This window comes from Hyperoodon ampullatus, assembly GCF_949752795.1.
Source record: "Hyperoodon ampullatus genome assembly, chromosome: 8".
Classification (NCBI taxonomy): Eukaryota; Metazoa; Chordata; class Mammalia; order Artiodactyla; family Ziphiidae; genus Hyperoodon; species Hyperoodon ampullatus.
In genome coordinates, this window is record NC_136921.1 from 86,348,991 (window position 1) to 86,421,079 (window position 72,089).

The following is a 72,089-nucleotide window of genomic DNA, read 5'->3' on the forward strand; positions in this document are numbered from 1 at the left end:
GTGCCTGGCTGAGCTTTAGAGGAATGACTGACCCTAGATTCCGTTGTCATCATATTGCCATGGTACGCTTCCTCAAATGGACCTTGTCTATGCCAATAACTTTGTCTGTAACTCCCCCCCATATGGTATTTTATATTATGGATTAAGTCCTTAAAGACAACGCCTACCCCGATGTAGTTAAGACCGTTGTCAGTCAAGGTTTTCTATTTTTATTATACAACTAACCTCAACTAACATCTTTTAGGGCTTCCCTGGTGGCGCAGTGGTTGAGAGTCCGCCTGCCGATGCAGGGGACGCGGGTTCGTGCCCCGGTCCAGGAAGATCCCACATGTCACGGAGCGGCTGGTCCCGTGAGCCATGGCCGCTGAGCCTGCACGTCCGGACCCTGTGCTCTGCAATGGGAGAGGCCACAACAGTGAGAGGCCCACATACCGCAACCCCCCCCCCAAAAAAACCCATCTTTTAATGTAAAGAATGCATTAATATATAAAAATATAGGCTCCAGGTTTAGAAAGCCACTCTCTTTGGAAAGTTACTGACACTTCATAACAAACTATTAATAAATACCCCAAGGCAGGATGAATCAAGAGTAACTTACATTCATATATAAACATAACTATAGTATAGATAAAGTTTCATAACTAGAATAAAATTTAATGTAAACGTGCCAAAGAGAAGAAAGCACGAGATTTATAAAGCTTACATGAAGTCAGAAAATGTTCAACTGAGTAATAACCAAAGCTTCATTAACTTGGCAGTCTTGGGGACTTAGAAAGTGAGGTAGCTCAAGCCAAATTCCTTGGGTGTTACAGTTCCTCCTGTCCCAGGCCAGGCAACTGGCAATGGAACTGCAGTAGGGGTAAGCACTGCATGTGTTGTACATCGTTTTCATTGTAGGTAAAAACCAGCAAACAGGGAATTCTTTATTCTTAAGAGTTTCCCTGTGCCCATGATCAGCTTCTGCATGCACTTGGAGGAGAGACAACCCTATTAAAATGTCTTTTAAAAAGCTAAAGCTAAATGACTAAACATTAAAGCTTTGAGGAATGGGGATAAAAAACCTACAAGGAAAGCGTCAGCTTGCTTATCCAGGGAATGAGCAGAATTTAATTCTCATTCCAGCATGGGGCTGCTAGGCACCCAGCTCCTTTCACTCTGGGTAGAAAACAAATCCCCAAGTTGCTACCCAGCCAAACTTTAAAGGCCAGTCAGGAAATGAGCAGTACTCCCGAATGGGAAACGCTGGATCAGTGTTTTTTCTAAAGTAAACAAAAGATCTGCAAAAGTATTTCCTTGCACTATTTGGCAAGAGAAAGAAGCACCTGGAGAGTGAGTTAGGAAGAGAAAGCCTATAAGACAAGGGAGTAAAACAAAGATGGTTATAATGAAGCTTTGTCTTTGTCTCACTAATCTCCAGAGCCCAAGTATTCTATTACGAAACAAAGCAGCAAATGAAGAGATGCTCAGAAAGACTGGTTGATTAAGAATACATTCATGGAGAGGATAAACAGAGTAAATGCTTTTCTGGATCCTGAATTTCATCTTTCATTTGGATTTTTAAAAAAACCTTTAAAAATATCTTCCAAAGAGTCAAAGTGGAATATATACATTAAAATAAATCAGGGCTGTGAAGGAAGATGTATGAGCAAGGAGAAAAGCTATTATCCTTAGAGGCAGAAATTTCCTTGCTTCAATGCGGCATGTGACACTGGCAATTTCAGCCATTCTCTTTCAGTGCAAGTTCCAAATACTGCTTAAGGAGACGCTGTTCCAGCTCACCTGAGGGAGTGTGGCGTAACTAAAAATGTGTGGAGAGCTATCACGTCTGTTCAGCAGGACAGCCTCAGGAGAAAGACGTTACTCTCAAAAGGCAGGAGGTGAGAGAAATGAGGCAGCAATTGCATAGTGTTCCTTGTGTTAAGTACACAGCATTAAAAAAAAAAAACCCATCAACAAACTAATGCAAGAGACTCAACAGCATCTCATCATTAATTTTAGGAAGTTACACAGTTTTAGAGCTTTTTCTCAATGAGAAAGGCTTAAAGACTTGAAGGGTGACTGCCCTTCCCCAAAGTTTTTTTTTTTTTTTTTTTTTTGCGGTACGTGGGCCTCTCACTGCTGTGGCCTCTCCCGTTGCGGAGCACAGGCTCCGGACACGCAGGCTCAGCGGCCATGGCTCACGGGCCCAGCCGCTCCGCGGCATGTGGGATCTTCCCGGACCGGGGCACAAACCCGTGTCCCCTGCATCGGCAGGCGGACTCTCAACCACTGCGCCACCACGGAAGCCCCCCAAAGTTTTTTGAAACAACCAACAACTGATATATAAAGATTAAGTAAGAAAAAAACTAATTTCTTTTTCTGCAATGAACTAGGAAGTGTCACATAAAGGAGCAATGGGTTGAAAACACTGCCAAAGAATTTGTGTAAGGATAACAAAACTCATAGTTTTCCTGGACTAAACCCCACCAGCCCAAGTAGGAGAGATGTTCGGGGCTTTTTTAGGAGGCAATGAACAGCTCACCTAATTTAGTAGTTAACACCTGATAGAAAAGCATATATTTTCTGGAGTCCAGACTCTACTTAGTGCCTATCTGCTGGAGAAAATCAAAGATAAAGACATAAATCACTGGGATGCCAAGGACACAGCTAACTAAATGCTATTTGTGACTACTTGAAGTCCATGTGCTCCTAAATATTATTTTTTTCTCCTTATGTAATGTTAACATGTATTTATCCATTCACCTGCCTCTAGCTGTTCCTGACTAAAGGTTAAGTGGTTGTGAAACCACATGCACCGTAGAATCCAAAGCAGCTGTTTTAAACTCTTGGACAGTGGTGGTGCCTTGTAGCTTGCTTTTGATGAGCTCCGGGAGCAGCTGAGGGTGAGCTGTCTTTGACCATCCGGAGGTTTTAATGTGCTCCATGCACATCATGCCAACCTGGCTTGCCAGAGTTGGGGTCATTGTGCACTGAGACACTTCAGGATGGTGCTCAAGGGAGCTGTGCTCTACCGCCACCTGGGCCCCTCCAGCAGGTGAACTTGCATTTTCAATTTGATGCTGTTTTTCTTACCCTCTGTAGGGACTCACACGCAGAACTATTATTACTTGCATGTTGCTGACTCATATGCAGAGGAAAAAGTAATTTTGTCTTAACACCTCTTCCCTGTCATTTAAGGCATATGTTAATGAAAGATAGATTTTGGCATCCACTCTCCTCTGCAGCTTTGAGGCCACAGTATATATTCATTATAAATGAAGATGCAACTGTTATTTTACTTCTATTTATATTTATAACTACACCAAAGCCAACCTGCAGGTAACTGTGCCTCTCAAATCCCAAGCCATATTCCAAGAAATGCTCAACATGTCATGCTTGAATTGGCATTATTGTACATACAATTTTTAAACAAAGATGTTTTCACTCATTTTATTATTGACACTCCCTGATCACATATTTTAGATTATGCTGGAGCTGATCCCTTTGAGGGTTCCCCCTACCCCTTTGCAGTACAGACTGATTTATTTTCTTTAAGTGAGGAGTATGCAAGTGATGGGTGCTCTGTGTGCTCGCAGGGGAGCCAAGCGGAAGGCTGAAGCCCGAAGCGGGTGGGGCGGGAGCAGAAGTAAATATATGCAGAATGCTGAAAAGAGCTGACTGCAAGCTTTTGCTTTGTCATTCCTCTCTGTTCCTTTCCTTCTCTTCCTTCCCAGTTTGTAACTGTGGATAAGCACTACCTACTTATTTCATACAATCACTGGATCTAGAATGAGCTGTCTCCTTGAAGATCGTCTGATCCAAACTCCCACCCATTGCTATAATTCTCCGCTTGATTCAGGAGCTCTTTTTCTTCTCCAGCAGCTTTCCCGAACAGCATTTGAGTCTATCAATTAAAAGTGTACTGATGAGACTAGAGGTTTTGGAATCAGACACTTCTGGGCCCAAATTGTGTTTCTGCCACTGACTCGCGGTGATATCCTAGGCAAATTACCCAATACCTCAGAGCTCCAGTCTTGTCTGTTAAATGGTTACAATAAAAACTAATTCATAGGAGTCTGAGGATTAAATGAAGGAATAATGTGGTATATAAAAGTGTAGTGTATAAAAGACTTAGCACTCAGAGGTAAATTAAGAGCAGCTAAGCGGTTCAACAGGAACTAGGACCCATGCTTCCTGTCTGACGTGCAGGCAATATTTTTCCATGCATTTTACTGTCTTTCTCACAAGGTCTCATAAAACCACTGAGAAAGTTTCTGTTGCTGGAGTACTCTGTATGCTGCCTTGTAGACTGTAAATACTGTTATTAATAACAATACCTCACATATATTCAGTGCTTTAGATTTTACAGTGCACTTTTCACAAGGAGGGCAGGTGAATACCCACACCAACACGTCCACTGATGACTCACAGAGGCAGAAAGCAGGAGCAGAGGCTCAGAAAAAGGCCTATTAATGATGCAAATGTGAAGTTATCTGCACTTGTGAGGAGCATAACAAACATTAAAACCAATTAGAAGTAATAATGCGTGATATATTCTGGCTTCAGAAATTGGCTTTGATGAGTTGGAAAACCAGAGGAATACAGCACAGGAGTCTAGGGGCAAGAATTTAAGTCACCTGATGTTGAACGGTTTACATGGTCCTGATGCCCCGGAGGGCAGCTCTTTACATACAGGTGAATAATTTTCACGTACAAATGAGTATAGCAACGATTCAGACTGCATGATGGTAGAAACCTCGATGTGTTCATAATTAGAGACGACGTATACGGAACTGAGACAAGCAAAGCAAGTAAGTTCTCAGAAGTCAACATTAACTGGGTGTTTCAATACGACAAATGTGTCATACCGAAATGCAAAACTTTTAATAATAGAAACCGTTACCTTGGCTTTCTCACAACCTTATGAAAGAGTACTTCATGTGTGTGAGAATTTTTACATTTGGAAAATGTTCAAAAGTGAATTTTTATAAATGGAGGAAAACAGAGGGTGCATTTTTAATATAGCATATTTCATTGTTTCTGTATTATAAAATGAAGGAACACATCTTTTTCTGTTAGAAAGAAAATAGTCATTTTGAAATTCAGCTCCCTCAGCAGATGAATTTTTAAGTATCAAACTCTGCCTAACTAACTAGTCCTAGCTCCATGGATGTGAGGGAAAAAATGAGAATTTCATGCAGTTATCAAATATTTTAAACTAATACCCAAGCAGATACATTTGCAACATTTCATGATTTCTTAATATCTATAGGCAATATTCCAAATCAGGTCTTTCTCTTTTTTTTCCTCTGCCAAAAAAATCTACATTTTGGCTGGCACCAAACTCTAAGTAGGGGGTTGATTCAGGTAGGCTAAGGGAGAGAAAGACTGACCAGACAAGCAGAAGACACTGATAGAAATGGCCCACTGAGCAGCCATGTGGAATAGGAGGTCTATGCTAGACAGAGCCCAAAAGAGCCCAGTTTGTGTCTCACAGTCCAAATTTGGTTGATGTATTTTTGAAGTTTCTAAAGGTTAACTACATGCTGTAATACATTATAGAAAGACACGGAGCAGAATTTTACTGTGCCAGTCAAGAAGCTGGCTTGAATCTGCTATTTAGGACAGAGAGAGACAGTACAATTTACATGTATGAGAATGTGGGAATAATTTTACCTTCTGTTGTTTTTAAAACCACCTTGGGACATGATTTTTAAACTGAGACACAAGAAGATCTGCTGGGGTTCCCATAGCAACATTAACTTATCTAACTGCCCTTGCTGTACGTAATACCTTCGTTACTAGTTTGGCTTTTAAATACATACTTTAATTAGGAAAACAACTGAGTTAAGAGTCTCAGACAAATTTTGACTTTTATATTTACTGCATATTTAAACAGAAACCTTGATATTGTACTTCTGAGGACTTGTTATCAAGGCAAATGTATGCAAAAACCTTCTGTGGTTTTCCTTGCCCCGATCTCTGACCTCACTGCATTCCATTCTGTTGACAACTCCTCAATCAATCTCTAAATATATTTATAACACACCATGGCTAGGATAAAACAGAAATAAACCAACCTCGGATGGCTCTAGTCCAGAGACTAGAACCCAATGCACCCTCTATTCAAGGCTGTCTATAAGCTGACGGCCTCCCCATCTTTTCTCCACTATTCTGAATCATGAATATCCCCACCAAACATACCTGTCTTCTCACCATCTTCTGAGAGCATATGTTCTAGGACTAGCCTGAGACCTACCTCCTCCCCAGAACCCTGATTCTTTCCCTTGCATCCCACAGCTGATCTTTCTCTCTCTTCAGAACCATTATTACTCCTGCTACCACCACACGATGTCTGTGACTGGGCAGCAACCCTCCCCTCTTTTTTGATAACAGTGTCTTGATTTTCCTTTGAGGAACTTGCCTCCATTCCATACAGTCTGGTGGTGCCATCAGATAACCTGTCCTGCCCCAGTCTGTCAAAAGATGAATCCATGATCCAAATTGGACCAATCATATTCTTCCAGGAAGTTGAATTTTAAGTGAGTTCAAAAAGGAAAAATAGTTGGAACTGATCATTCTGATGGTGGTCCTTTCAAGAGATTGTCCATGTCTTCCAGATTTCTGTGGCTCATAATCAATCAAGCATATCAGCTAGCTGATAAGCTCCCTATTTGAGTACTTGCTCACATATTATCTTAGATCATGATTTAGAGGCTTGGGATGCACAGTTTGCTTTGCCAGCTAGAGCCTATTTATGCTCTCAGAAGACAGAGCTGGGTCTTTATTTATTGTATTATTCCATATAATTCAGCACAACGTAAGTACTCAGTATATGCTGTATAATGAATGACAGACCAGTTTTAGAAACTCCATTTTTACCAAGTGCAATTTGCAAGCCCATTTATGTCTTTTTTGAGGCAAGGTGGTAAATAAATTTTTAATTGCTACGATTTAAGAATTTTCTTGGGTATGACAGTTGTCTTAAAGAAGGCTTCCAACTTGTACACCTAAGAATAGCCTGAAAATAATATTAGCATTGGTCATACTTCCCCAATTTTAGGAAAGGAAAGAGAAACTAAAATTCTGTTTCAGACATTAGTCTGTGAATTAAAAAAAAACAAAAGTTTTGGGACAAACAATGACAAAACAAAAATATATATACTTTTGTCTTGGTCTTGTGACTTTCCTTGGAAACAAGGTGAGCTGCTTTTCTGCTATCAGTTAACAGTGGAGGAGAGTTCAACTGTGTTCAACTAATGTATAAATAAAGTAGATGGGTTTTTCTCACTTCTAAAAAATGGGAGGTTTCTGCTTCTCAGAATCATCTGACTTATATCGGTAATTTAACTAAATGCTTATAAAACTGAAAGAACAAACAAAATGGTTAAGATGTAATAAATCCAAACAAGCTTTAGCATATTAAGTTTTGAAAACACAGAATATTGTGCTCTCTTCCAAATCACTTACATATGCTTAAAATGCACAAAAGAGCCCACCCATGGTAAACAGCAGGATATACAAATTCTCTTCTTCTGTCTTTTCAAAAATGAAAGATTTACAGAAGACTTTGAACAGTGTAATCCTCTGGTTTGTACCTTAACATGATACATAGTTCAGCCATGAGAAAAGAGTGAAAATACCAATTTGGAGCTTCTCTGAGTGAAGGGTAATGGTTTCTGGAATTTTCCTTGAACCCACACTCGGTGCATTTTCACTTTTTTTTTCCTATTAACTTGTAAGCGACGATCGACCAGATTTTGCTTCTCATTTAACCCAGCCTTGCAGAACATATCGTGGACTTCCCCTGTGAGACAAGAATGGCAGTCAAATGTATGATATGTGACTTGGGGGGAGGGGCAGTCAGGAACAATGGAACATTAATGGAATTAATGACCATCTGAATTTTCATTTATACCAAGAAACATTCTCTAGTACAAACTGGTGAAGGAAACCCATGACACCAAGTGGGTTTCTTCTATTTCACACAAACACACCAAGTATAAACAGTTGAACACAGCAGGTGTTAACAGATATACAACACTATCAGTCGCAGCTTTCAATATTTTGAAAGGTGCCCAGATCTGAGTTTTTGTTGGTTTGCAGAGACCCCAAATGGCACATTGTAAAAGTACTCACATAAGTTTGGGGAAAGTCCTTGAATGCAGGATTTATTTTACATGCTTTTTTTAAAATGAGAAATTGACAAGAGATAAGTAATTTTCTAAGGACTCTTAAAATCACATTCCCTCTTTTGGCTGTGGCACGTCATCAATTTTTTCATATCTGGGCTAACAGTACCTCCGAAATGGAAACTTCGTTAGGGTATGAGGATGAAACAAGTGATTCTTTAAATTGGAAAAATATTAAAAGGCAAAAAGGCCATTTTCAAGCTTTTACATAGAACAGTTATAATCACTAAGGTGTAAAGACATCTAATGTTTATTCAACTCTTGAAGCCACATTTTTAGAACTTTTAAGTTTTTCCCTGCAAATAATACCCAAGGAAAGTTTTTACAGCTAATTATTTCCTCTTATAGATAAGCATACCTTTTGTAAAGAAATATGCTCTGGTACCATCTCCTCGAACATAAAAGTTTTCAGATAAACAATGCCCTAAAAAAAAAAAAAAGTGTGATAAGAGAAACTTAGTATTCCTTAAGAAAACCACCACCACCAACAACAAAATTGACATGAAATGTAAACACAGCATTCTTTAAAACACAAGAAAATAACTCCAAACTGAATATACCATTACCCCTTTTAAAACGAAGCTGAGTCTTATCGTATCTTCCATAGTCCCGAAATAACAGCATGCCCCCAGGTTTCAATAACTTGGACAGTCGTTTTACAACACCTTGCATCCTTTGAAAACAAAGCAAGAGACTCTGTGGAAGTCTTGTTTTATACGTCACATGTAACCTCCTTAATGATAAAATAAGCACAGCTCAATGAGGCCAAAGAAATGTAAGCCACAAATATAAGGGGAACAAAACCAAAAATATTTTGTATAGAAAGAAAAAAGGACACCAACCTGCTAAATAATCAGATTCAAAAAGCCTAGAATATCAAGAAATCACCCAAATGACCAGAGCGGTAACTTCACAGAGCTTGATGTATAATGTCAATGCTGAGCTGCAAAACCACATAGACATTCCTGATATTAACAGAAAATTAAGGTAGTTCCAAGGCAGAAAAAAATGAAGTCGTTTCATTTTCCTTGCAAGATAAAAAATATGCCAGAACTGTCCCAATCAGACATACCTAAACGGGGATCACCTTTCCTCCAAAACTAGCTGCTTTTCCTCCTGACTTCTTTATTTAGTTCAAAGGTACTAAATTCACCGAAGTGTAACACCTCAGAGAAATCTTTGACTTCTTTTATTTTTCTCTTCTTCCACTATCCTCAGCAGAACCATTTGGTCATCAAATTGTATATCTTTTTTAAAAAACTACATATTTGATAGTTTCTCTCTCTCATTTCCCATTGGTACTCCCTTAGTATACAAACTCCAACATCCTCAGGCTGGAAACAGAATTGCTTCTTAACAGGTGTTATTATTCTCCCTGCCAATCCTTCCTGCATATTATTGATGAATTAGTATGCTTAAAATGATGGTTTTGTCAAGTCATCCCTTTGCTCAAATTTTCATGATTTTAATCCATAGGATAAAATCTTAGTTTCTTATTTGAGCCCTTAAGATCACCTACAACTGACCTCAATCTTTCCAACATCTTTCCCACTACTTCCTAATCTGAAGCATCTTTAGCCAAACTGTTACATGCTTGGCTCTGAGCAGTCCATGCCTTTGCTCACGTGGTTTCCCCTCAAAGAATTCTCTCCTCCTTACTCTTTGCCTATTTAAATTCTATTCACACTCTAAGCCCCAGCTCAATACTGGGAAGCTTTTATTACTTTCTTTTACTGCTTATTCTACCCATCTGGTTCCCAAACATGACCCCTTGTGACTGTTTTTTTTTTGGTTTTTTATTTGTTTTTTAATTTATTTTTGGCTGTGTTGGGTCTTCGCTGCTGCACGCGGGCTTTCTCTACTAGTGGCGAGCAGGGGCCACTCTTTGTTGCAGTGTGCGGGCTTCTCACTGTGGTGGCTTCTCATTGCAGAGCACAGGCTCTAGGCGCACGGGCTTTAGCAGTTGTGGCATGCAGGCTCAGTAGTTGTGGCTCACGGGCTTAGTTGCTGTGAGGCATGTGGGATCTTCCTAGACCAGGGATCGAACCCGTGTCCCCAGCATTGGCAGGTGGATTCTCAACCAATGTGCTACCAGGGAAGCCTGTGACTGCTTTTGATTTAATGTTTTTGGTTAAGTGTTCAAGGCCTTATATGTGATCATGGTACAGAGATGACAAAGATTTCAGATCTCGTATCAAGCCAAGTGACTGACATTGGCTGCCAACGGAGCTCTACTGAAAAGGACTCTTAAGACTCACAGGGAATGACAATCTACAAAATCAATTATCAATGTCTGCCCTGGGCAGAGAATGGTAAATGGCAGCCTGTGTACTAAGTCCTTGCTGTCTCTGCTTTATCCAAGCTTCTTAAAGCTTCTGAGCATTCCTTATTTTAAAAATGAGGGGTTTTGATCAGATAATCTGTAAATTCCTTCCAATTAAAACACTGTTCAGGGACTTCCCTGGTGGCGCAGTGGTTAAGAATCCACCTGCCAATGCAGGGGACACAGGTTCAAGCCCTGGTCCGGGAAGATCCCACATGCTGCGGAGCAACTAAGCCCATGCGCCACAACTACTGAGCCTGTGTGCCACAACTACTGAAGCCCGCGCGCCTAGAGCCTGTGCTCCGAAACAAGAGAAGCCACCGCAATGAGAAGCCCACGCACCACAAAGAAGAGTAGCCCCCTCTCTCCGCAACTAGAGAAAGCCGGGACGCAGCAATGAAGACCCAATGCAGCCAAAAAATTTTTTTAATTTAAAAAAAAAAATTTAATAATGCACAGAAATCTCTGGCATTCCTATATACTAATGATGAAAAATCTGAAAGTGAAATCAAGGAAACACTCCCATTTACCATTGCAACAAAAAGAATAAAATATCTAGGAATAAACCTACCTAAGGAGACAAAAGACCTGTATGCAGAAAATTATAAGACACTGATGAAAGAAATTAAAGATGATACAAATAGATGGAGAGATGTACCATGTTCTTGGATTGGAAGAATCAACATTGTGAAAATGACTCTACTACCCAAAGCAATCTACAGATTCAATGCAATCCCTATCAAACTACCACTGGCATTTTTCACAGAACTAGAGCAAAAAATTTCACAATTTGTATGGAAACACAAAAGACCCCGAATAGCCAAAGCAATCTTGAGAACGAAAAATGGAGCTGGAGGAATCAGGCTCCCTGACTTCAGACTATACTACAAAGCTACAGTAATCAAGACAGTATGGTACTGGCACAAAAACAGAAAGATAGATCAATGGAACAGGATAGAAAGCCCAGAGATAAACCCACGGACATATGGTCACCTTATCTTTGATAAAGGAGGCAGGAATGTACAGTGGAGAAAGGACAGTCTCTTCAATAAGTGGTGCTGGGAAAATTGGATAGGGACATGTAAAAGTATGAGATTAGATCACTCCCTAACACCATACACAAAAATAAGCTCAAAATGGATTAAAGACCTAAATGTAAGGCCAGACACTATCAAACTCTTAGAGGAAAACATAGGCAGAACACTCTATGACATAAATCACAGCAAGATCCTTTTTGACCCACCTCCTAGAGAAATGGAACTAAAGACAAAAATAAACACATGGGACCTAATGAAACTTAAAAGCTTTTGCACAGCAAAGGAAACCATAAACAAGACCAAAAGACAACCCTCAGAATGGGAGAAAATATTTGCAAATGAAGCAACTGACAAAGGATTAATCTCCAAAATTTATAAGCAGCTCATGCAACTCAATAACAAAAAAACAAACAGCCCAATCCAAAAATGGGCAGAAGACCTAAATAGACATTTCTCCACAGAAGATATACAGACTGCCAACAAACACATGAAAGGATGCTCAACATCTTTACTCATTAGAGAAATGCAAATCAAAACTACAATGAGATATCATCTCACACCAGTCAGAATGGTCATCATCAAAAAACCTAGAAACAATAAATGCTGGAGAGGGTGTGGAAAAAAGGGAACACTCTTGCACTGCTGGTGGGAATGTGAATTGGTACAGCCACTATGGAGAACGGTATGGAGGTTCCTTAAAAAACTACAAATAGAACTACCATATGACCCAGCAATCCCACTACTGGGCATATACCCTGAGAAAACCATAATTCAAAAAGAGACATGTACCAAAATGCTCATAGCAGCCCTATTTACAATAGCCCAGAGATGGAAACAACCTAAGTGTCCATCATCGGATGAATGGGTAAAGAAGATGTGGCACATATATACAATGGAATATTACTCAGCCATAAAAAGAAATGAAATTGAGCTATTTGTAATGAGGTGGATGGACCTAGAGTCTGTCATACAGAGTGAAGTAAGTCAGAAAGAGAAAGACAAATACTGTATGCTGACACATATATATGGAATTTAAGAAAAAAAAATGTCATGAAGAACATAGGGGTAAGACAGGAATAAAGACACAGACCTACTAGAGAATGGACTTGAGGATATGGGGAGGGGGAAGGGTAAGCTGTGACAAAGTGAAAGAGCGGCATGGACATATATACACTACCAAACGTAAGGTAGATAGCTAGTGGGAAGCAGCCGCATAGCACAGGGAGATCAGCTCGGTGCTTTGTGACCGCCTGGAGGGGTGGGATAGGGAGGGTGGGAGGGAGGCGCAAAAGGGAGGGGATATGGGAACATATGTATATGTATAACTGATTAAATCTGTTATAAAGCAAAATAAAAATTAAAAAAAAAATTTAAAACACTGTTAAGTGGAATAACGGGGTGAAACAGTATGTCAGATGATGAAAGAAGTAGGTAATGAGAAAATGAAAGTAACTATGAAAACAAGACGGAAATGACAGAAAAAGGTGCCATGATTAGAAAAAAAGCTCTTTTAAAAAACTGGAACATAAGTACATGAAAGAGAAAAAGAAAAGTATTTTTCCTTGTTTATTTTATTAAAGGTTATTTTCACACTGTGCTTATATCCTTATAATTTGGCAATTAAAGAAAACCATATCTAAACCTTAAAATATTCACTTTCTGGATAAATGTTTTATGTACAGAGAAAAAAAAATCTCTTTCTGCAATTATTAGCAAAACAAGCATGAAACAAAAACACAAAAAAAAAACCAGCCAAATACTTCAAAATGTAGCCTCCTTCTGCAAATCCTCTCCTTCCAACTATCCTTTAAAGTCTGCGTTGCAGGTGAAGGCAAGAGGTGGGGAGCTGCTTCTCTTATCAGCCCATCTTGGCTCATAATGCAATTCCAGAGCCAGTTCCTGAGAAATGCAGGTGGGAGTGGCCTGCAGGTGAGATGGACAAGAATGGGGGAAAGCCCCTTTTCTTTTTTTTATCTGACTTGGGCCAACTCTGCTATCCTCACCTATCGCTGGATGGAGGGAGAGGAGAAGGAAAAAAAGAGATTAATTTAAAAAAAGAGTGTTTATTGACTATTCTATGCTTAGATCTTTAGAAAACATATTATACTTTTATTTCAATAACAAGAAGGACAGCTACCTATTTTTTTGTAGCCTTCTATGGTTTACTCCCATTTAAGCTGGGACCCCAAGACTCAAGGTCTAGCTGAATTGCTTTTCCAAGCTGGCAATAAGCCATTTTTCTAGAATTTTCCTGGGGCTGAATCTACTACCACAGTGCTAGATGACCCTAAAGATACTGCTTTACTTTTCACTTACTATTACCCAACTTCTACTCATTCACCTCATTTTTAGATCATTTCCATGTAGGTAAGAAAGTAGTTACTGACATGATACATCTGAACTTATTTTATAATAAATAAATAGAATGAATATATGTACTATAAAAACAATCTTTCCAAGATATCTGCTTCCCCTTCTCTTTAACATTCAATTCAAATCATGACAAAAATACATTATCTAAACTAATTCAAATAGTCTTTTTGAGGTCTCATTTTGAATTTAAACATTTCCTGTTATAGGTGTCAGATAGAAAATCTTGTTCGCCATCCACCTACTCTATCCTTTTTACTATTCATCCTTTTAACTGTGAAACAAAATATATAGATGACATCCTTCTACCAGTATCTGAATAATGCCAACAGTATAAACAGATTAGCAGAAAGAAATAAGTTATAGAAACTGGGAGGAAGTAACTTCATGGAACTTGATATATCTCACCAGGTGCAATTATATATTTCATTCGTTATTTGGAAATCTAATTTGCTTTTCCACAAGTAATCAAAGTGCACATCTCTGAATGAGAAGTAAAAGGACTGTAAAGGGTCCTAGTGACCTTATAATAGCAAAGAAAAAAGGACACAATACTCGATTTCTTTGGGAAAGAGTCACACTCACCAAACAAAAAGCGGTTGATGCCAAGTCTGTATCTATTACCAGAAGATCACGAAAACCCAATTTTAAGAAATGTTATGAAGGCACAACCCCTGACACTTACCACACATGTGTCTTAATACATATAAGGTGGCAAAATTTTAAGAAAAGTGATCATTTTAATTGCTGGTAATATCTCTTTGTGCTTCCTCTTTGGAGAAAAGCTTTATTTATTATTTCAAAACCTTATGTGAACAAAAATATTTAAGTCATGAATATTTAAATGATGGCACTAGGCCAATCTTAGATTATAAAGGTCCGAGGTTAATCTGGCAAATCTTGATAACCCCTAATTCCCTAGTGGGCTTCTTTAAAACGAGTATTTTAAAGCCCATCGACAGACCAGTGTGAAGCCAAACAGATTTACAGCCCACCTCTTCATGAACATTCAGCAAGATGCTAAATCAAAAATGTTTGTTTCTGATCACCATGTACAATTTCCCTCTTGGGAGTCTATTAGGCTGTTCTGAATTTGTAATTTCCTTGAAGCTCTGTCACTTTTAATAGGTATGTGTCTTGCCAGAAGATGTTTACTTCACTCTGACAGTGACAGAAAGCTCACTAAAGAAGTAGTGTCACCAGTTTCTTTCTGAAAGTCTGAAGAAAGGAAAAACTGCATTTAAAGGGCTGCATATTATACATAATGTAGTTCATTAAATAATAAATTCAAGAATTGTCATTTTTGCTTTGATAGTTCTGAAAGCCACTCCTGATAAAGGGGCTGTACACATTTGCTCTGCCCTTTCGTCTTCATTTACCTGTCAGGATGAATGGAAGAGAGCACAAAGACGAGGAGAATGACATCCAGGATCCCATCTGGAAAAGGGTAGGGTAGGCCATCGTCACAAACGTCATGAACAAAGGCACAGCACTGGGCTGCTCTGTATGACGCGTGCGACTGTCATGATAAAGGAAAGAAAAGACAAAAACAGTTGTTAGCAGACTTCTAGTGTTTTTCTCAAATTAAAAAGGTCAATTTAACTTCTCTCAGGTGCTTTTCTTCTATAAATTTGATTTTTGGATTAGCTATTCTGTTAGGTTATTTCAAGCTGTCATTAAAAATTAAGTCTAGCACTTGGACTTGATAACAAATATTCTTTTGCAATCCCTCCTTAGCTTGAAAAGTGGAGTGGGGCAGTCTTTCTGAGTCAGTAGGCAGTGTTGCTGGAAGCCCACCCTGTGTTACTTCAGAGGCACTGAGATGGTCCTTGGCTCTCTCTCTCACTGCTTATTCCATGCCTCCTTTGGCATTAATATATAAATATCCTATAGTACATAATTAACATTAGGTAATGGTGATGGCTGTACAACTCTAAATATACTAAAAATCACAGATTGTATACTTTAAAATGGTGAAATTTATGGTATGTGAGCTATACCTCAATAAAGATGCTATTTTAAAAAACCACATTAGCATACATACACACACAATTTGCCTATAAAAACAACACTAGAAGGATATATACCAAAATACTAACAGTGATTCACTCTAGGACTCTAAAAAAGCATATTATAGGTAAATTTTATCTTCCCCTTTAGGCTTTTCAGTATTTTAGAAAATGTCTACAATGAAAAACTATTAACTCTTATTATCAGAAATTATGTTCCATGTGTTTACTATACATTTTTGTTAGAATTTCCATTCCTTTTCCATTTCCTAAAATTACCTCTTTTTGCTATGATAATGCTTACTAGCAGTTGGGAATTGGTCAAATAAGGCCCGGTTCCCACCACTGTTTTCCTTACAGTTGAGGACATTTTAGATTTGTAATATATACCTTTTCAGACCTTTTTTTTTTTCAAAATTTTTAATTTAACGAGTGCCTACTATGTGCCAAACTGTGTGTAAAGCTCTAGGGACATAAATATAAGTACCACCTTGTAGGAACCACTCCCTTGAACTCTATATTAAATCCCAAACAACTTCTATTGTTTTAGGGTACCATCTTAGGCATCAGTTGATGATATGATTTGCAAAATTTTAAAAGCTCAGTTAAAAATGGTCACAGATTACATTTGATGCAGTTACATTAAAAAAAAATCACTTCAACAGCAAAAAATTAGATTTTTTAATATAGCTCTCTTTAAAGAAAATATAAGGCATACCTTTACCAGCTCCACAGCTCCAGAAGCAAAATCACAACAATAAAGAAAGAACTCTGGAGCATTCCTATGAAAATGAAAGAAATATTTAAATCTAGAGCCCAGATATGCTGAAGCTACAGAAGAAAGGAAAGTGTAGGTTTGAACTTGTTAGTATTTCTTTAACAGAATTTTGGATGACACTTGGCTTGTTTCTTCTTTTTAGACACTGTTCTCTGCAGTGGTGTGTGGATGCCTTCATGTTTCTGAACCAACATTATCTCAAACACTTATCAATTACAGGGTGACTTTCAAATTCCTGCCCTGATTTTAAGGCCCTCCATTATGTGGGCCTACTTGCTCTATATCCCATCATACTTTCCCGTGGGAAACCTCCAAAGCCATCCATCAGCATTGCTCAATCTTCCTCCTACCTCTCACAGGCACTCTTTCTTGTCTGCCTCCAGCCAGCATGGCCTGTAACTCCTCTTAGCTTAGCCAAGTTCTATCCTCTCCAAGGACCCTCAACTCCCAGTTGCATTTACGTGCTGTTAAATGTAATATTAATATGTTTATATTAACAGCATGTAAATACAACTTCTAAAAAATAATAAAACACTAATATATTCTTATCTTTTCAAGTGATTTTCAAACTTTTTTTTTTTTTTTTGCGGTACGCGGGCCTCTCACTGTTGTGGCCTCTCCCGTTGCGGAGCACAGGCTCCGGACACGCAGGCTCAGCGGCCATGGCTCACGGGCCCAGCCGCTCCGCGGCATGTGGGATCTTCCCGGACCGGGACATGAACCCGTATCCTCTGCATCGGCAAGCAGACTCTCAACCACTGTGCCATCAGGGAAGCCCAATTTTCAAACTTTTATTGAGCCTTATATATGGACCAAGCATTAGAATACAAAGTAGTAAATGAAACTGTCTAATAAAAACTGTCTAGTAAGAGTATGGGATTTGGGAGCCAATTACACCTGTGTTTAAATCCTGGATTTGCCACTTATTAACACTGAATTTGACTTAACTTCTCCGAGACTCAGTTGCTTTACCTACAATATGTAAATAAAGTAAGCAAATTCAGGGGTTTTTTTTGGGGGGGGGATGTTTACCCATATGAAAATCCTGACTAATTTTAATTGGCCTCCACTGAACTTAGACAAGTTCTATTTGGTCTTTACCTGAAATTCAGTAACAATGGCTGAGCCATGGTTACTAATGGGCAGGCACATACAGCTGTCCCTTGAACAATACAGGTTTGAACTTCCCAGGTCCACTTACACATGGATATTTTTCAATAGTAAATACTAAGTGCTATATGGTCCATGGTTGATGGAATCTGCAGATACAGAAGGAACCACAAATACGAAGGGTCGACTATAAATTATTCATGGACTAACCCCACACATTGTTCAAGGGTCAACTGTACTTTGAATTTTGTGGGTCAGTACCCTTCCTAATCATACCTTGTATGCTATTAGCAAAGGATCCTTGCATCATCTTGCTTAGTAGTGTGTCTGAATCACAGAAAGAGATCAGTGTGTCCTAAACAGTAATTATAGGTATGGTCCTGGCTCTTGTGGATTTTATAGCCTAGTTGGGGACATATACAATTTCTATAGAAGTGTGCATAAGGCAGGCACCCTCAGGTGAAAGTCGTAAGAATTTTGAAGGAGGGGGATGGCATTGCTAAGTGGGGAGAAGGGGAAAGGGTTTAGAAGTGGGAGTCACATGCTAGGGATGAGAAGCAGAGTTGATCCTGAGAGCCCAGTGTGTGACAGGATATATGGGCTTTGAAGCACATAATTAGAACTTCTAATTTGATTCAGGAGGCATTTCAAGCAAGGAGGACTTCTAAATAAATGCGGAATATAAGCACAAATATGCATTTAGCAAAATCTCACCCAGGCTCGCATTACTCTCTTAAATGCTACTCATTGATGAATACTACATTCATGTATAATATTCATATACAGTATAGTATTCATATATAGTGCCATTCTGTGGCACTAGGGGTTTGTATTCAAATTAATATCTGTCTAAATAAATTAATGTATCATGAATAGGATTTGGTTATGAAAAGTTAACCAGTACTGAATCAAAGTTAAAACTTGTGCTGCTTGTCTTTTCTCATCCATCCCATATAAAAATTGTGCTTTATTGCAGCATATATACCCTTATTGTTTCCTATGAAATCCATATATTTGTGACTTGTAATTGTTGGTTGGTCACACATGTTTGAAATGTCTCAAAAACCACTCAGATACATATAGTACTATGTGGTATGATGGCTAAGGGCAAGGGCTCTGAAACAAGACTGCCAAGGGTTGAATCCTGGCTCTACCACTTAGTTGGGTGACCATGGAAGAGTCATCTAATCTCTCTGTAATTGATTTCCTCATCTTTATTTTTTTTAATTAATTCTTTTATATTGGAGTATAGTTGATTAACAATGTTGTGTTAGTTGCAGGTGTACAGCAAGGTGATTCAGTTACACATATACATGTATCTATACTTTTTCAAATTCTTTTCCCAATTCTTTTCCCATTTAGGTTATTACAGAATATTGAGCAGAGTTCCTTGTGCTATACAGTGGGTCCTTGTTAGTTATCTATTTTAAATATAGTAGTAGTGTGTATATGTCAATCCCAAACTCCTAATAGAGATAAATATGGCATCTAAGTTGGTTGTAAGGATTGAATGGACTCATATATGTAAAGTTTCTAGAAAGGTGCCTGACTCAGAGTAAGCACCTAATAAATGTTAGTCATTCTTATTATTGTTGCTATCATCATCACCATCATCATTATCATCATCGTTATCATCATTAAAGGAAGATCTGCCTCTGCCTTCCAGGAACTTAAAAACTTAAGAAATTAACATGGTTCTATAAATACTTCCATATAGCTCAAAATGCTTCTCTGGACACTGGCACATCTAGCTATTATGAAAGGTATGCAGTCTATCTTTGGGCAGTAGTTACTAAACACTCACAAGATACAGAACAGTCTAGTAAGCTAAAGGAAGGCATGTGCCATTTGCCATGTGTCCTACCAGACGGCAGCTTGACCTATGAAACTGAATTACAACAGCAACCCAAGTTGGTCTTGTGATCACCCAATGACTTTCCAGAGCTTTTCAGTAAAATCGGCTGACTGCCTTGGCCCTTCTCCCAGCAAACAGGTGTAAATATCACCACTACCACCATACCACCAAGCACTCTCTTGGCAAGGGGTTTAAGAATTAAGTGATCCTTGGAGAATGATATGACCTCTCAATTCCAGAGGTCTAATTATGGTAAAATATTCTAAAAATGTAAAACATTAATCTTATACTCTCCAAAAGTAATAAAACACAATTTCTGTGGTGGGAAAAAAAAGCCTAATCCTCCCTTTGGAAGGCTAATCACTGGTTGCCTTTTTTTTTTTTTTTTTGGCGGTACGCAGGCCTCTCACTGTTGTGGCCTCTCCCGCTGGGGAGCACAGGCTCCGGACGCGCAGGCTCAGCGGCCATGGCTCACGGGCCCAGCCGCTCCGCGGCATATGGGATCCTCCCAGACCGGGGCACGAACCCGTATCCCCTGCATCGGCAGGCGGACTCTCAACCACTGCGCCACACTGGTTGCCTTTTAAAGATGAATTAATTATCTCAGGTTATTGAGCTACAGTGATTTCTAAAATATGAATATGAGGCAAAAAAAAAAAAGACACATCCACAAAGAAAGAGTCAGGGGGTGAGGAGGCAAGAGCTTGCAATTATTAGTTGGAGGGAGAAGTAGAAGAGGGAAAAATACAACTAACAAGTGGGGAGCCAGAGATATTAATCAGTCAGTATGTACCAAGCTCTATCTATATTGTATTGTTAGGCTACCTGAAAAATCAGATTAGAGTAAAATATGCTCTTTACCTCAAGGAATATACGAATAGTAGTTGAAGAAATAAGACATAAAGAAATGATATGCGGGCTTCCCTGGTGGCGCAGTGGTTGAGAGTCCGCCTGCCGATGCAGGGGACACGGGTTCGTACCCCAGTCCAGGAAGATCCCACATGCCGCGGAGCGGCTGGGCCCGTGAGCCATGGCCACTGAGCCTGCGCGTCCGGAGCCTGTGTTCCACAACGGGAGAGGCCACAACAGTGAGAGGCCCACGTACCGCAAAAAAAAAAAAAAAAAAAAAGAAATGATATGCTAAATAATAACTTGAGATGAGTCATAAAGTAACACATAATCAACTGCCAGTGTAGTAGATTTATGTGTATTAAAAGTTCAGAGATCACAGGGGTGAAGGAATCTGACTATGTGGTATAAAAGTACAGGAAATTTTGGCCCAGAAATTGGAAAAGGGAAAACAAAGAAAATAAGTCCCGAAAGAGAAAGACCATTGAGAACTGCAAATTGGCCAGCACCACTTCTGGCTGGACACTTTAACTGGTAATTTGATGATTATTAGGGAATTACTTAATTTTTACTATGTTAGGCTTATAATAGTAATGAAGTATGTCCTGCTTTTTGGAGATCCATCATAAGTACTTAAAGATAAAGTGTCATGATGTTGGCCTTATGTCAGTAACTATTGAAACAAGGTGGTGGGTGTATGAGAATACACTGTATTACTCAGTTATTCTGAATGTTTTTACATTTTCACAATGGAAAGTTAAAAAAAAAGACTTTCTTAAATTTAAAAATAGGCATAGTGAAAAGACTGAAAGGAATTACAACAAAAATTCTGTCAGCAGCTATGCTATGGTGGTGGGAATAATGGGTGATTCCCCCCAACCCATTTTCCTCTAATGGGAACGTTCTACAACGTGCTTATGTTGATTTTATAATGGAAAAATAATGGGAAAGCTATCATGTAAACTTAAAAAAAAATAGGGACTTGACAGACCAGCCATAGGTAAAAGGTGTTAAAGTTTTGTAAGGTGTATCTTCTTCATCACCTACTAAAACGCACAGGTGAGGTGGTGAACTGGAAGGGCAGGTCAGGAGAACATCTTTGCTCCTATCCCCTACTTCTGCCTTTTTGAGTCTTAGGGTTAGGTGCTATAACTCCAAACAATTTCAAGTCTAGATACAGTCATCTGACATAGGAAGGTTTTATACTGGGTGCAGCTCCAGAAGTGATGACAAAATAAAATGAGTTTAAAGCTTACACTTTATTTTGTGTAAGCTTTAAACTCAATTCTCTATGTGTAAAATGACACCTAAATAACCTGAAGGGGTAAATAAATCTCTAAAGTTCAGCAATTCCCAGCTTAGCAGAAGGATCAAACCTCTTACTCTCTTTTATTCCCTCATCCACATAAACACAAGCTTAAAAAATTACTTCAACTCGTGGTGGACAACCCATGCCTGTGAAACATAATTTCAGAGTAATTCTCAGTTCACATGAAATTAGACACTCAGACCAAGACACTTCTTTTGAAATTTCCTTTAGTCATTGTTTATATGGGAACAAGAACACTACTGGCATATATATGACTTTTTCCCAGAATTTCTCAACCTCCCATATGTATGTAGAATTTTGTAGGAGAAAACTCTAAAACTCACTGCAAAGTGTTCAGAATTGGAAAAACACTATTCCCAGCACCACAGCCAACCTAAAATCAAAGAATAAACAAATATCATGAAAATAAAGTTAAATTTTCCTCACCAATGTCAGATTTTTTTACTAAAAAAAAAAACTAAAAGAAATTTACTGGATCTCTGGGTATAGGAGAGTTTTCTAAACTCAAAAGCAATGAAGTAAATCACAAGAATAATATGCACTGAGAAATTCGACTATGGAAACATTTAAAATTTTTACATATCAAACCCCAAAATAAACCAAATTAAAAGGAGACAAACATACTGTGAAAAAAAACATTTGCATTAAATATGATAAAGGGCAGAGCTCATTTTTTAAAAAGCATCTGGTAAATAAAGGAAATAAACAGAACACAAAAGAAATACAAATGACTTCTAAACGTTTGAAGAACTATATGACCTATTTAACAATCAAAGGAATGCAAATTAAAATAAGGTATAATTTTTGTCTAACAAAGCAGAAAGCACTAAAATAAGAATATTCCAATCAGTAAGGGTGTGATGAAACAGACCTACACTGCTGTGAATTGGTATTAGTACAACTTCTTAGAAAGCAATTTGGCAATATATTTTAACAGTATTAAATTTTTAAAATAAATTATGAACTAGTAAATTGAACCCAAATAATAAAAGAAAATGCAGAAAAGTCTATACCCAAAGATGTTTGCTGTTGAAAACCTGAAAACAATTTAAATGCCCAGTCAAGTGAAAACAGGTAAGCAGAATCATAGTATTCCACATAGTAAAGTATTTTGCAGCCATGAAAATGTTTATAGAGAATTTTTAAAGATAGGGAAAACTGTTTATGTTATAATGTTCAATACAAACAAAGCAAAACCCCAAAATGCAGGTAGAGTATAGCTCAACTATACAAACAGTATAAACAAAAGGAGAAAAAAGTCAGTTAAATGTTAACAGTGGTTAAATTAAATCCCTTGTTTATGGGACTGTAGATTATTTTATTCTTTCTCTTTAGCAAATTCTCTGTAATCAGTATACATTATCTTTACAATCAGAAGGAAAAGGTTTATTTTTTAAAATAGAAAATCAAGGTCTACACCAGATTATAGCAAATTACATACTTCACTTATTTCTATTTCACCTAAAAGCAGGTAATAACAGAAAGAGATAGAAATTAAGGCTAAAACTTTATTGGTATTTAAAACTTCCTTCAAGTTAGAAATTAAAGTAGACAAATTAAAAAAAATTTAAATCACAAACTTAAAACCTGACTAATTAAAGATATGAGTCCCTTAAATAATTTTTATGCACAAAAGTATATGAACACTTATTTAATAGTTAGATTTGATCATTTCCCCCCTAAAAAATCTGGATCGTTATTAAAGTAATATGGAATGTACATTAAAAAATTTTTGCCCCTGCAGTACCATACCTCTAGGATTCTGAAAGTGGCGTTGCTACCAGGAAACAATTCAGTCTTCAGAGGTCCTTTTCTGTGTTCTTTAGAGTCTAGGTTGGAAAAATCAGATCCTGCTTTGTTTTGACCATCTGATGAGCCAGAACTTTCTCTATTATGATTTTTTTCTTCAGGCATAGTAGGGCAGTGCATTCTTGAGAAACAATTTGCAGCATGAACTTTTACATGATTCCATGATAATTCTTTTACCTTCTCTTCAGGTTTTTGACCAACTGGAAGAATTTCAGGAAATTCCCTCAACAGCCAATTACGATCTTTGAAAAACTTATTCTTATGAATCTTATAAAATGTGTCCCAATATTTACTAGCTTCACTCTCATACTTCACTAAAATAAAGAGAAGAAAAAAGATTTATTTTACTATGAATTATATTTATCATTAGTTACTATTTTAATAACTATATTTAATAATTAAATACTGTTAAGTATATTACATATACTATTCATTTATAACAATTATATTTACTATTGAATAACTTTAATATTATAATAATTTTTATTTATGATTTTTTTTAACCTTTTAAAGGTTAAAACTACAGAGTATTAATCCTCACAAAATGTGTCAATGTGTGGGGTATTTGGGCTTACCCTGGTAAGTCTGCTTCTGTCTCAATAGTTTAGCCAGTACATTTTTGTGAGGAATATAATCATTGCACACTGCTTTCTACAGTCTAATCTTGAAATCTTAATGATCACATTTTTACCAATAACCTGTAAGGCTCTTTATTATCTTAGAGAAATGATACCTCATTTTTCATGTCTCTGTAAATGCAGCTTCAACACGACAAATGTCTGTGCAAACTGGTAATCAAACAGGAAATTGTGGAATAATAAATGACATAACCTTACAGCTAGAACGGTCCATTGAAATAATCTACTCCAAACCCCTTGTTTCACGTTTGAAGAAAGGACACACAGAGAAATGAACCCACTTATCCGGGTCCTGGAGCCTGGTCACAGCAGAAGCAGGACCGTATGTTCTGACTCCTGGGGTCTAGGGGCCATCCCGTAACTCCATTCTTCACCCACCTCCAGAGGCACCTCTTCTTATTGACATCTCCTAATATGGAGCCTTAAAGAGAATTTCTGATGCAATTTAAAAAGAGATATGCATTTTGTGATGTCATCCCTTCGATTACCCTGGGTCCCAGCATCAGGGTTAGGTCAACAGTCTCAGACCTTCAGGCAATTCTTAGCTTTCTGCCTCTTTCTATCTGCAGCTTAAATTAGTATAATCATTAATTCACTCACTTTCTCACTCACTCACTCAAGAAACATTTCTTGGATACTGTTACGTACCAGACCTAATCCCTGGGTTAGGAATTACTTTCACCCAGTGTAGACACGTGACATTTCTAAAGTGCCTTCAAAAAAATTTAAAAACCTTCCATTAATATAGAGTAATTTTCAAGACTTAATGTTAGGTGAGAAAGCAAAATGTAGAACAGTAAGTATATGATGCAACTATTTATTAGAAACAAAAGAAGAAAAAAAATACATGTGTGTACATACACAGAAAAACAGTCATGTATGTATATACACGTATTTACTGCTATATGGGCAGAATACTTCTGGAAGGATAATCACATAATTAGTAGTACTGGTTGCCTCTAAAGAGTGGAACTGAGTGGCTGGGGACCAGGGTTTGAGGAAGAATTCTCATTTGAATTTTGATCCATGTGAAATTACAATCTATTCCAAAAATAAACTAAAACTAAAAACAACAGACTCATTTCTTTGAGAATTTTAAAGAAGCCCTTACCCTCAGAACAAGCAGTTGCCTATAGTCAGGGTTGTCTCTATTACAGAACCCTGTCCTGAAGCCCTTATATTTTTTCTTTTCTTTCCACTTTTATCTTTATGGCCTTGTACCATGGATCTCCACCCACCTGGCCACAAGACTTCCTTCCCATCAGGGCTGAACTGTATCTGGCAGCAGGACTGCTAGAAAGACAGAAACTCCCATCTGTATTTAAGGTCTGAGAAATGAAAGTAGATCTCTGTAACAAAAGAATTATGTGATGTTGAAGTCCAAAACATGCTCTCATCTGCACTAATGGGAGGAAGCCTATTTATCACTAATCTAAAAATGCTGTATATCTTTAAAATAGTTCTATCTGTACTTTTAAAAATTGGAGTGTACCTGATATACTGTGTAAGAAAACAAAACAACATTCCGAAAATCAGACTCAGGAGGAATTAGGAAACCATCAAATTTCCCCAGGGTCTTCTCGCACCTTCTCTTCTTCCTTTTACCTTAAGAACTCTCTGTAACTCACTCTATGCTGGTAAAAGATTTTTCTGCTTAATAAAAAGTGACCCTGGGGCTTCCCTGGTGGCGCAGGGGTTGAGAGTCCGCCTGCCGATGCAGGGGACGCGGGTTCGTGCCCCGGTCCGGGAAGATCCCATGTGCCGCGGAGTGGCTGGGCCCGTGGGCTGTGGCCGCTGAGCCTGCGTGTCCGGAGCCTGTGCTCCGCAGCGGGAGAGACCACAGCTGTGAGAGGCCCCCGTACCGCAAAAAAAAAAAAAAAAAGTGACCCACCTAAGAAGACCTATATTTAGTCAAATCTCTAGCATTTGAGTTTCCAATACCAAGTTACTTGTGAAGTGAGTTTGAACCTAACTATAAGTAACTAGAATGTAATATAAGTGATTTATTTGTGGGAATATCCCCCTCGGAATTAATTGGCAGGGGAAGAGATAGACAGCAGGGGAGTAACTTGAAAGAAAAGATGTTCATAGCAGTGCTATTTATAATAAGAAAAAGTGGAAATAAACATTCAGCAACATAGGAATGACCAAGCAAACCATGCATGTCAAAACAGAGTAATCTTATGTAGTAATTAAAATGATAATAATATTAAGAGAAAATATTCACACAGAATGGTCTATACACTGACTGCAACTCTAAAGTTTATTTTATATTCATTTATAACCATCAGATGGAATTTTGGAGGGCTGGTAACAATTTAACGATTATTAGGTAGTTCTTTCTTTTGCTAAGTTTTATCTACATCTTACATGAAGATAAAGCATCTTGGTTGAATTCTTCATTCCACTTGCCCCAAGAGTTTCCTCATTTGATGAGGGGTTGAATTAGAGCAGCGACCCCCAACCTTTTTGGCACCAGGTACCAGTTTTGTGGAAGACAATTTTTCCACGGAGGTGGGGGTGGGGGGTGATGGTTCAGGAGGTAACGTGAGCGATGGGGAGCAATGGGGAGCAATGGGGAGCAATGGGGAGCGATGGGGAGCGATGCGGAGCGATGGGGAGCAATGCGGAGCGGCAGATGAAGCTTCGCTCACTCCCCTGCTGCTCACCTCCTGCTGTGCGGCCTGGTTCCTAACAGGCCATGGGCCGGACCCCTGAATTACAGTATCTCTATGTTTAAGCTCTAAAAAGTCTACATACTTTCCTATTAAATCCCATGAATTTATGGAGAACATTAAACATTCAGTTCTACAAACTGCAAAATCTTGGATCAGATTGCTGTCATAAATATGAGCCTGTACTACTGTTTAATTTCTACAGTTTATAAAGAAAATGAATCTTCAGTGAGGTGACCAGAATCTGGTTCAGGTACCAAATATATCAAACACCTAAATTCAACCCTAGCTTATCCAATCTTTAAAAAGGATCTGATTACTATTAAATGATGATGGTCAAGGTCTGCTAATATATACGCTTTCAAGCCTTTTTCAAGTATTTCCCACTCAGGAATTAGGAGGAAAAAACCAAACATCACATAAATCATTGTACCAATAACAGCAGCACAATAGTACATACTAAGTGTTTATTTTGTGCCAGGCACTATGTCAAATGTTACTTGGATTTTTTTCCCATTTAATCCTAATAATACCTCTCAGATAGACATGTTATTCCGATTTACAGACAACGAAGTTCAAGGTCAGAGGGGATAAAAAAATTTGCCCAAGGTCACCCAGCAGAGCCAGGACCTGAACCAATTCTGTCAGACTTTATGCTCTTAACCATTATACTACACTGCCTTCCTAACACAAAATCAAGATTAACCCCCTCCAAAATATCTCTGAAAATAATCTGTTTTTCTGATTTTCTACTTTCCTCTCATTATGAAGCATTAAGCTGAAATTAAAACCTCAGTACGACTTATAATAAGTATAACCAAATAGTAAAAATAATGCTGATTGGAGTGAACCTACATAAAGACAGATCAGAAAAACAGACTTAATTAAACCCCATTTGAATTATATAAAAAATAAACTATGCAAGGTTGTATGATGAAATTATGATGAGCAACAGGAACATAAAATGCTCTATGAGAATAGATGGGTTTGTGGGACAGCAACAAAACAGAAACAAAACAGGATAGTCTGGGATAAAGGCTAATGAGCTGGAACTTTTTTTTTTGCTTTTTCAAGTTGTGCTTTTAGCAGTACCTTCAATCAATTCTGGCAACTCCACAGTTTCCAGTAATGTATAACAGCTTCTGAGACCCCACGGAAGCTCAATCAAACTCATAATTATGGCTATGAGACAAGGTAAACACCTCCAGCATATAATTTAATTTCCTGAACTGCAATTTCCTCTGTGATAACAGGGGAATTGGAAGAGCAACTTTTCTGACCATGAGTGAAAAATTTAGCTTAATCCTGCTGGTTCACTCAACTCAAGTTCAGGCCAATAATGATAAAAGAGTATAGTGTAGAGAAATCTGGTCTTCATCTTGTCCAACTGATTTTCTAAACAGGTACATTAATGATCAATTTTTCTTGGAGGAGAAAATTTTCCCTTTACTCTCCAAGGTGGCCAATTCAGAGTTAATTGCTCTCTGCCAACAGCCGTAAAAGGAATGTAGTGATCTGTTTAACCACAGCCAGATGAAGCAACTTCTCAATTATTCATTTATTAAATTCAATACTGCTGAGGGGAAGAAGGACTATGACACACTAACCATACTTAAATATTCAGAATTCACCCCGAATCACACTGAATATAACGACGAAGAAATTGAATTAAACCATTTATATGTATCTGACATATACGGTATGATTAATAAGTATTATGAAAATTTATTCTAAGTTGCAATGTAACAAAAGGCAATTTATTTTTATTTTATTTTATTTATTTATTTTTTTGCGGTACGCGGGCCTCTCACTGTTGTGGCCTCTCCCGTTGCGGAGCACAGGCTCCGGACGCACAGGCCCAGCGGCCATGGCTCACGGGCCCAGCCGCTCCACGGCATGTGGGATCTTCCCAGACCAGGGCACGAACCCCTGTCCCCTGCATCGGCAGGCGGACTCTCAACCACTGCGCCACCAGGGAAGCCCCTATTTTATTTTATTTATTTCATTATTTTTAACATCTTTATTGGAGTATAATTGCTTTACAATGGTGTGTTAGTTTCTGCTTTATGACAAAGTGAATCAGTTATACATATACATATGTTCCCATATCTCTTCCCTCTTGCATCTCCCTCCCTCCCACCCTGCCTATACAAAAGGCAATTTAAAGCTATTTTTGCAGAGCAATTACACAAACACCTGAGCTCTCAAAGTTGGAAATTTCCACGTCACTGATAAAGTTAATTGTCTAATAAAAGAAAACTCTTAAAGTTATGAAATTTAAAGTATACTTCTAAGAGCACTGTATGAAATTAACAACCAAAGCTGACCTACAAACAAGTATCCTAAATTTATCAGCACACAAAACTTTTAGCTACTCTATTTTTTTTTCTCACATAGGACACTCTCAAGTGGTAAGGTATTCACAAAGGAAGGTATAGTGGAATTCTCTTACTATTTTCCTTGTCATAGATAACACGTCCTAGGTAGACAGTTATTTACAAGGGTATTTTAAAGTAAAAATAGCAGCTGCATTTGTTATTAACTTTTTTTTTTTTTTTTTTTTTTTTTTTTTTTTTTTGGTACGCGGGCCTCTCACTGTTGTGGCCTCTCCCACTGCGGAGCACAGGCTCCGGACGCGCAGGCTCAGCGGCCATGGCTCACGGGCCCAGCCGCTCCGCGGCATATGGGATCCTCCCGGACCGGGGCACGAACCCGCATCCCCTGCATCGGCAGGCGGACTCTCAACCACTGCGCCACCAGGGAGGCCCTGTTATTAACTTTTAAAAACCCATTACATTTGCTAAATTACCAGCTGAGATGTAACACACTGGAGATGTTTTTAGGAAATTATAATCATGTTAACTCAAAAACTGCCAAATGTATCTTTCTCATTTCTCTGAATTAACCTGCTTTAAAAAAAAAATCTGAGCTATTATAAAATTTAAAATAAATTACCAAAAGGAAATGTGGAATTAAAAATCATTAATCTGGGCATCTAATTGAAAGAAATATTGCTAATGAGAGCCCGGATGCTTTACATTTTAATCACAGGAATGAATATGTCAACCATCGTACAGCAAAAGACTGTCTTATTTGTGATGAATAAGTTCTTATTTTCAGAATTGTGGGGGTGTTTCCGGACTTCAGTTCTCACCAAAGGCTGAGACAATAGGTGACAAATGGGAAATGGGAGTGACAGGAGAGACTAACACACAGAGACCAAAAGAAACTTGCCAGAGAGTTGGCCAGCATGGGAGAACAACCAGTATTTCCTCCCAGTGGCATTAAAATAAGTAAGATAAAATCAGTAGACAGTGCTCATGCCGTATACTATTCTGCAAATGGAATACTTTATGATGGGAGAAAACTGGCTCTTTCAAAGTCTTAGGACCCTCCTGGATAAGAAGAGATGGTGATTAACAGGGGCAGTGGGAGAAGAACCGGGTCACAGCTTCCTTTGGGTTTTCACAACGTTTGGGAATGGAGCTTTTAAACGGATCTATTCACCTTGACCCATATTCATCAGAGACATTAGATATCCAATTAGAAGGCTCACCTAGGCTTCTGCAGACTAGCAGGTCGATGATCCCTGGTGGAGACTGGACTGGGTGGCTGGGTAGGTATTTACTCTCACTGTAATGTCCTGTCACTCAACATAGTTCCTCAGGACAGAAGTTTTCTTTCTTTGCCACCCTCAACTGCTGCTCTGTGCAACCTTGCTTAAGTGTGATGTAAGGGTCACCCTCACTGTGTGTGTTCCTCTACTTGTAGCAGTGCTCTGACATGTGTGAAGTCCACTGCACTGAGTGGTGTTACGGGGGGGGGGGGTGGGGGTGGGGGGAGGTAAGACGCAGAGGGGACCCAGCAGAAGCCTTGATCACTTTGAGTCATTTTAAAATGAACTCTTTTGTTTTGTGTCTCCACTGCGGCCAGAAAACTTGCTCAGAAACAGAATGCACATGCTAATAAGCAAACCAAATGCTTTAAAGCAGTATCATCAGCCCTCTCCAGTCTGCTTTTCCTGCTTCTATAGAGAAAGGCCAGTCACCACCTTTCTATTTCAGTCACATTATGGTTCTGTGGGAACTGTCATTTTCCTTTACTGTGGTTTCCAAGGCCTGAAAATAACCTCATTAGCTCCACTCAAGTTCATTGTTAACATAAATAGGCCAAAATAGGCAGCCACATACAGAGCCCTTTAAGGGAACATTATCAGCACTGCTCATCTATTTATGTTCTAAACAGAAATACTCAAAAGAGCATGGAAAAAAAAAATCCTTGGTTTTTCATATCCTCAGGAAATATACTGTGGATAATTTTTAACTTCCTGGAAAAGAATTAAGATGACTGATATCTTTTAATTCTGTTTAGGCTCGACTCTCTCTGTCACATCCAGGTGGCCACTAGCAGAAGCTTGAGTAATGTGGAAAATATGTCTGTGCAGCTGCTGGCAAAGAAGCAAAATTATACTTCCTCAGAAACAGTGTGACAGAGTTCCTGCAAAGGAATGCAGTGCGGGCTGATCTGTGAGCAGAACTGCCACCGGTATGCACTCTCAAATCCAGCCCCAACACTCCCTGGCCACATCCCACTCTGGGACTGCATGGCTGGAGCTCATAAAAATAGAATGGTTCTACTGTGGATCAGGTGCTCTTCTTTCTTGTCTATCCTCCAGGACATATTCATGCTTACAGTAAGGAAGGAAAACTAGCTCTGAGGGATAACAAATGATGCCAGAGGATAAGACAGGGCCACACTGCCCCCTTCACTGGCAAAGGGCAGCTCATGAGGGCTGTCTCATTAGCTCAAGTTGCAACAGCTACCTTTGCTTCAAACTTTAGCCTCAGGTGTAGACTAAAGTCACCAGAACAATAGCTAACTACCAGTGGGACTAGTGCTTTTCACTAGCTTGGCTTGCACAGAGGAATGCAAACATCTTTCTCTGGGGAGTTTCAGGACAGCTGATCAATCTGGAAACAAAATTCTATCTCAGGGGTTGGCAAACTTTTTCTGTAAAGGGCCAGACAGTAAGTAGTCTGTGTGGGCTACATAAGGTCCCTGTTGCAACTACTCAACTCTGTAGATATAGCTCAAAAGCAGCCATGGACAATGTTAACAAATGAGTATGTGTTCCAATAAATCTTTATTTATAAAAATAGACAGTGAGCTGGATTTGGCCCCTGGCCATAGTTTACTGCCTCTCATTCTATCTAACAGGTACACTGACAGTGCTACATGAGGGATTGAGAAATGATGATGACCACAACCAAGTTGTTCTGGCAAAACTAACCTATGGTATTAGAAGCCAGAATAGTGGTTGCTGTTTGTAGAGTCTTAGGGGTTTGGGAAAGTAATTGCGACAGAGCATGAGGAAGTTTCTGGGTTACTGGTAATATTCTATTTCTTGAAGTGGGTGTTGGGAAAATTCACTGAGTTTTATGAAAACTTTATGAAAATTTATGAATTGTGTTAATTTCTATGGGTATCTGGTACTTCAATAAGCTGTTTTTGTTTTTTTTAAAGAAAAAAATCAACCTGTTTTAAAGGAGAAATCATTTAAGAAAAAAAAGGTAGGAAAATCCTCTCTAGAGAGTGTAAGCGTTGGGCCAGCTGCCTGTCGGTTCCCAGCTACGCATTGAGAAGGACAGAGGTCTAATTTTTTTTAGTGTGCTTTTTAGAAAAAAAAATTTGTGGTAAAAAACACATAACATTTACCATCTTAACCATTTTTAAGTGAAGAGCCCAGTAGTGTTAAGTATATTTACATTGTTGTGAAACAGATGTCCAGAACTTTTTCACCCTGCAAATCTGAAACCCTCTACCCATCAAACAACAACTCTGTGCTTCCCCCCGTCCCCTCAGCCCTTGCTAACCACCATTCTAATTCCTGTTTCTATGAATCTGACTACTTTAGGTACCTCATATAAGTGGAATCATATAGTATTTGTCTTTTTGTGACTGGCTTATTTCATTTAACATAATGTCCTCAAGGTTCATCCAGATGATAGCATGTGACAGGGATTCCATTTCTTTTTATGGCTGAATAATATTCCATAGGAAAAGACCACATTTTGTTTATCAATTTATCTGTTGGACATTTGGGTTGCTTCTACCTTTTGCTATGGTGAATTGTGTTGCTATGAAAATGGGTGTGCAAATATTTCTTCAAGACCCTTTCAATTCTTCTGGCTATATACCCAGAGATGGGACTGCTAGATGATATGGTAGTTCCATTTTTAATTTTTGGAGGAACTTCCGTACTGTTTTCAGTAGAGGTTGTACCATTTTATAATTACTCTAACAGGGCATATAAGGGCTTCATTTCTACACATCTTCACCCACACTTGTTATTTTCTGGTGTTGTGATTGTAGCATAGGCCAATACTTTAGAAGCCATTTTTAAGGTTGGCGAGGCCTTACCTAAATTAAACTCTAAATATCAAAGGCCTCTAAGAAAAGTACCTCAAATCCTTATTGAAACTTTATGTTCAATAAAAGACCAGAAACATTCTGATATGACTTTACCTTCTTTGCTCAAAGTTTTTGAATCTGTTGAATATTCCTAGCAGGTCAAGTGCACAACAGCATACTAAAAGATGCATAACCAAAGGAAAAATTTTAAATTATGCTCTCATATCTTGTTTGAAATGCCACCCTTAAGTATCTCCCAGAGAAAGCAATAATATGACTATAGAAAGAGATTATACTTATAGGGTGAATACATAATTTCTTTCTTTAACTTTGGTTCCACTACACTGGAATAACTGGGAATTCTCCCAAAGGAACAAGTAGATTAGCAAAGGTAAAAGCTAAGAACTCTCTAAAGTAGTGGCACAATTAGGAGGAAAAGAGACTGAGGTGTGAACTGAATCAGTGGAAGGGCAAACAGGAAAGCCAGGCTCCAGGAGACACAACATGTAGTTGCTTTACCTTGCTCTTCCAGAAGGACTCGCACAGATGAGTTTTCCTCTACTTTTTTTCTGGCTGCTTCTTCTTCTTCTTTTGACCACTGCATGTGATCCCTTTCAAAAAATGAAGATTATAAAACATGCTTTATAATTGAAGAAGGCAGAAAAAGAGTGACAAGGGATACCTCTTTCATTCTAGGTCAAAGGCAAATGACACAAACAAATTCCAAGGCAAATGAATACGTTGTGTCAGATGTTCCTTGTGACAGCGCTGGTGCAACCCTGGAGCGCCTACGGTTCTTCTAACTCTGGGTGTGTTGCAAGCCCCAGCCACCTTCTGGAGATAACTGCTGAAGTGGTGTCCCAGGAGCACCATGGTGCATGTTTATCTGGGTGCTGGTATGGTTTGCTGTGTTTCATTCTAAGGCTAAATTTATTTGCTTTTCTGTTAATTTATGAACAGGGAATTCTTTAATAGTTTTTTCATACTCCTTTTGCACTATTCTTATTAGCTGCCTTAATTTCTGTATATGGATTCATTTATGTTTAAATGATAGACTACTTGATATAGTATATAAGAAGGTCATCTTTCTAAGATCTGGCACTTCCTATAAGTATTTTCGGTTTCAAAATTTACTCTATATGAGAGAATATTATTTCCTGCCACCAAAATATCTTTCTTGGAATAGAAGCAACATCTTTATAGAAAAAAGGTAATTTTTGTTTTGCTTTGTTCTTACAAAGTCTGTGTTTCTTTTTTTGCAATAGGTAAAACTATAAGTAGGTGATGTAGTTTCCTGGAATAAACCATTTTTCTTAACAATAAAGAAATCACATACCCAAAATTCAAGTCTGTTGTAGTAGTCTGGGAGTAATGAGTCCCAGCACTAAGGTGGTGGCAATGGGAAACAGAAAGGCAGAGTACAGGGAGAGACACTATGAAAGAAAACTATAGTTATGATCTGGAGATTAACTAGATATTGAAGGGAGAAGAATGAGAATCAGGAATGATTCCAAGGCATTAAAACTGAGTACTGATGAAAGTGGGGGCAACAGTGACAGAATAAGGAGTTGCTTTGGGTGGAATGATGATGAGCTTGGTACTATTTTAAGTCATGTTTATGCAATCAGATATGAGGGTATATTCCAGTGACCTGGCTATAAATACACCACTGAAAGGTGAGAAATTACATTTAAGAAGGATCAAAACTGGTATACTGAAGTTCCCAGGAAAAGTATATGAATAATGTAAAAATCAGAGTTTCACAGATGAAAATTTAACCACTGTTATTTCAAATAAAACCCAATCATTTACAACCCAAATAATCACTAAACAGCTTTATCACTTGCTTTAATGAATGAGATCAGAACAAATTTTTGCTTTCACTTATTTTAATATATGTGAGCAGTCACATATATAACTTGGAGCTGGTAACTACATTTTATATTCTGTACCTATAAATATATAAAGAATATTATTATATGACAGTTATGATGTTAAAGGCAATAAATCACTTATTGAAAAAATAGTATTACTAAGGCTGGGGACAACTTTCTCATCTATGAATTTCTAAAAAATATAACAAGGAAAATACAACAGTCCATTTCCCTGTAAAAAAATCAAGCTCTGAGACAAAGAGAGTGTATATGGTTTTCACCCTTACGCATTTGTTTTAAACTGTTAGTTTAACTTGCTTCTTCCTGAGTATTTAATAGATTTAGTTATTTCTTAAATTGCTCTAACTTCCTTATACTGTTTTTTATGTTGCTTCATTTTCTTAACTGCTAGGTGAGGGGGATATTATACCCTTAGCCTCAAGAGAACAGATTTTCCACTATATAGTTACAGAATCCCCATAGAAACCTATAAAATGTTTCTACTGTATTTATGGGGACTTCCTCCAGACCAGCTGCTTTATGGACGTTCTTATATTAGAAGAGTCTGATTCATGTATATCCAAACCCAACAGACAGCAATAAGAATCATTCAGGTTTATAAGTAACAAATACAATTACAATAGAATTTAAGCATAGAGACACCTAACAAATAAACTGAAAATAATCAGGTATTTAACAACCACCACCACCACCACCACCACTGAAGGAAGAAAATGGTTCATACTGTTTGACTTGCAAATTATACTCTGGGAATTTATTGTAACGAAGCCACTAAAAAAAAAACCCAGAGAAGTTCTGTACAGAGAAGTATCTGTACAACAGTATTTACTGGAACACCAAATATAATAGCAAAAAACTGAAAACAACCTCAGTGATAGGATAATAGAAAAAGTATGGTAACTCAAAGGAATATTATACAGACATTTAAAATGATAGATATGAAGTTTATGCAACAATATGGAGAAGTATATATGAAATAGCATGAGGTTAAAACAACAGATCCCCAAACTGTATATGTATTATAATCACAACTATACAAAATAATATACACACTGGGTGAAATAAAAACAATTATAGTAGAATAGTGGAATTAAGAGTAACTGCCTTAAAATTTCCTTAATATTGTAAAGCTGCTTCAACTAGAGATAATCATTCTAAAAACCATATTTATAAAAAAACTATACTGCATGTTTAAGACATATAACAATGGTCATTAAAACATTATGCTGTCCTTCTTGGGGGAAAACCCAGCAATCTTTATAATAAAAAAGAATATATGTTTTCTTAAAAAAAGAGAATTGAGGGCTTCCCTGGTGGCGCAGTGGTTGAGAGTCCGCCTGCCGATGCAGGGGACACGGGTTCGTGCCCCAGTCTGGGAAGATCCCACATGCTGCAGAGTGGCTGGGCCCGTGAGCCATGGCTGCTGAGCCTGCGCATCCGGAGCCTGTGCTCCGCAACAGGAGAGGCCACAACAGTGAGAGGCCTGCATACCACACAAAAAAAAAAAAAAAAAAAAAAGAGAGAGAATTGAGAAGAAAATATAAAATATGCTGAATATTTTTCCTGAAAACTTGAATTTGAGAAAAATCTTAAAAATAAAAGATAGGATTTTTAGTATACTACAAAGCTACAGTAATCAAGACAGTATGGTACTGGCACAAAAACAGAAATATAGATCAATGGAACAGGACAGAAAGCCCAGAGATAAACCCATGCACATATGGTCACCTTTATCTTTGATAAAGGAGGCAAGAATACACAGTGGAGAAAAGACAGCCTCTTCAATAAGTGGTGCTGGGAAAACTGGACAGGTACATGTAAAAGTATGAAATTAGAACACTCTGTAACACCATACACAAAAATAAACTCAAGGGGCTTCCCTGGTGGCGCAGTGGTTGAGAATCTGCCTGCTAATGCAGGGGACACGGGTTCGAGCCCTGGTCTGGGAAGATCCCACATGCTGCAGAGCAACTAGGCCCGTGAGCCAAAACTACTGAGCCTGCGCGTCTGGAGCCTGTGCTCCGCAACAAGAGAGGCCACGATAGTGAGAGGCCCGCGCACCGCGATGAAGAGTGGCCCCCGCTTGCCACAACTAGAGAAAGCCCTTGCACAGAAATGAAGACCCAACACAGCAAAAATAAATAAATAAATAAATAAATAAATAAACGCCTACCCCCAACATCTTCTTGAAAAAAATAAAATAAAAAAATAAACTCAAAATGGATTAAAGACCTAAATGTAAGGCCAGACACTATCAAACTCTTAGAGGAAAACATAGGCAGAACACTCTATGACATAAATCACAGCAAGATCCTTTTTGACCCACATCCTAGAGCAATGGAAATAAAAACAAAAATAAACAAATGGGACCTAATGAAACTTAAAAGCTTTTGCATAGCAAAGGAAACCATAAACAAGACCAAAAGACAACCCTCAGAATGGGAGAAAATATTTGCAAATGAAGCAACTGACAAAGGTTTAATCTCCAAAATTTACAACCAGCTCATGCAGCTCAATATCAAAAAAACAAACAACCCAATCCAAAAATGGGCAGAAGACCTAAATAGACATTTCTCCAAAGAAGATATACATTGCCAACAAACACATGAAAGAATGCTCAACATTATTAATCATTTGAGAAATGCAACTCAAAACTACAATGAGATATCATCTCACACCAGTCAGAATGGCCATCATCAAAAAATCTAGAAACAATAAGTGCTGGAGAGGGTGTGGAGAAAAGGGAACTCTCTTGCACTGTTGGTGGGAATGTAAATTGATACAGCCACTATGGAGAACAGTATGGAGGTTCCTTAAAAAACTAAAAATAGAACTACCATACGACCCAGCAATCCCACTACTGGGCATATACCCTGAGAAAACCATAATTCAAAAAGAGTCATGTACCAAAATGTTCATTGCAGCTCTATTTACAATAGCCAGGACATGGAAGCAACCTAAGTGTCCATCAACAGATGAATGGATAAAGAAGATGTGGCACATATATACAATGGAATATTACTCAGCCATAAAAAGAAACAAAATTGAGCTATTTGCAATGAGGTGGATGGACCTAGAGTCTGTCATACAGAGTGAAGTCAGAAAGAGAAAAAGAAATACCATATGCTAACACATATATATGGAATCTAAGAAAAAAAAAAAAGGTCATGAAGAACCTAGGGGCAAGACGGGAATAAAGACACAGACCTACTAGAGAATGGACTTGAGGACATGGGGAGGGGGAAGGGTAAGCTGTGACAAAGTGAGAGAGTGGCATGGACATATATACATTACCGAACATAAAATAGATAGCTAGCGGGAAGCAGCCGTATAGCACAGGGAGATCAACTCGGTGCTCTGTGACCACCTAGCGGGGTGGGATAGGGAGGGTGGGAGGGAGGGAGACGCAAGAGGGAAGAGATATGGGAACATATGTATATGAATTAACTGATTCACTTTGTTATAAAGCAGAAACTAACACACCATTGTAAAGCAATTATACTCCAATAAAGATGTTAAAAAAAAAAAAGAAATTTTCACACCAAGGCTAGTAGAATTAGTTCATAATTTTGGAGTGGCCATGAGTCCTATGACTTCAGTTCATATGTCTGCATGTGTGTGTGATTTCACATTCCTTCTATATGTATAGCACAATTGAATGATGATTCCTTGCTTTAGCTTTAAGTTGATGGCAATAACAGTATAAATAATCATGCATTTGGTTTGGAAAAGTTAAAACACACACACTCTCTCCCCAATCATTTAGCTTGGGTACTAATGTTTCCGAGGTTCCTACTTATAGAAAACTGCTGAATGTGGTGTCACTTCCTATTATAATTTTTAACAATCAGATATAAACCAAAGTACCCAGTGTAAGTTACACAGATAAAATGTTTTTCTGTCTTGGTCATTTACTGTGCATGAAAAAGTGTCATTATAGAAGAAAATTTAAAGACAAATTTAACAAGTGTATTAGGTGCCTAGTGAATTAAAAATAAAATATTGTTAGGTAAAAGGAAGAAATAAAGTTTATTAATTTCACCTTAAAACTATTTCAGTAATCTTTAATTCCATAACAAAGTCATTTTATTACATAGTTAAAATTATATTAATAGAAAAAGTTAAAGAGAAGAAGTCTTACCTTTCGTTTAAATATCCTAATCAGTTAACAGTTCTTAATTTTTCAAGTTCCCTTCCTGTATTTGTGGATACACACACACATACAAACACTCTTCTACACAGCTACAAAATATTCATAATTATGGCTTAAAACTGCTGTATAGGACTTGTGATTTGCACCATGACAGAGTACCTAGAAATAGGCTTATCCTTCTGCTATAAACAATAATAAAACTGGATAAAATAGTATATAAAGCAATTGCTTTTAGGCACTGGACTACACTTCAGACAGCACAGGACTGTGATCCTTAAAAGAAGAGAAACACAAAAGGTCAGCTCCCACACGTACCCTGGCTTTCTGTCTGGGACATGTTCTAGACTGTGCTGCAGAGGTAGAGCCCAAGCAGAGCCTGGCTGACTCACTGAGTGGCAGTTTTGTGAGTTGAGAAGGCAGAAATCAAGGTTCAGAGCTGCTGAGATGGCAAGACTTTGTGCAGCAGAATACTGAACAAGAGGGGGTTGGACAAAGGGGAGGGCCCCTGAAGTCTGCATAGGCAGTGCAGTGCAGTGCTTGAAGATACTGGAGTTCTGGCTAAGCCAGAATGGAGAGACCTCTCTGAACACTTCAGGCATTCAGTTAAGACCCCAGATATGCCACGCTATAGGAATAACAACCACGCTAGAAAAATATCAAAATAATTTCACCTGAACAGAACCTAAAATTAAATCTGACTTGACTAAGAAGATTTGGCAATAATTTAACCACTTGCCAGGAAAAAAACCTCAACACCTTTAAAGGAAGACAACATAATCCAGATTCCACATATCATCCATAATGTCCACCAGATAATCAAAACTTTTAGCATGTGAAGGAGGAGGATAATATATTACCCATCAGTAAATATATTTTTAATATTCTATATGACAAAATGGGACGCATGCAAAAAGCTGCACACTGAAGTCTGATGACTGACTTGTAGGAAAGTACTTGTATGATTGTTTGCATTGTGAACTAAATTATATGCTTTTTTCATGGAATGCTATTTTTACTTGAAAGAGCAACTGTAGACAAACTATAGCTATTTAGACTTGAGTATTCGGCATCTTAAAAGTAAACAAAATGAGCCTATCACTTTAAGAAAAGAAAAAGTATTTGCTGTCAAAGATAAATTTTGTGCTTTGAAGCAAAAATTAGGATTTTGGAAAGGTTGTTTCCACCACCATGAGTTGGATAGCTCCCAATACTTAAGAGATTTTTCCTGATGGGAATAATGGTGTATTAACAAATGTGATTTCTGAAAAATGTAAAATGAAATGTGTAATCTGAATCTACATAAAACAGGGAACTAAACTTTCCAAATTATCCATACATGATGTCATAAAATGATGCATAGGTAAAAAAAAAAATTCAAAATATAAGGTGTGGGCTTCCCTGGTGGTGCAGTGGTTAAGAATCTGCCTGCCAACTGAGGGGGCACGGGTTTGAGCCCTGGTCCGGGAAGATCCCACATGCCACGGAGCAACTAAGTCCGTGCACCACAACTACTGAGCCTGCGCTCTAGAGCCCATGAGCCACAACTACTGCAGCCTGCGCGGCTAGAGCCCGTGCTCCGCAACAAGAGAAGCCACCGCAATGAGAAGTCTGCACACCGCAACGAAGAGTAGTCCCCACTCACCGCAACTAGAGAAAGCCGGGGCACAGCAACGAAGACCCAACGCAGCCAAAAATAAATAAATAAAATAAATAAATTTATTTAAAAAAAAAGTATAAGGTGTAACAATGGATTATAATATAGCACAATACCAAAAGTTCATTGAGATGGTTTCATATTCCATATTGCAACTAAGAAACTGCTGCTGTTGAGATTTAATGTAGTATCAAGAAAAATATGGGGGGGCTTCCCTGGTGGCACAGTGGTTAAGAATCCACCTGCCAATGCAGGGGACACAGGTTCGGGCCCTGGTCCGGGAAGATCCCACGTGCCGTGGGGCAACTAAGTCCATGCGCCACAACTACTTAGCCTGCGCTCTAGAGCCTGTGAGCCACAACTAGTGAAGCAAGCAGGCGCACCTAGAGCCCGTGCTCTGCAACAAGAGAAGCCACCACAATTAGACCCCCGTGCACCACAATGAAGAGTAGCCCCTGCTTGCCGCAATTAGAGAAAGCCCGCGTGCAGCAACAAAGACCCAACACAGCCATAAATAAACAAACAAACAAACAAATAAATATTTTTTAAAAAGGAAAGAAAAATATGGGGAATTCCAGGTGGTCCAGTGGTTAGGACTCCTGCGCTTTCACTGCCGAGGGCCAGGGTTCAACCCCGGGTCAGGGAACTAAGATCCCACAAGATGTGGGGCACAGCTAAAAAAAAAAAGAAAAATATCTAAAATTATCTTAAGACGCTATTATAAAACTCCTCTCTTTTACAAGTATATATCTGTGTGAGGCCAAATTTCCTTCATATAATTCAACCTAAACAACATTACACAAAAGATTAAACGAAGAAGCACATATGAGAATCCAGCTTTTTCCATTAAACCAGACATTAAAGAGACTTACAAACATTTAAAACAATGCACTCCTTGCACTATATTTTTTGGGAGCAAATAGATATTTTCATGAAAATATGTAATTTATGTTAACTTGTAATGAGTTTATCATTGTTGTTTTAAAATGAATTAATATTTTAATGTTCAGTTTCAATCTCTAATACGGAACATATCAATAGATATAATCCACATAAATAAAAGGTCTTTGGGGTCCTCAATGATTTAACAGTGTACAGGGGTCCTAAGACCAAAATGTTTGAAACTATTGATCTAAAATAACATACAAAAAATAATCAAAAGATGTATAGCCAAAAAGCCAGTAGAGAAAAATAAAAGAACAGATGAGACAAAAAATAAACAGAAATATAACCAGATTGTATTAACTTACACTGCTACCAGGATACGGTGTTATCTTAAATTTCTCTCTCTCTCTTTTTCTTTCTTTTTTGGTGTTATTTTAGTAGCTCTAAAAAGGTACCAAATTGTTTTGATCTGTATTTCTTTTACTGTTGTATATTTTCCCATATGTTCACATGTACTTCCTTCTGGGTCAATCTTTTATGTCTGTTGCCTATTTATCCATATAACAAAAGGTTTTCATGCTTTTCTAACAATATAACAAATATTCAAATGTTAACCTTGATGTATGGCAGTGGAAAGTAATTTATATTTTCTATGTCTCTTAGTTTTTGTATTAGTAAAATAAATGTAATAGTTCTCAAAACAGTGTACAACTAAGACTATGTACTTTGAAATTATAATTATCCTATTTTATCAAATCTGAGATACCATTATTTTCTGTACAAGTAAGAAAGAAAAAATCACTTCCAATTACAATTGTAAGATGCCATCAATTTTAAGAAATGCCATGACTTCACAGAGCTGTTAATCAGTAAAAAAAAATGTCTCAGATGGATAAAATATAGCTGTTATAGGTAAATCAGAGAATAATAGAACTAACTTCAATTAAATCTTTTCTACTATTGACACTAATTTATATTTCTGAGTCCTGGCTTTCCACTTATCTTTTTTGGCCGTAATAAATATTTCAGTTGATTATTTTTATTAGTAAATCATTTTCTTACTTAGGAATGAATGACATACAAAAGACACACAGAAAGAACCAATGCCTTCCCACTTCTGCATACAAGGGATAGAGGTCACAGCTGCTGGAAAAAAAACAATATTTACTTCTCTCATTAGACATTTATTGACAACCTGTATCTGTTAGGCACTGGGCTGTGAACTGGGGACATGAAAATGAAGAAGATTTGGTAGAATTCAAAACTGTTAGGAAGATGAGGAAGATTAGTATTATGATGAGCATAATACTAATGCTTATAAAATACGAAGTTTCATCTCTACCCTACTTCTTATCCCCATGTCCATCCCTGAGATAAAGTGTTATCAGTATGATGTGGACCTTTCCAGACATTTCTGTGTATATAAAAACAAAGATATGTATATACTGTAGCACACGTATAGAAATTCCTTAATAAAAATGAGGCCATACTAGAGATACTTTTCTGCAACTTGCTCTTTTTGTTTAATGACATACCATAGCCATCCCTTGATATCAATACACATGGATCTCTCTTATTTTTATTAACTGCTACATTGTTTTCCAATGTATGGATGTAACCATATTTTTTAATGGCTTTATTGAGGTATAACTGACATACAGCACATAGTTAAAGTATATGATTTGATACATTTTGACAAATGTAATATGCATGGAAACGTCACCACAACCAAGTTAATGAATATATCCATTACTCTCAAGTTTTCTGGTGCACCTTTGTAATTCCTCCCTTCACTAACAACCACTGATCTGTTGTCGGCCTCTAGATTAGTTTGCATTTTCTAGTACAGTAAAAGTAAAGTACATACTCTTTATTTCTAGCTTCTTTCACTCAGCATAATTATTTTGAAATTCATTCATGTTGTTGTGTGTATCAATAGTTTCATTCCTTTTTTATTAGTAGTGTCCATTATATAGATATACCAGAATTGGTTTATCCATTTACTTGTTGATGGACATTTGGGTTGTTGCCAAATTTGGCTATTACACATAAAGCTGCTGTGAACAATCATGCACAAGTCTTTGTATGCTTTCTTTTCTCTTGGATAAGTATCTAGGAATGGAATGGCTGAACCATATAGAGGTTGTATGTTTAATTTTTTAAGAAACTGCCAAGCTGTTTTCCAAAGTGGTTACACCATTTTACATTCCCACCAGCAGTGTATGAAACTTCCAGTTCCTCTGCATCTTCACCAACAGTATTGGTACAATATTTTGAACGTTAGCTATTCTAATAAATGTCTGGTAGTATTTCATTGTGACTTTAATTTGCATGTCCCTCATGACCACTGATGTTTGAGCATCTTTTCATATGCTTGTTATCTGTGTATCTTCTTCGGTGAAGTGTCTGTTCAATATTTTGCCCATTTTTATTGGGTTGTTTGTTTAACGAATTTTGAGAGCTTTTTATATATTCTGATTTTATTCTGTCTTTTATCAGTCATAAAAATAAACAAACTATTGATATATGCAACAACATGCATAAACCTAAAAATAATGATCCTTAGTAAAAGAGGCCAGAAGAAAAGAGTATAGGGCTTCCCTGGTGACGCAGTGGTTGGGAGTCCACCTGCTGATGCAGGGGACACGGGTTCGTGCCCCGGTCCAGAAGATTCCACATGCCACGGAGCGGCTGGGCCCATGGGCCATGGCCGCTGGGCCTGCGCAACCAGAGCCTGTGCTCCGCAACGGGAGAGGCCGCAGTGGTGAGAGGCCCGCGTACTGTTAAAAAAAAAAAAAAAAAAAAAAGAGTATATATTGTGATTTCCTTTACATAAAATATTGGAAAATGCAAACTAATCCATTGTGCATGCTATGTTCTTTCTCCCCTTCTTCCTTCTTTCCTCTCTGGTTTGTTGGCAGATAAACTCTCTTGACACCAAACCTTACTCAGGTTTATCTTCCTCTGCAAGCTTAGTTTGAAGGCTGGGTATTATGTATCCTCTGCACTTTTCTGTAATCTGAGGGTGTCAGAGGTGGGGGAGAAGGGGGAACTCCACTGGGTAGTTGGCAGCCTTTATTTTATGAGGGTCTGGGTCTGCCTTGTTGTTTTTTTTTTTTTTTTGGAGATTTATTAAGTCCTATCTATGCTAGGTTTCACTTATCTAGTTAGGATGTGTCCTATTCCTATGGGGGTTTCCCTTGGGCTTTGGATAGTTTCAATTCAGCATGGAACTCTGGAAAATGGTGAGTCCCATGATTTTCCCTGCTCTACTAAGACCTCAAATTCTTCTGTGATAGGTAAGAACATTTATTTTCAAGGGCTCTTTCTCAACATTTGCCAGGGCTGCCTAATGAGTATTAGTAATGATTTGTCAGCTGACCTTTCCCTAGTACTGCTTCTGAGGGATAAAGATAGGGTTAAGAGCCACTCTGAGCCACACATGAATCTATAGTTTCTTTCCTTGGTCACTAATTGTCTATGTATGAACAGTATGAACTCATGTAGTTGCTGTTGGCATAGTTTTTGCTTGCTTTTACTACTTCTTATTCATTTTGTTGGAGGAGGAATACTTTGTTTTTCAGATTCATTCCATCTTCTTTACCTGGAGGACTCAAGCTTATTAGTGAAACAGACTAGAGCTCCTTTAGAGCAGTGATCATCTGCTGTTCCTCTCTTGAGTACTGCTCTGAACCTAGCCCAGTGATGGGTACATGTCAATATAACAAAAATGCTAAGGAGGGCTTCCCTGGTGGCGCAGTGGTTGAGAGTCCGCCTGCCGATGCAGGGGACACGGGTTCGTGCCCCGGTCCGGGAAGATCCCACATGCTGTGGAGCGGCTGGGCCCGTGAGCCATGGCCGCTGGGCCTGCACGTCCGGAACCTGTGCTCCGCAATGGGAGAGGCCACAACAGTGAGAGGCCCGCGTACCGCAAAAAAAAAAAAAAAAAAAAAAAAGCTGAGGAAAAAAGATATCATTTCATGTTCTATAATGGTTAACTCTAGGTGTCCTGAACAACAGAGCCTGATTAATTCTCCTAAAATACTTCTTTTGTCACACCATTTACCCAGTTTCAAAATGTGAAACCTCTCTTCCAAGTGGGCTGGTCTATTTGCTTGCTTTTGTACACGAAATATACCTCATGTACAATGCAGATCTTTGCTCATGCTCATGTCTACAACAAAATGGTTTTCACTATTTAAATCCTCCTCATCCTTCTGAGCCCAGGTTAAATCCTACCTACTCTATGAAATCTTATTGACTTTCTTACATCCCCATCTCAAAAATCTCTTCCTATTCTGAAGACTATTCCTATGGTCTTCACTGTCTTCACTGTATGACCCTGAATAGTCCTCTATACTGTTTATTTATTCATTGGTATATATCTCAACTCTCCATCTTATAATAATAACAAGAATGATGCCTTTTAGGGAGCTTACTACTACTAAGTGTTTTACATATTTATTTCCTTTAATACTCATAACACCTCATGAAAAAACCTTGCTCAAATTCCTACAGCTGGAAAGGGGTAGAGTCAGGGCTTAAATTCAGATTTTTTGGGTTCTGAAGCCCATGTTTAGCTATGATATTTTTAAATTTTATTTTTTATGTATTTAATTTTATTTTTTATAGCTACGATATTAACTCTCAGTCCAGCTGTAAATTTCGAGTAGACATGAACTGGATCTCCTATTTCTCTACATTGATTTACTTATTCAAACAAACTTATTGGGTGCCTATAATATAGAGAATATAGCAATGAAACAGATATAAGCTAAGTTCTTCTCTGAAGAGTCATACAATCTAATAATGAAGATAAAACAGATACATAAGTAACTAAAGTACATGTTAGGAAATGGTAATAATAATAATACAGCTAATTCTTATGTGTTGCTTATTTATCATGTATATACAATTTATATTATAATATATATATACACTAATTCAATCCTTACAACAACTCTATGAGGTTAATATTACTATTATTATCCCATTTTAGAGATGAGGAAACTGAGGTACAGAGAGATTAAGTAACTTCCTAAAGTTAGACATGTAGACTGCCTCTTTTAACATCTAGATTGCCTCTCATGACAAATTATTGTATAAAGAAAATTCAGACTATATAGTAAGAAAGAATTCTTGATACCTGAACTCTATTGGGATACTGGAAACAGTCAACTATTTAAATGGGTTATGTAATAGAAAGTCATGTTACAGGATATAGGTCTTACCTTGGATCTAGAGAATCACTTAGCTCAGTGTTTTTAAATTAAAGGTCATGACACTTTTAGTGAGTCATGAAATCAATTTAGTTAGTCCATCTACATTTAAAAAGAGAAATAAACAAAAATGGAGCAGAAAAGAACAAATGGAAACTATGAGTGCATGTCTTACATGGTAAAACTGCATAGGAAACTTCTGTTCCTGTTTCATATATGTGCATGTGTTATACATACAGGTACTGTTCCATGATGTAAACTATTCTCCTTACTGTGGGTCTTGCCAAAAAGCTTGAAAGCTGCTGGCCTAGCTGATTTAGTTGTATGATAATACAAGTGCTTACTGCTTCCTTATAAATTTCAGGGACCCCCTGAAAAGTTCCTATACACTTAAACCAGGAGCAGCATGGAATAAGGAATGATTTTTCCAAGTAACTGTGTAATTTGCTCAATACAGACAGATGTCTGGGCCATGTCTCATAAGCACTCTGAATATAGTTTCATGTCAGTGCTCCCCAAACTGATAAATGTAGTAAGTATAACTAAAAGTCTATAAGTGGAATACAAAATGATTTAGTCACTGTGGAAAAGTTTGGCGGTTCTGCAAAAAGTTAAATGTAGAATTACCACATGACCCCACAGTTCGCCACTCCTAGGTAACTCAAACAAGTACATGTACACACAGGTTCACAGCAGCTCTGTTCACAAGAGCCAAAAGGTGGAAATAGCTTAAATGTCCATCAGTGAATGAGTGGATAAACCAACTGTGGTATATACACACAATGGAATACTATTCTGTCATAAAAAGGAATCAAGTACTGATACATGCTACAATATGGATGGATCTCCAAGACTTTATGCTAAGGGAAAGAAGCCAGACACAGAAGATCACATATTGTATAATCTCATTTACACGAAATATGCAGAAGAGGTAATTCTCTAGAGACAAACACAGATTGGTGGTTGCCAGGGGCTGGGAACTGTAGCATGAGTGTAAGAGGCCTAATGGATAAGGGATTTTACTTTAGAGTTATGGAAATGTTTTGGAACGATGCTGGTTGCACAAAATCGTGAATGTAATTAATGCCACTGAACTGTTTACCTAAAATGGTTAATTTTATGTTATGTGAAATTCACTTAACTAAACTATTAAGAATTAAGAGCCTATAGGCAGACGTAAATACTAGTAATATCCAGAATCTGGAGGGCAAATATTACTCAGGATATAGAAACTGAAGAAAAAGGGTATTTTTATTTTTTCTCAAAAAATTTTTAACAAGAGGTTCATGTATAGAGTAAATAGTTCTTATTTAACTAGACTAGAGGCTAAAGGGAAAAATGAACTGTACACAATTCTGATCAACATCTCTGAGAGAAAACTGACATGTACTTGTTAAGAAACTTCTTAAAAATCAAAATTCAGCATGAGGAGACATTATTCTTAAATATAAAGGAGGAAATAAGGAAGGAAGTGAGAACTTTTAGACAGAACTTTGGACTTGAAGTAAGGAGAAAGTAAACCAGTCTTCTGGTTTTCAGTTTAATTTACTTATCTGCTCTTCAAGCAAAAAAATGGGGGGACCTGGGGTGGGGGACGTGGGGAGGTGATGTGAAGCAACTACTTTCCTCTTCCCTTGGAGAAAATTATTATTATTTTATTATTACAGTATGTATCTGCTTTGGAGAGAGTTCACTAGAGGTATCCTGCACAGGCAGGGTAACTTCTTTGGGGGTATGCTATGGAGGAGGATGGCTGTAGAGATCAGATCAAGGTTTTTCAAACTCTGGTCAGATGAACCCTAAAGGTCCTCTAGGCTGCTAGAGGGAGGGAGGGGTGGGAGAGGAAAAGGGAAGTGGAGCTGTCGATGCCCCAAGCCTCTATGACCACTTCACTTCACTCAGAGTCGGTTTGTTTTTACCTTTTAAATATTGGGATTCTATGTTAAGCGTTCACTTGGAAAAAAAATTCTGCTAAAGTTTGAAACCATTGGACTGCATCAAGGATTCCTAAACCTGGTAGCTCAACAGAATTACTAAAAGAACTTTTTCAAATTACAAATTCCTGGGCCATACCTCAAGGGATTCTTGTGCAGCAGCCCTAAGCTAGACCACAGTATTTGAGAGGCACTGAACCAGATGACCCTTGCTTCCCTGAGAGCCTATGACAAAACAGAACTTAAATGGGCAGGCAGGAATCCTGGGCAAAAAAGCTAGTGATAGCAAATGGAAAAAGAGATGTAGACAACTAAATCACTAGAGTCTACTGACAAAAAACAAAAACAAAACAAAAAAACTGGCAAATGAGGAGCTTGCCTAGGACCAGAAGTTCCTCTGGAGGTTTAACTGTTTGACAATTATCTCACAGCCTATTATAACTGTCCAAATTGGTGATGATAGTCAAAATGGTTTAACTTAGCAACTGTCCAAGAAAGTATTATGTCGGCCACACATGTAATTTAAAATTTTCTCGTAGCCATGATAAAAAAAAGTGAAAAGAAAGGAAATTAATTTTAATAATATACTGTAATTCAACATATCCAAAATAATATCATTTTAACATTTATTGAATAATTAAGTACAAAAATTATTAATGATATACTTTACCTTTTTCTTGTATTAAGTCTTCAAAATGTTACAGCACATCTCAATTCAGACTAACCAGGTTTCAAGTGCTCAAAAACCGTATGTGGGTAGTGGCCACCATATTGTATAGTGCAGGACTAATTAATAAAAAGTCAATCTATTTCCTTTTAAAATTGATATTCTGTTGCAATATAAACACAGAAAGTCTATGAATTACTTTCCCAGCCCTAGAGGTCCTGCTCCCAAGGCTAGTCAGATAACAATCTTATCTGCAGATATTATACCCAACCTCACTCACATCTTCAGCCCTGACTGCTCTCTCTTCCTAGCAGTGGAGTCTATGTTCTGGACATTTTTCTCAGGATGTCCCTCTCTCAAAACCTATTCAAAATATCTAAAATTAAATGCACCATCTTTATTCCAAAATAAAAAATCAATTTACCTCTTATTTTGTCAAATTCCTATATCTGTTATGAGCACTCATATACAAGTCTTTATGTGGACGTATGTTTTCATTTATTCTGGTAAATACCTAGGAGTGGGTGGAATTGCTGTGTCATATGGTAAGTGTATATTTAACTTTATAAGAAACCACCTGTTTGACATAGAGAACAAACCAGTGGTTACCGGGGTAAGAGAGAAGAGGGAGGGGCAATATAGGGGTAGGGAATTAAGAGGTACAAACTATTATGTATAAAATAAGCTACAAGGATGAGAATATAGCCAATATTTTATAACTATAAATGGAGTATAACCTTTAAAAATTGTGAATCACTATATTTTATACCTGTAACTTATATAATACTGTACATCAACTACAATTCAATTTAAAAAAAGAAGATAAACCACCCGTTTTTCTTCTATTATATTTTTTAAAAAATCAATTTACCTCTTGATTTTTCTATTTATTTTTTTTTGCACCTTTAAAAAAAATTATTTATTTATTTATTTATTTATTTATGGCTGTGTCGGGTCTTCGTTTCTGTGCGAGGGCTTTCTCTAGTTGCGGCAAGCGGGGGCCACTCTTCATCGCGGTGGGCGGGCCTCTCACTATCGCGGCCTCTCTTGTTGCGGAGCACAGGCTCCAGACGCACAGGCTCAGTAGTTATGGCTCACGGGCCTAGTTGCTCCGCGGCATGTGGGATCTTCCCAGACCAGGGCTCGAACCCATGTCCCCTGCATTAGCAGGCAGATTCTCAACCACTGCGCCACCAGGGAAGCCCCGATTTTTCTATTTCTATTAGTCATCTAAGATCAAACCTTCAGAGTCAAATGTTTCCTTTTCCTTTATTCTACAGAAGCACCAAGTTCTATTTTTTCTTCCCTTACAATCTCTCTCTTATTTGCCCTCTTCTGCTTCTAGTTCTACCTGCTGATCTATCCTTATACTGTTATCCAAATACTTATACTTAATATACCATGTATAATGAATGCCATTTCTCTTTAGTGGCTCTGTAATACCTTTCACTTTAGGTGTGAATTTAAGACCACACACAATCTTGCTCCTACCCCACACCTGGCCTATTACCATTCCAACCTTATCATTTACCAATCTCCTAGAAGAGCCTTTATTTTAGGCAAACTATCCTGTTCTCCTGAATATGCCTTATACTTCCTCATCTAGGTGGATATGACTATCTACCCACCTAGAATGCCCTTACTCCAGCTTTACCTATCTATTATTCCACAAATATTTATGTGTCAGGCACCATACTGGGTACTGGAGAAAGAATAAATATCTCAGTTTCCCCACTTAAACCTTCCTTTATATGCCAATTATAACTCAATAAAGCTGAAAAAAAAATCTTCCTGACTATGCCAAAATAGAAGTGATTCTGCATTGTTGAGTTGTTCTTATACAGACCTATGCCTTATAAGAACACTCTGGGCCCTTACTTTGCTGCCTTGTATTCCTAATTATCAGTTTTTCCTATAAATACCCATCTATCTTCACAAATAGAGGGTGGATTTCCTAAAAGCATGAATTAAGGTCAAACCAATGTGTCCTCCCTGGTGCTCAGTAAGCAGCAGGTACTGAGTACACATTTGCTGATTGATAAGTACTTGTAAAAGAGGCAAGTGGAGGGCTCTACCTAGAAAAGAAGCCCCCTCAGTGATATGCTGCCAAATCAGGATCAGAGGTGAGCAGGGAGGGCCTGCAAGAACCCAAAGCTGGGGAAAGCACTTGGGAAACTTCACTTTTCTAATTCTCTTTGCAAAGAAATTCAGAATTGGCAACATCTAAGTTGGGATCAGTTACCCTTGCTTTTAACTTCAACAACATAAGTGCTTAATTTAAAAAATCCTTTTCTGGCACTAAATGAAAATAATAACACTGGTGATGCTTAATGTACATACATTATATCACACCTAAAAAGATAACTTACCACATGTTGTGTTCAAAAACTTTGGCTGGATCAGTTAAAATCCTTGATCCCAGAGGGGCCACTGGGTGATAATTACTTTGGTATCTGTGAGGCACTTTTCTTATCCTTAGACAAGAAAAATAATTTCTCCAAATCACATTCATCCTAATCAGTACCTGGAAAGTTACAAACAGTTAATTAGTCAATATGGATTAAACAATATATTATTTATCTAAGAGCCAAAAACTGGCCTAAAAGGTTTACAAGCTGAGAAAGGACATGAAAACTAAAAAATTTGAAATGAAAGATGGGCATGGTAGCTTCTTTCCTGAAGTATTTTTCAGGTCAAGAGAAGGGAAAAGAATATTTGGAGTGTACAACATTGCCTGGCATTCTTTATAAGTCACAGCCTTGACCAACTTGGCTTTGTTTGGTATTTGCTTATATAATTTTTAGCACATGGCCAAAGCATGTAAGCCCAGAATCTGGATTTTGTATACTAAAATGTTTTTTAAGTGATTTTATTATTTTGTTTTGGGAATTCTACACAAATGTATTTCTAGGGAATATTTGATGACCACTAGACCAAAAACCCAAGTATAGGAGCAGAATAAGAAAACAAATTTTTAAAATCTCATTCCCTGGGCTGGGCTGAATAATATGAATATTGGTAAAATAAATAAGTAAATACTATATTAAGATATGATCCCAACAATTCTTAATTCTAACAACCCTGTATACATACATTTTAAAGAATAATCAGTAATGCATTTGCAAAACAGATTTCCCTGTACAAAACGCATGCTTAAATCCCAGCTCAAGAGGAGAATCATCATTTGATTAGCCAAATCTATCTCCATTTCTGGAGAATAACTTAAACATTTAAAGAGTATGTTATTTTAATTATGTACTGGCATATATGTCGGCTTAAAATCTTCATGGAAAAGTATCAAAAATAAGCTCTAAAGAGCTTATTTTTTCCAATAAGAATCCATTGTAATACCGCTTGGCATTTCACCCCCACTCAGTTGTTAATCGCAACATTCAGCCTAACGCTGTAAGCTGTCAGGTAGAAACAGATGCTAAAAGGTGTGTATATATAATATGCATCAGAGACTATCGCAGGTGCTATCAGGCATAAAAATGACATGTATTGTACACCCTTTACCATCTTACTGAAAGCCAATGGGTTTTAAGACTATGAGTTCCAAAACAAACTGCAGAATGTCAAAAACATCTCATTGTGCCTTTAAACATAAAATTCAAGATTTTCCTTTCGGGAAAAAAAGGTTTAGTTATACACACCAAAAAGACTGCAATGATTCCATTCAAATGTGACTAACAGTGATGAGAAATGAAACATTCAATAGCTAGTGCAGATCTCCCGTTTCTTATTTGTTTTTCCTTCTCCACTAAATGCAAGCTCTTTGGTGGAGGCAAATGAAATCAAATGCTCTGCCTACCACTACCTTTCCTCTGACGTGCCTTTGTTCTTTTCTCCTGTCACTGTTCCACATAAGACTAACAAAACCCTACCAGCACAATTATTTTTAGAGCTCTCTTTCTGCACTGAACATTATTCATAAAATCTTCCGTATGCTGAAGAGTAGAAATGGATTACACCTAGAAAAAGACGCAATTCATGCTCAAAAGTATGCAATGATGTAAATGTTTTCCACCCAGGAAAGCCAAATCAAAATGAAATTTCAATCCTTTAGATAATCACGTGATACTTATCTATATCTATCTATATATAGAAGAGGAAGAGAAGGGAAAAAAGGATGTTTCTCTCACTATAAACGACCAAGAACATCTATAGACAGCTGGAGACAAAAAGGCATAACCAGATTGGATATTAGGCAATTCAGGAAAACGTCAGAGAAGTGTGTGCCTTGCAGACTGCTAGCCCATAGAAAAACATGGTATAGCCAGGGCCTAAACATGTGGCAATTTGTCCAGCTTAGGCAGCTTTTTCTAATTAACCACACAAACATCTTTATTTCATTTATGTTTTTATCTACAACAGCCTTGCAATGCTCTTTATCTTTTTTATTATATAAATATATAGTAAACTGTATAATAAATATAATAGAGATACATAATAAAACTACTTAACATAAACGCTTTCTCAACTAAATCACGAACTTCTAAGGGCAGCACCAAGCTGCTTGTGAATTAATTGTTTGACTGACTACACAAAAATGGTACTTGTCTGACATAAATTTAATTGGAAGGACGTTACTTCATATTTCCCAAGGTGGCTCCTTAGATCCCTGCAGTGTGGAAGAAGGAAGTGACCGAAGAGTTGACACTGTACAGGCAGCTATCCAGTTATAGTCACTGCAATGATTAATAAATATGTGCTTTATGTTATTACTATCATGTTAGCTTAATGTTTACTAGGTCATGGTTCCATTTTGTGATGAGAAAAAAAGAGAAGGGCAGGGTCAGCTCCCAAAAGAATTCTGGTAGAGAAAATTGGTTTCTGCCACCAGAGAGTCCCACTCTCTCTATGTACCCTCTATTAACTAACTCTCTTTTGGCATACGCTAATTTGTTTTTGTTGGTTTTTTTTCTGGAGTGCAAAGTTTATTTAAAACATCTTTATTGGAGTATAATTGCTTTACAGTGGTGTGTTGGTTTCTGCTTTATAACCAAGTGAATCAGCTATACATATACATATATCCCCATATCTCCTCCCTCTTGCGTCTCTCTCCCACCCTCCCTATCCCACCCCTCTAGGTGGTCACAAAGCACTGAGTTGATCTCCCTGTGCTATGCGGCTGCTTCCCACTAGCTATCTATTTTACATTTGGTAGTGTATATATGTCCATGCCACTCTCTCACTTCATCCCAGCTTACCCTTCCCCCTCCCCGTGTCCTCAAGTCCATTCTCTGCATCTGCGTCTTTATTCCAGTCCTGCTGCTAGGTTCTTCAGAACCTTTTTTTTTTTTTTTTTTTAGATTCCATATATATGTGTTAGTATACAGTATTTGTTTTTCTCTTTCTGACTTACTTCACTCTGTATGACAGACTCTAGATCCATCCACCTCACTACAAATAACTCAATTTCGTTTCTTTTTATGGCTGAGTAATATTCCATTGTATATATGTGCCACATCTTCTTTATCTATTCATCTGTCGATGGACACTTAGGTTGCTTCCATGTCCTGGCTATTGTAAATAGAGCTGCAATGAACATTTTGGTACATGACTCTTTTTGAATTCCTGGTTTTCTCAGGGTATATGCCCAGTAGTGGGATTGCTGGGTCATATGGTAATTCTATTTTTAGTTTTTTAAGGAACCTCCATAGTGGCTGTATCAGTTTACATTCCCACCAACAGTGCAAGAGGGTTCCCTTTTCTCCACACCCTCACCAGCATTTATTGTTTCTAGATTTTTTGATGATGGCCATTCTGACCGGTGTGAGGTGATACCTCACTGTAGTTCTGATTTGCATTTCTCTAATGATTAGTGATGTTGAGCATCCTTTCATGTGTTTGTTGGCAATCTGTATATCTTCTTTGGAGAAATGTCTATTTAGGTCTTTGGCATGCCCTAATTTGAATACAAGTTTAACTAAGATATTATTTGCATAATGAAACTGTATGGATAAGTAGTACTTTTATTTGAAATAACACGAAGAAGCATAGCTAAAAATATTCTATTCACCCAAAAGAAGGCAGGAAAGGAAGAAGGAGAAACTAAAGATCAGATGGAACAATTAGAAAACAAATACCAAGGGCCTCCCTGGTGGCGCAGTGGTTGAGAGTCCGCCTGCCGATGCAGGGGACGCGGGTTCGTGCCCCGGTCCAGGAGGATCCCATATGCCGCAGAGCGGCTGGGCCCGTGAGCCATGGCCGCTGAGCCTGCGCATCCGGAGCCTGTGCTCCGCAACGGGAGAGGCCACAGCAGTGAGAGGCCCGCGTACGGCAAAAAAAAAAAAAAAGAAAGAAAACAAATACCAAGATGACATATTTAAATCCAACCATATCAGTAATTACATTAAGTGTAAATGGATTCCAGTTAAAAGACACAGGTTGTTAATTTGTATGAAAAAGCAATACTCAACCATATACAGGTCTCCCCGACTATCCAAAAGTGGAGGATTCCTGTGAAACCTTTTGTAAGCCAAAATGGCGTAAAGCAAAAAAGCAATTACCTTAGGACACATCTTGTTAATAGATGCACAAAATAAATCAAGATAAAGCACAGATGCTCAAAGCTATGGCGGCTTAATGCTGGGATGCTGAGTGTAGTTCCCAGGGAAGGCGCTTGGAGGTGCCGCTCTTGATGCTCAGGGTTTGCACCGCCTCTATAACGGCTCACTGCAAAACAAACACTGAAAGCTATTTTCGGTTTTCACCTTTTTTCGTAAAAGTGAAAATCCTCTTCAGATTTCTTTCATTTAGCAACAACAGGTACCAATGTAGGTCTTTTATCAAAGTGAAGGAGGTAAAGCAAACTTTCAAAAAGCAGGGCATACCTGTATTGTCTATAAGAGAAGCACTTTAAAGATACAAATAGATTACAATTAAAAAAGAGATGGGACTTGGTAGCCCTACAAGAATTTGGTGTTAAACATAAACTCTGTGCAATGATGACTGGTAAAAGAGCAGGACAAATATTTGAGCAGGAGAGCAGTCCTTTCTTGATTCCTTCTGGTGAGCAGGGGTTGCTGCTGACATTTCTTCTGATCTGAGGTGGTGGGATCTAGGTCTTTCATAATAGACAAAATAGACTTTTAAAAAGACTATTACATTTAATAATGATGAGCCAATTCATCAAGACATAAAAATCCTAAATGTACATGTACCGAATACCAGAGCTTCAAAATACACGAAGCAAAAATAGAATTTTTTAAAGGAAAAATTAACAAATTCACGGCAATACTTGGAGATTTTAATAGCCCTCTCAGTAATAAACAGAACACTCAGAAATGAACTATCAAAAAATCAATAAGGACATAGAAGTTTTGAACATTATCAACTTGACCTGAATGACATTTACAGAAAGAGCAATATACCTAATAACAGCAGAATATACATTTTTTCAAGTGATCATGAACCATTTGCCAAGGCAGACCACATATACTGAGCTATAAGACAAGTCTTAATAAATTCCAAAGTATTCAAATCATACAGAGTATGTTTTCTGACCACAATAGCAATATTAAATGTTAATATTTTTGATGAATTGACTCATTAATAAATACCCCTCCTTATTTCTAGTAATAGTCATTTTCTTGAAGTCTGCTTTGTCTAATATTAATATAACCTCACCAGCTGTCTTATGCAGTGTTGTGTATGATATATCTTTTAAAAAATATATTTCTGTGTTTACATTTTAAAGAAGGAGCGTATTGCTTATTTTTGCTTTTTTATCCAAACATAAAATAAGATATCTAGAAAAATTCCCAAATATTTTGAAATTAAGCAATGTACTTCTTAATAACCTATGGGTCTAAGATTTACATGAGTTAGTAAATCTTAAGGTAAATTAGAAAATATGTTGTACTGAATAATAATCAAATCTTAAAATATCAAATTTTATGGGATGTAGCTAAAGCAATGTTTAGAAAAAATTTATAGTTTTAAATGCTTCTATTAGAAAGGAAAAAAGATCTCAAATCAATGATCTCAGCTTCAATCTCAAGAAACTAGAAAAATAGTAAGTTTGATGCAAAGTAAGTAGAAAGAAGGAAATAATAAAAAATAAAAGCATAAATCAATGAAATAGAAAATGGACAAAACAGGGAAGATCAAGGTCAAAAGTTTGTTCTTTGAAAATATTAATAAAACTGATAAACCTCTGACAAGACTGATACCAAACATTTGTGTTTCAGAAAATACAAATTTCTAATAATAGGAATGAAAGAGGAGACATCACCATAGACCCTACAGACCTTGTAAACACTAATAGGGAGCTATTATGAACAATTTTATTCCACTTATTAGATGGGATAAATGCCTTAAAAATACAGTTTACCAATAATAACTTACTAAAACAGCACAAGAAAAAAATCTAAAGAGCTCTAAATTTATTAAGTAAATAAAATTTATAATTAAAAGCAAACAAACATCACATCCATTAGGATGGGTATAATTAAACAAAAAAAAAGAAAATAACAAGTGTTGGTAAGGATATGGAGAACCTGGAGTCTTTGTGCATTGCTGGTGGGAATGTAAAATGGTACAGCTGCTGTGAAAAATAGTATGGCAATTCCTCAAAATATTAAGCATGGAATTACCATACAATCTAGCAATTTTACTTCTGGATATATACCCAAATGAAGTGAAAGTGGGGGCTCAAAGAGATATTTGCACACCATGTTTATAGCAGCATTATTGACAATATACAAAAGGTGGAAACAATCCAAATGTCCATCAAAGATGAATGGGTAAACAAAATGTGATATACACATAAAATAGAAAATTATTCAGACTTTAAAAATAGGGGAATTTTGGAGCATGCTACAACATGGATAAGCCTTGAAGGCATTATGCCAAGTGAAATAAGCCAATTGCAAAAAGACAAATGTTATATGATTCCTCTTAAATCAAGTTCCTAGAGTGATCGATAAAGTTCATAGAGACAGAAAGTAGAATGGTGTTGTCAGGGGCGGGGGAGAGGAGAAAAAGGGGAGTTAAGTTTTTAATGGGTATGGAGCTTTAGTTGGGAGAAGATGAAAAAGTTCTGAAGATGGCTGGTTGTGATGTTTGCACAACTATGTGAATAAACTTAATGCCACTGAACTCTACACCTAAAAATGGTTAAAATGGTAAATTTTACCACAATAAAAAAACAAACCAAAAAACCTTCCTACAAAGAAAACTGGAGGCCCTGATGACTTCACTAGTGACTATCAAATGTTTAAGGAAGAAATAACACCAATCTTACACAGACTCTTTCAGAAAATAGGGGAGAGAACACTTCTCAATTTCTTTTATGAGGCCAGCATAACGTGGAAAAGTAGTACAATTGTATGAAATAAAGGTCTGAATATTGGCCACATTATTACAATGCAGTTTTCCCACAGACTTAGGGCTTCTCATTATAGTTCCTAGTTATCAGGTGTTTGTCAGGAATAAAACTTGCAGATATCCAAGAGGGAAGCCTGGTAAGAGTTTTCTAGGCATGTCTTGGTGTGCTTTAATTGCTAAGGCAGTTTGAGTTACAAGAGTCCAGAGCAGAGAAATACGAAGGCAACAAGAATCTCCACAAATCCTTGTTAGGTGTTTGAGTTTTAATTTACTGTTGGAAGCACCTTAAAAGGTTGGTGGTCCTGATGCTTCACTTAACTTAGCTCAAACTGATTCTGCCATATCAAATTCTAGTCCATATAATCAAGTGGTATTTCTTTTACTTACTTGGCCTATAGGTTCTCACTTTCAGCTCACCATCCTACGGTGGTTCTTCCTCTCAAGTCCTATCAAGGTCAAAATGGGGGCTTCCCTGGTGGCGCAGTGGTTGAGGGTCTGCCTGCCGATGCAGGGGACATGGGTTCGTGTCCCGGTCCGGGAAGAATCCCACATGCCGTGAGGCGGCTGGGCCCGTGGGCTGTGGCCGCTGAGCCTGCGCGTCTGGAGCCTGTGCTCCGCAGCGGGAGAGGCCAAGGCAGTGAGAGGCCCGCGTACCGCAAAAAAAAAAAAAAAAGGTCAAAATGAAACAGAATGAAGAAGGAGCATGGCTTTAGGGCCACGGCCCTCTGAGATCTCAACACCAAGACTCAGTCATGAATAGTCAGTTGGCTAAAGCAATCACTGAGGAACAGATCTAGAAAGGAACTGAAGCTCATATGGGTATCAGAGTGAGAGAACTTCATTATCAACAGCATTTATTATGCTATAACTACATTGGTATGCCATGAAGAGCTGACAGACTTCCTGCCAGCTCTCAGATGTAGGTAAGTGTGCGCCCATTTTAGAATACAAGGAAACAAACAAATGTATAAAATGACCTGGGTTCCACATATATATCATATGACAAGCCAAGGAGAAGGTGGTTTCAATACTCACAAGTTTTCTGAGCTTACCACTAACACCATATTATGCTTGTAGCAAAAGCAGTAGCCTTGGTGTAGAAGGATGACTTGTAGGGAAGAGATCTCTGCCCTACCTCCAAATTTTGGCTAAATGCTTTGCTTTCCACTAAAATGTGGCCCTTTTCACAATGACTCACAGCCCTTACCATACTAACAAACTATATCATATTCTTCTGGAATAGGTAAGATGTATATAGGATATTTCATGTTTTCAGTAACTGCAAACGCTATTTTTGTAGAGTAATTGTTTTAAGTACTTCTTAAATAAAAGGGATGATTTTAGTAAAAGGAAATACTGCATGCTATACATTGCAATTTGAAAAAATCTTTGAGGAAGTAAATCACCAATCCCAATTTATTTTTCATATAAATATTAATTTTAAAAAAGTTAAGTATTTACCATGTTTGAGGCCCTGTTCTAAGCACTTTACATTATTATCTTATTTAACTTCTATTTCCCTACCAAGGGGTCCTATTTTTATACCCATATTACATAGGAAAACCTCACACAGAATGAAGTAAAGTAACATGCTTAAAGTTACCCAACCAATAACTAATGGGGCTTCAACTTGACCCCAAGCAGTTGAACGGGAGAGCCTATGCTCTACCTTTTTGGGTTTTTTTGTGGTACGCGGGCCTCTCACTGTTGTGGCCTCTCCCATTGGGGAGCATAGGCTCCGGACGCACAGGCTCAGCGGCCACGGCTCACGGGCCTAGCCGCTCCGCGGTATGTGGGATCTTCCCGGACCCGGGCACGAACCCGTGTCCCTGCATCGGCAGGCGGACTCTCAACCACTGCGCCACCAGGGAAGCCCTACCTTTTTTTTTAAACATCTTTGTTATGCACATATATACAATTTGCGCCCTACCTTTGTACATACAAGAAGGATCACAGTATTGACTCCCCAGTCTTTACTGGGGTTGCTGATTTATTGTATTTGATTTAAGGAAGCCCAGAATTTCTTCCCTCCCTTCATCTTTCTCAATTCTGTTTTTTTCTCTTGGGCCTTAATCAAATAGCAAGCAATGCCACTGGGAGACACCAGTCCCCAGATGTAGGGCAGCACAGTCATTCTCTTTTTCAGTACTCTAATCTCAAGATACAGGCAAAGTGCTCTTGCATAACCTAAATAACATAACATTTTAACACCCTGTTCTTTTCACTGGTCTTTTACTTTTACTCAGTTGAGGAGGAGAGGCAAAGAAGGACTTCTTTCCCTTACTATTTAAGCTTGAGCCTAAGATTGCTTCCTCACATCTCAATACTATTGGAAGGGCACCAAAGAACTAGAGCAAATAGTACTGTTGTTTGTGTGAATCTGTAATGATTATCCTTGGAGCACTTCGCTGGCTCTGAGCTGCCTCCCTAAGAATGATTCCCAGTTGTCTCAGCTCACTGAAATCTCAGAGAAAGAAACTGCCGTTAATCATACACTAAATGCCTGCCCTTTGCTTAAAAGTTAACTTCCCTTGGATGTTTCCTGGGTTCTGAGCATCCTTTAAATGAGTAAATTAGTGAGACATTCATGTTTTTACCTTTGTAACTGTTTAGCTTTCCTTCTCTGGCTGGGAAGCTGGTACCAAGGTTTCATTCAGAGGAACAAACAACACCTAGATAAAGCTGCACTAACATTACCTGAGAGGCTACCATTAATGAGAGCAAATTAAGGTGCTATTGTTGTACTGTTTTGGATAGTGAAAGCGACAGGTAAGAAACACTTAAGTATCAACTACAGGCGTGAAAACTGAAGCTTCAATTAACTCTGTCAATTTCAGAGAACTCTGAGGGTGATCATCTGTGAGGCAAAGAGCTCAGGCAACTCTTAGATCTTGTTTTAATCTTTCTTTGGATGAGTATAATTTCAGAGAATAAATAAGGTTATTAGCGAGAACAGAACAACAACAATAATTACAGTAAGTATTCGCAGAGCACTTGGATCACACTAGGACGTCAGGCACTCTGCAGCTTCAAAATGGGAATCTCGTGCTGTGTTTGCTCTCTAAGACCACCCTTAAAGGTGTCACCATGGACTCCCACGCACAAGAGGTTACTGGGACTCCCACGTTATATGAAGGATTTCACGTAAATCCATCTCAAAGCTGCATTAAACCTGAATATCTGAAGGGTATTCTATTCTAATTGCTCTGGAAGTTGTCTCCAAAAACATGCTGGACCAGAATGAAATCTGTTTTAACTCATTCACCTGCCATTTCACATTTGTGCACACTACGGTAACTTCTGGAAGTAGTAATCAGATCTGGTGGGCTGAGAAAAGGTATTAAGTTACACGCATACTTTATGTGTTACCAGTCCTTATAAATTCTAGTAAAAAACTCACATGAATGAAGTTAATGGAGTTCTTCTACACTTAATGAGACCTGCTTTCTGATTCATTGCAAATGGCTCTAACCCTAGGTACTCTAGATGGCAGGAGATGCTTGCACCTGTATGCAGGATTTACCCAGTCATGTTCGGACTAATGTATCAATAAGGCTGTCCTCGCACAAAATGGAATATTATAAAGAATTCAAGTCATAAATGAATGTTATATATAAAAACCTTGGGGGGGGGCTTCCCTGGTGGTGCCGTGGTTAAGCATCTGCCTGCCAATGCAGGGGACACGGGTTTGAGCCCTGGTCCGGGAAGATCCCACAAGCCGTGGAGCAACTAAGCCCGTGCACCACAACTACTGAGCCTGTGCTCTAGAGCCTGCGAGCCACAACTACTGAGCCCGCATGCCACAACTACTGAAGCCTGTGCACCTAGAGCCTGTGCTCCGCAACAAGAGAAGCCACCGCAATGAGAAGTCCATGCACCGCAATGAAGAGTAGCCCCCGCTCGCCGCAACTAGAGAAAGCCCGCACGCAGCAACGAAGACCCAATGCAGCCAAAAATAAAAATAATTTTTTTAAAAAACTCGAAATATAACATTAATGAATAAAAGCATCCAAATGAATGTATTTCCATAATTTCAAAAGAATGTGGGATTTAGGTAGGCAGAAATTATAGAACTGTGTAAATTCTATTTTAAAGAACTACAATTAGTTATAACTTGCAAAAAATCAAGGCAAACTGCACCATGGTCTATCAGGTAAAATTCTGTCACATCACAGGAGGTATGACACAGAAAAGGCGCTAGAGAATGGAAAGTAAAATTCACAAGAATGACACAATTTCCACATGAAAACAGACAAGTTGAAAGTTTCCAGGGAGCAATACAGAATGCTAGGAATACAGAGTGGGTGGTCAGAGTATGTTAGATTCCTCATTAGATACACTTGTGCTTTCTACCAATAACAGATGTTGCTCCCACTGAGATCAAGCCTTTTCTCCTCTTGTCTTACAGAGTCTTCTTGGCCTGGTCTTCTGTCTACCCTCAGGCCTTTTATTCGATAGGAAACAGATTCCTGACCTCCTTGTGGCCTTGTGATTACTTGGAGCTTAATTCCAACATCTTGGTCTTATTGAAAAGATTAGCCTTCCTAAAAATACACCTTCCCATCTTCTCTTGCAGTTGGAGGAGCCATGTGACCACGTTCTAGATGACAGAAGTCTGTTAAAGGGCAAAAGTCTTTGCCTCCATACAGAAGGGAAAGGGGCTGGAGGATGGCTTGCTGACACCCTTACTCTGCCTCTTTCCTGAATAAAGGAAAGTGATGCTGTGTACAGGGGAGGGAAAGGGCCTGGTTCTTGACAGTATCATTGAACAGGTAAACCAATGATAGTTACCACTTTCCTCTGGATTTCCTGCTAGATGAGAAAAATAAATCCTTATATATTTTAGCCACTATTAGGTTTTCTGTAATTTTCACCCAAGAGGATTCTAACATAACATCCATTACTATTGAGTCCTAGGAATCCAGGGACAAATCTATTTGGTTCCTGCCCTCAAGAACCTTATCACCAGGGATTCCCTGGTGACGCAGTGGTTAAGAATCCACCTGCCAATGCAGGGGACACCCGTTCAAGCACTGGTCCACGAAGATCCCACATACTGTGGAGCAACTAAGCCTGTGAGCCACAACTACTGAGCCTGCGTTCTAGAGCCTGCGAGCCACAACTACTGAAGCCCGCGTGCCTAGAGCCCATGCTCTGCAGTAAGAGAAGCCACCGCAACAAGAAGCCCGTGCACTGCAATGAAGAGCAGCCCCCGCTCACCGCAACTAGAGAAAGCCCACATGCAGCAACAAAGACCCAATGCAGCCAAAAAGAAATAACTTAAAAAAAAAAAAAAAAGAACCTTACCACCAAGTGAAGAAGAATGAGATGCAAACAGAGTCCTGAGAAATGTGTAATAGAGGTGGGCATAAAGTGCTATTAAAGTACAGAGGCATGAGTGATTAAGTCTCTTGGTTGTGGCTAGGGAAAGCTTCCTGGTGAAGGCAACATCTGTGCTGGGTCTAGAAGAGTGAGTGGCAATATTCCAAGGAGATAAGGGTAAAAACCAGGGCACCCCAGACAGAGGGACTAGCACAAATAAAGACAAAGAAGTGTGAAAACATATGGTATATTCAGGGAAGCAAAAGTAATTTGAAGAAAGATGCTAAGTAACTTTGGAAATGAGTAGAGTCTTTAAGACTAAGGGCAGTAAGAATTGTAATAAGCACTGTGCTTTAGTTGATAAAGGGTTAACAATTCTGAAGTCACTATACAAATATACTGGAATTGAACAATTAAGAAGCAGATGGTGGGAATCAGGCTTCTCACCAGGAGTGGAAGGTTATAGATAAGTGAGGGGAGAAGGCTAGAATAATTCATATGGTAATGAATTAGAATTGGAGTCATCAGTATGAACTCATATTTAGCTTAATATAAATACAGATGTTACATACAGAACTAATTATAGATGTGTGTATATACATGGGTTAGCATACACACATATATTTCCTTATTCTGTTAGTTGAGAGGCAAACATACCCCTGTAGCAACAAGCACACCAGGGACCATCTTGGTTTCTAATACCATTCTCTAATAAAAGGAATCAGGGCTCCTTGGAAAAATAGCTGATGCTAGGATTGGGGCAGGGAATATATAAAATGAGCCTGTAGCATGGTGCCAGAAAGTAAGGAACTGCTCAAACAAAAACAAAAAAACAACCCATAATGATAAGGATATGTCAAAGGGACACATAAGCCAACTGAAAGCACTCCCAATGGCCAAAGCTGAAATACTGATACTCTGAACCACAAAATAATTTTGGCTTATAACCCAAAATATAAAATAAATATCCATGTGTTCATATTGATAGAAATGGTTGACTGAATAAATAAATAAATGGGGGAGAAGGGACAAATCTCTCATGCAGAAGACTTCCAAATAATTTATGTAGACACTCCACCCTCAAGGAGGTGGAACATAACCCTCATTCCTTAAATGTGGGCTGTACATAGTTACTTCCTTCTAAAGAGTACAGTATGGGATGTGGGGGAGTGACTGCAGTGGAGAAACTTGACAAACACTACCTCAGTCAGGTGATCAAGGTTAACATCAACAATGATAAGTCAGGCTGATAGTATATATTCTTTATATGATATGATGAGAATGGCACTTTGCCTCTGTATTCTTCTTCCTCCCCCAAACCCATAACTCCAGTCTAATCATGAGAAGAACATCAGACAAACCCCAGCTGAGAAACATTCTTCAAAATACCTGACCAGTATTCCCCCAAACTGTCAAGGTCATCGAAAACAAGTTAAATCCGAGAAACTGTCAGAGCCAAGACGAGCCTAAAGAGACACGACAACTAAATGTAGTGTATCTTGGATGGGATCCTGTAACAAAAAAAGGATATTAGGTGAAAAAAATTTTTTTAATCTGAATAAACTATGGACTTTAGTTAACAATGTATCAATATTGGTTAATTGTGACAAATACAGATACTAATGTAAGATGTTAATAACAGAGGAATCTGGTATGGAGTATATGGTAACTATACTATTCTCACAATTTCTCTGTAAATCTAAAACTGTTCTAAAATTAAACGTTTATTTTTTGTTTTTTTTTTTTGTGGTACGCGGGCCTCTCACTGTTGTGGCCTCTCCCGTTGCGGAGCACAGGCTCCGGACGCGCAAGCTCAGCGGCCATGGCTCATGGGCCCAGCCGCTCCGCGGCACGCGGAATCCTCCCAGACCGGGGCACAAACCCGCATCCCCCGCATCGGCAGGCGGACTCTCAACCACTGCGCCACCAGAGAAGCCCTAAACGTTTATTTTTTAAAAGTAATTTTATATGCTTAGAGCCTACGATGTGAGGGACAGATGGAGGTTGGAGTGGAGAAGTGATTATAAGGCCGGAAAATTAGGCAGGGGCCAGATAATGAGGAATCTTTATGTATACCAAATTAAGCAGTTTGAATATTTTCTTATAGACACTGTCAACAACTGATGAGTTCTAAACAGGTAAACAACATGTTCAGATTGTATTTTATAAAGATTGTTATGATGGTCTTATCCTGCCAATCACTGCGCCCTAAACAAGAGCAGGAAAAATCAATGCTCTAGGGGCTTCCTTGGTGGTGCAGTGGTTGAGAGTCCGCCTGCTGATGCAGGGGACATGGGTTCGTGCCCCGGTCCGGGAAGGTCCCACATGCCGCGGAGCGGCTAGGCCCGTGAGCCATGTCCGCTGAGCCTGCGCGTCCGGAGCCTGTGCTCCGCAACGGGAGAGGCCACAGCAGTGAGAGGCCTGCGTACCGCAAAAAAAAAAAAAAAAAATCAAAGCTCTGGGACTGGGGCACCTACAGCTTCTTAAATCTTCACATATGATCCTGGTGCACATCAATGACTGAGAACCACTCCTATACAGAATTGATTAGATGAGGGCTACACTCAAGAAGAATTTGTCACGGATCATGAGAGCCAAAGATAGTGGCATGAGAATCAAAGAAGGGGCAAAGTCAAGACACACTTTAGAAGCTGAACCAATAGATTTTTTGAAATGACTAGCTGTGAAAGCAGGATGAAGTCAAATATGAGCCAAGATTTCTGGCCCGAGTAACTGGGTAGATCATGACACTATTCACGACAGAGTTCAAAAAAGGTGGATAATGGTGGGATGTGGGTAGGGAAGGGAAGAGAATAAGGTCAGTTTGCACATGACGAATTTTAAGGATCCCACAATACATTCAAATGAATATCCTCAAAAGATAGTTGGAAGTTAGTTCAGGTAATTAGTAGGCATTAGAGATATAGATTTCAGAGACAAGTCACTGGTCTACAGGTTGGTGGGTGAAGTCATGATGAATTGATCAAGAAAAAAAGGAGATAGGTAGAACTCAAGGGAATACAATACTTAGAAGTCAGGTAGAGGAAGAGGAACCAGTTTATGTGATCAAATACTAAAAAACATTAAAAAAGGAGAAGTTAAAAATAAATAATTGGTTTTGAAGGCACAGATCAATGATGACCTTTATCAAAGTGATTTGAATGCTGGCTGTGCTGGCAGAATGCAGACTAGGAATAAGTAGGTCCTTGGGGTAGGGGAGGTAGTAAGTGTAGACGACTCTGATAGGCAGTGGCGAAGAAAAAACAGAACTTGGGCCTTATCTTAAGGGATTCACTAGGTCAAAGAAAATATTTGTTTAGATGCAAAGAATCCCAAGTATCTTTGTAGGATGAGAGAAAACCCAGTGTCGGAAACAAAATAGACTGAAGATAGTGGAAAGAGATGGATTGTTGACAAACAAGTTTCCAGAAGTGGGAGGTAGGGAGGGGGAATAAGTACACAGAAAACACGTTATCCATGTAAGGCATCAAGAACAATCTCATCCTCTGATGAGTGAGAACAGGTGTGTTTGTAGTGGAAGGGAAGATTGTTAAGAGAGCCCTTTCCCAACGCTCTCTTCTTTGTGAAGTAAGAGGCTGCAAGGTAGGGAATTTGAGAAAAGAAGGAACAGGAAAAAAAAATGAGAAAGGAAACTAACAACAATTGAGTAAAGTAATGTCAACAACATAATTGGCCCACATCAAGTTGCAACTCAAATTAGTGATCATTTATTAGCTGCCCCCTGAGTACTCACTCCCCACTTCCAATAGCTCATGGACTTGGGATCTATGAGTTTGCAGAGAAGCCACAGTGGACCTGGCTGAAGCCAGAGATGGACCGCAAAACCTACACTGAGCCAATCAGTACATTCCAAATCTGTGGGCATCGTGACTGGTTCAGAGGTGAGCATCAGACTAAATCTGGCCAACAGAGTGCATCTCTTAGGTCTAGTGCTAGAGATTTTGGGACAAAGATGATTTCTCATACCTGTTACACATGAAAGAGGAAGCATGAAGCCCTGGAGCTACTGAAAGCTGTATTAGTCAGCTCAGGCTGCCTTAACAAAATACCACAGCCTGGGTGGCTTAAACAGTAGAAATTTATTTTCTCACAGTTCTGGAAGCTAGAAGTCCAAGATCAAGGTGGCATCAGGGTTGGTTTCTGGTGAGGTCCTTCTTGCTACTTTCTTGCTGTGTCCTCACATGGCCTTCCATCTTGCATGCTTGTGGAGAGAGAGATCTCGGGTATCTCTTTCTCTTCTTATGAGGACACAGTTCTATTGGATTAGGGCTCCACCCTTATCACCTCACTTAACTTTTACTTCCTCCACAAAGCCTTATCCAAATATAGTCACATGGGGGGGTTTTGGGCTTCAACATATGTATTTGGGGGAAGGGGACACAATTCAGTCCAGGACAAAAGCAATCTTGAAGCTACCTGGCCTAAGGGTGATGGCACTATACACATTTAGGATGAAGCCAACTCCGAAGAAGGAAAATTGGGAAAATAAAAAGAAGTTAGGTCCCACTGTTAATTAGTTAGATTAAGTTTCATTTGAAGCCAGTCCCATCTGGCTTTTTCAGTTATTGAGCCAATATATTCCCTTAATTGTTTAAGCCAGTCTGAGTTTTCTGTTATCTCCAACCCAAAGTAACCTAAATAATATAGCAGTTATGTGATTTCCTCTACCACCAGGCAGTCTGAGGGGAAAATATGTGGTTTTACCTAGATAAGGCCTGTCTAGGCTTGTAGTACAGAAAGTAATGGTGATTTAGGATGTGGAATTGAGGGAGAATATAACAAATGACCATAAAAGCCCAAAATGACTAGAAATTTAAAAATAAAGAGGAGAGAGGAGAAGGAGGGATTGGGGAAGGTTGATGGACTTGATGTGGTTGAAGCCTGGGTTTAACAGAAACAAGGGGAAGGAAAGACAGAAGGTACTGGTTAGTAATTAGGCCTTCTGAGTTTAACCTATGTCACCTAGTAACAAAAACAGTAATGCTGTAACAAGGAGAAGGAAATCCTATTTGAATGAGAGATGCTTACAGTGTGGGAGAACCACAAGGCCATGAACACCTAGGAAAAAGAAACTTTTTAGCTTGGACAAAAAGCTGAAATATGGACCCCCAACTAACACCTCATTTTAATCTTCAGCAGGTCATTATTATTATTATTATTTTTTTTTTTTTTTTTTTGCGGTATGTGGGCCTCTCACTGTTGTGGCCTCTCCCGTTGCGGAGCACAGGCTCCGGACGCACAGGCTCAGCGGCCATGGCTCACGGGCCCAGCCGCTCCGCAGCATGTGGGATCCTCTCAGACCGGGGCACGAACCCATGTCCCCTGCAACGGCAGGCGGACTCTCAACCACTGCGCCACCAGGGAAGCCCCCAGCAGGTCATTATAACAAATCTCCATCCTTTGCTCCTCAGGAACAATCCCCCACTGGACACATCTAAGATCCTATGACAACTTTTTAAATTGTATATTTATTATGATAATCTAAAAAATAAAATCAGTAGGAGCAAATGTATAACTGCTACTTGATTTCAGTGCCTATATGTGCATTTATGATCTTGTTGCAACAAGCAGCACAGATATAAGAGAGAAATGATGCATCTGAGTACACAGCACACTGTAAAAAGATTCTGCAGTATTCTGAGTTGAGAAAAGTGGTGAGGGAATTGAGAAGACACATAGCACACACAGTACAGATGGGATGAAGTCCAAAGAACCTGTGTGGTGGTGGTCAGTACCTTGTTTATAATGAGAGCTGCAATTTAGTTTTGGTAAAACATCAGCAGTCACGTTATAATGTTGTTAATTTGAATTTTATTGGCTTTGTGGTTGTATTTGTGCTTACTTTGATTTTATAGTTGAATAATAGCTCTATGTACAAGGAGCGTATAACCAGATTTGTGTTAATAATATAGTAAAATATTAACTCAGGGGTCTGAGAATTTTTTTCCTTTAAATGAAGGTTTATATATTTTTCAACATTGAGAAATACAGTATTAGAAGATTCTGTTCCAGAGAATTCTTCTCCCACTCTTCCTTAACAGCAGAAATACTCCAAGTAGGGCAGAATCACCTCAATTCTCCTTGGAAAACAATTTCAGGTGAAGAGGCAAAGGGTTTGGATTAAGTTGAATCCAGGATCTGCCACTTACTACCATATAACCTCTAACATGATACTTAACTTTGTTAACCTCAATTTCCTCAATAAAATGTGACTAATAAGATTATTGCAAAATATGGGAGGGTTATAGAAGGTGATCTATCTAGCATAATGTAGCATAGTGCTAGGTGCATGGTAAGTGCTCAATAAACTTTAGTTGATATTACTGTTGTTACCGTTAGTCTGGCTCTCCTTACAACTTCCCTAGGGCTTCATTAATACCACAGGATCAAGCTTCCTACTTGATCTGCTACGCTTATTATTCAGCCCTAAAGTAGTCCCAACTTCCCAAGAAAGTGAAAGACTAATTTACCAATGAAGTGGGGTGGTATAGTAGAAAGTGCTGAACTGAGAACAGAATAAGCCTCAAGTTTAAGTCATAGTACAGCCAATCCATTAATCATGATTTTTGGGAAAGTCACTTACTTTGCCTAAGGCTCATTTCTTAAATGGAGATAATTCCTAAGTCACAAAGTTTTTACAAAGAACATTATAAACGACATAGTGTTTCACAAATGTAAAGTCAAACTATTATTCAGTGAATTCCACAAACATTCCTAAAAGACACCCCTTAAAGCTTGAAAAGGAAAAAAAAATCACAAATAATTAGGAACCCCATTCCCACTTCCCTCTATTGAGCAATCAGGTATTGAGGTGGCCCATTAGGACAAGAAGGCAAACTGAAAGTAACAATCAAGCCTTTTACTTACCATAACAGTGTAAACAAGAGGCAAAAAGAGGCAACGGCTCCCCAGTGTTCCATTTTCCCCTGTGGAATGACACCAGGCAAGGATCGAGTGGATGCAACAAAGATGGGGGAAACTGTCTCACTACCCCAGACCCCTGAAAAAGAGGCTAATGCCTTTTTGTGGATGCACGGACCGGCGCAGCGTAGGGGGGTTTAGGAAGAAGGGAAGAGCTAAGAGAGGAATGGTACTGAGCCAAAGTGGAGAAAGGGTCTCCGCAGAGGCCCCCAATAAGGAGTCCTCTGAATGCAGGCATCTGGTCTAGGAATTGTCTAATGAAAAAACTAGCAGTGGAACACTCTTCCCAGGGGATTTTGGGCAAGAGCAAGTTTTATAGTACATTAGAAGAGGCAATGTGGAAACACAGCATGATTGCCTAGGAGGTCAGGGATTTCCTTATAAGGCTAGCAGGTCCTGTTTTCCAGGGTAAGGTGAGCTAGCTAAAAATAGGTTGGAGGACTGCGATTGTAGTATGTTAGGTTTCCTTGACCAGTGTTTCCCATAAGGGCAGGCTGACTAAGGTTTAGAAATGTGACCTTGACTAGGCCACTGGCGTGACACCCATTTTGTGGGTCACTTTATCAGAATGTAGATATACATAAAAGCATGGCCACACAGAGTGGGGAGAGGCAGGGCGGGGGGTGGGTGGGGGAAGGCTTGACTGGAATCCCTACAGAAAACTGCAGTGCACTGGCTGTATACCAATTCTGGTGTGCGGATGGCAGCTTCTCCCGATGA

At 38.4% G+C, this 72,089-nt stretch overlaps 1 protein-coding gene across 1 annotated transcript; it reads right to left on the minus strand.

The window, feature by feature from the left end:
* Nucleotides 1–15,276: 15,276 nt before the first annotated feature.
* Nucleotides 15,277–52,284, minus strand: METTL8 (methyltransferase 8, tRNA N3-cytidine; the record flags this gene model as incomplete). The annotated part of the gene is made up of 6 exons (XM_079709999.1): nucleotides 15,277–15,420; nucleotides 16,629–16,692; nucleotides 22,156–22,205; nucleotides 23,585–23,955; nucleotides 33,885–33,976; nucleotides 52,142–52,284. The coding sequence occupies 6 exons, from the start codon at nucleotides 52,282–52,284 to the stop codon at nucleotides 15,277–15,279; spliced, it is 864 nt and encodes a 287-aa protein (XP_079566125.1).
* Nucleotides 52,285–72,089: the final 19,805 nt, after the last annotated feature.